Source organism: Wyeomyia smithii, chromosome 2 (genome assembly GCF_029784165.1).
Source record: "Wyeomyia smithii strain HCP4-BCI-WySm-NY-G18 chromosome 2, ASM2978416v1, whole genome shotgun sequence".
NCBI lineage: Eukaryota > Metazoa > Arthropoda > Insecta > Diptera > Culicidae > Wyeomyia > Wyeomyia smithii.
In genome coordinates this window covers 146,662,064-146,734,152 of record NC_073695.1, presented here as the reverse complement: position 1 = coordinate 146,734,152, position 72,089 = coordinate 146,662,064, and the positions used below count along the sequence as shown (strand labels likewise).

The window sequence follows — 72,089 nt, the reverse complement described above, 5'->3', positions numbered from 1 at the left end:
TATGCGAAAACCTAATTATTGTACAGATAATAAAAGCTGTTCGAGTGTTGTGCTTATTACTGAAGGAAAAGATAATTCAGTACGTTCTGAGACATGGAGATAAAGTCAAATTTATAACTATTCCAAATTTGAAGATGTAACTTATTTAAGAAAAGATATTAACTCTTGAATCAGGTATTTAATTTCATCCTGAAAAAAACAATTTGCTGTCAAACTCATTACCGGATAAGATGTCGATCTTTTCTTGATGCCGATTGACACTCAAAACTAGACGGCTTTCCAGAACGTTGGTGTGTGAACGCCAGCTTTCCAGAACGTTGGTGTGTTGTCAAAATGAGGCAACTTTCCATTGGATGCATTTCTAGTGCCCGCTATCGCACAGACAGCATTTCACTAAAGAAAGTGCCGCTTCATCAGCTGGCCCTGTTAATATTGATGCTGAGACCCGCTGCAACCGCTGCGCTATCCGTTGCCATGTCACAGCTGTGGCCGCTATCCGCTGCAGTGCTGCTAAGGAAGGACTGCTGTTGTCGCTGTCTATAACTATTATGAGCGGCCTCGGCTGAAACAGGCTCTTAAAAGGCCAGATAGCACATTTAAAATTACTAGGTCTATAATTCTGTCGACCGTGCTTGGGAACCAATCAGAGGTCGAATTTTTCGTTTTGACAATAATGCGTGCCGACTAATGTACCTACTACTGATGCTGTTCGCTACTGCACAAATGCAGCTTCAACTAGAGGAAGTGCCGCTGCACCAGCTGGTCCAAATATTGCTGCTGCTGCTGATGCTATGGCATCGATACTAGGGGTCGCGGCATCGTGTATTTTGGCATCGATACTCACCGCGAGAAATGAGCAACGGTATCGATACTTTCTAAACGACGCTTTTTAAAAAAAGATGCAGGTCTGATACCGATACTATCGAAGCATCGATAATCGATACTCCTTCAACCGATACTCCGATACCTGCTATGAACATTGAATACCGCGACACCAAAGTATCGATACGTCTGTCAGTATCGCCCATCTTTACCAAATAGTACGTTCCGAATTACTAGGTCTATAAATCTGTCGACTGTGCTTGGGAAGCAATCATATTAACGACCAATCGGATCAATCGTATTTTGCGCTTCAACAAGGATTGACCATTTGGTTTGATAATTTTTAGGGTTTAATTATGCGATAACTTAATTTTAATGCAGTTAATAAAAGCTGTTCGGGTGTTGTGTTTATTACTAAAGGAAAAGATAATTTAGTTCGTTCTGTGACATGGAGATGAAGTCAAGTTTATAACTGTTCCAACATTTCAAAGTGCAAATTAATTCAATAGAAAATATTTACTCTTCAATTTGGTATTTATTTCATCCTGAAAAGAAAATTTTTCTGTTTAACTCAATATCGGATAAAATGTAGATCACTTCTTTGCGTTAATACTGACAGTGCGAATAAAGTATTCCTTGTAAGAGAATAACACTGTGAAATGCTGTTTGAACACTCAAAACTAGACGGCTCATGTATTTTGAACGCCAGCCTTCCAGAACGTTGGTGTGTTGTCAAAATGAGGCAACTTTTCATTGGATACATTTATTAGTGCCCGCTATCTTACAGAGACAGCATTTCACTACAGGAAGTGCCCCATTGCATCAGCTGGCCCTGCTACTATCGATGCTGATATTCTCGCTGCAACTGCTGCCGCTATCCGTTGCCGCAGCTATGGCCGCTATATGCTGGGCTCCGCAGCAACCGCCACTATCCGATGCACTGCTACTGCTGCTGCTGCTAAGGAAGGACTGCTGTTGTCGCTGTCTAGAATTATGATGAGCGACTTCGGCTGAAACAGTTTAAAATTTTAAATTACTAGGTCTATAATTCTGTCGACTGTGCTTGGGAAGTAATCATATAATGACCAATCAAAGGCCGGCTTGACAATTTTCAATAGTACAATAGTTTGAATAATAAAATTACAATTTTCTGCATTCGGGAAGAATCTTAGATTTTCCAGTCTATTGCTGCAAGAACAAGAAACTCCATCAAAAACTAACCGATTAATTAGCCTTTGAAGTTGGACATATTTTTCATTTTTTCCGGGTTTTAGATTTTCATTTTACCTCCCTATGTAGCCGAACTTCCTGACAGACGTAGTTCTACGTCAAAATGTTTTGTCGGGACGAGCAAATAGAACCTAATTCATTGCTTATTCGGCAGCCGAAGAGGAAAGTTCATTTTCTTGTGCGCTCCGCAGTTCGCTTAAATTAATTTACCGTTTTTTCTAGCGCTCGCTGGTGAAGAACAGTGTGTGGTAGTGGTGAAGTGCTTGCTTTTGGCGCGTGTGCTGGAAGGTGCGGCGCTTGTTTTTTGGTTTGTTCCTTCTCCCAGAAGAACAGGGCGATTCGATCGAAGCTCCGGCGAGGTAAAGGAGGCGGTGACGCCGTTTCTCAGACGGTGCAACATCGCAACTGTGCTGGAAGGTGTCGTGCTAGTTTTTGGCGCGTACGCTGACAGAGGAAAAAATCGGCGGCGCCGTTTTGCAGTCGATGCAACTCGAACCGCTAGTGCTGATTAAAACTACATACAAAGATAAGTGACACTTTTTATTTATTCTCTCTCCCACTTGTGTATATACATAACTGATCCATCTTTCATTCTTTTTATACATACATATATTCACTTGTTTTTTACCTTGTTAGCATTAGTATATTACATATTCTTATATTTGATACATTGCGCAGCCGTTGAATGGCGGTTGGGGGTCTGGCTACCCCACCGGACCTTTCATCCTCCTCAGAGGCTGAAGAGTCCGGCATGGACTTTGCCGAGATTCCCATAAATGACAACAACGCTTTCTTTGACGTAGTAAAGAAGCGTGAAAGGCCACGTAAAACTGCCCCGATTGCCCCATCCACTGATGATGTGCCAATACGGGTCAAAAAGTACCAGGTGAACCAACTCGGTCTTCGTTGGGTCGTGTTTTTCCGACCCAAAAATAAACCTCTCAGAGTTATGCAGATATGCAAAACTCTGAAGAAAGATTACACCAGCTTGACTGAGATTTTTAAAGTCAAAACGGACAAGCTGAAGGCAACTTTTTCCGATCCTCGACAAGCAAATGCTGTCGTCCAGGATCCAAATTTCAACATCGAGTACCGCGTTTATATACCGGCACGCGTTGTTGAAATAGAAGGGGTTATTACCGAGGCTGACCTCACTGAAGAAGATGTCATGAAAGGTGTTGGATGTTTTAAAAATCCATCCCTTCCTGAAATAAAGATCCTTGAATGCAGGAGAATGTATTCCAAGGATAATACGGGCAAATATTCCCCAAATGACTCTTTTAGAGTCACTTTTGAGGGAAAAGTACTCCCGGATTTTGTCGAGCTCCACAAGCTTCGACTACCCGTAAGACTTTTTTTTCCGAAAGTCATGACGTGTACGAACTGTTTGCAGTTAGGGCACACGAAAACCCACTGCAATAAGAAATCTAAGTGCTCCAAGTGTGGTGAAATCTCCGAGATTAACCACACTTGTAGCGAACGGGACGTAAAATGCTGTCTATGTGGAGGTGAACCACATAAAACAGGAACGTGCCCAACATATAAATCACGCTCAGAAGCGTTGAAAAAAGCGACCAAGCAACGCTGTAAGCAGTCATTTGCACAGATGCTGAAGACTGCCTTACAGCAACAGGAAAATCCATACTCCAGCTTGGAAAATGACGAATCCAATGATGATGAAGAGACTTATCAACCGCTTCCGTCAAGCGGAGCTGTGCGAAAACGGCCCAACTTCCTAGAAAGGAGCAGAAAAAGACGCTTACAGACACTCCAAGAGGAACCCCCCCTAAGCAAAACAACGCAAAATCGTCACCTCCAGGATTCAAACTTAATGCTGAGGCTAACAATTTCGATAAAGAGTTTCCCAAATTACCAGGAAAGCAATCTGCTTCCACCAAAACACAGTCATCGGAATCTGAAATACCGACCGCTGATGGACGTATCTCATTCAAAATGATCGTTGAATGGATATTTACCACTTTTGGTCTATCTGATTCCCTCAAGAGTATGATTTCGGCTTGGCTTCCAACAATTTGCATGTTGGGTAAGCAACTAAGCACCAAATGGCCCCTCCTCGCGTTCGTATCCTTCGATGTCTAATTCAGACAGCCGAAGTGACGAATCGACAACAAGGATCATACAATGGAACTGTAGAAGTTTGATCCCCAAATTAGATAAATTTAAACTCCTACTTCACGATAGCAAATGCGATATTTTCGCGCTATCTGAAACATGGTTGTCAACTGATACGACACTAGCCGTTCAAGACTTCAATATAATCCGTTTAGACCGAGGAAACTCTTATGGCGGAGTGCTCCTTGGTATCAAAAAATGCTACCCATTCTTCCGTATTCCTCTCCCAGCAATTGATGCAATAGAAATTGTTGCTTGCCATATAACAATTGCTGGGGAGGGCCTCACTGTCGCATCAGTCTACATTCCGCCTAGAGCGGTTATTAACCGGTTGCAGCTGTCGCAAATAACGGAACTTCTTCCGACTCCACGCCTCATCCTGGGAGATTTCAATTCTCACGGTACGGCGTGGGGCGCACCCAGGGATGATAGCCGCGCCGTTCTTATTGAAAGCTTTCTCGATGACTTCGATATGACCTTATTGAACATACCTGGGTTAGCTACGAGAATTGCAAGGCCTCCAATACGAGAGAGCACATTAGACTTGTCGATGTGTTCCTCCTCAATGGCTTTGGACTGCAAATGGGAGATTATACATGATCCCCACGGTAGCGACCATTTGCCAATCAGTATTTCGATTATGAGCAGGCTCCATTCTGCTACCACAGTCGAAGTAGAGTATGATCTTACCCGGAATATTGATTGGGAAAAATTCTCGTACACAATATCCCAGGGTCTCGAAACAACGGATGAGCTTTCTCCATCCGACGAATACAACTTCCTTGCAACATTAGTGCTAGATAGCGCGTTGCAATCTCAGAAGAGACCTGCCCCTGAGAACAAGCTGAAAATTCGTCCCAACAAGCAATGGTGGGACAAAGAATGCACCGAGATGAAAAAAGCTCTAAAAGCATCATACATAGCATTCAGGGATGGTGGTTCAATTGAGCTTTATGATCAGTTTAGGGAGCTGGAAATAAAACAGTCTAAGCTGCACAAACTGAAAAAAAGATCATACTGGCAAAGTTTCATAAGCACGTTACCCAGAGATGCTTCTATGAGCTATCTCTGGAATACAGCTCGAAAAATGCGCAATAGGTCCGACAGTAATGAGGCAAATGAATACTCTGAACGTTGGATCTATGATTTCGCAAAAAAGGTATGCCCAGACGCTGTCCCATCACAGCAAAAATTCAGCGATACAACGGCTTTTGAAGAACCAGAATTTACCATGTTGGAGTTTTCAATTGCCCTCGCGTCTTGCAAGAACAAGGCTCCAGGACCGGACAGGATCAAATTTAATTTGATGAAAAACCTGCCGGACTCGGCCAAGATACGATTTCTTAAACTGTTTAATAAGCTTATCAGGAACAATATGATCCCAAAAGCTTGGAGACAGGTTAAGATTATCGCAATCAAAAAGCCAGATAAACCTGCCGCAGATCACCGCTCGTACAGGCCGATTGCGATGCTCTCATGCATACGCAAATTGCTTGAAAAAATGATCCTTTGTAGACTTGACAACTGGGCAGAGTCAACTAACCAACTATCAGAGACCCAGTTCGGCTTTCGTAGGGGCAAGGGCCCTAACGATTGCCTGGCATTGCTAGCCACAGAAGCGGAAATGGCTCTTGGTAGCAAACAACAAATGACCTCGGTTTTCCTGGATATCACAGGCGCATTTGATTCAGTTTCAATCGAAATTCTCTCCGAGAAACTGCATCAAAGAGGATTCTCCCCTATATTGACACATTTTTTGATCAACCTGCTGTCTGAAAAGCATTTACTTTTCAACCACGGTTCTTCAACAATAACACGAACAAGCTACATGGGTCTCCCCCAAGGCTCTTGTCTGAGTCCGCTGTTGTACAACTTCTACATCAGTGACATCGACACATGCTTGACGGACGGCTGCACGATGCGCCAGTTAGCTGACGACTGTGTAGTTTCAGTCACGGCGTCTCTAGCCGCAGACATGAAGAACAGCCTGCAAAACACGCTCGACAATCTGACCGTTTGGGCCAGTTGTCTTGTCGAGTTCTCGCTTGAAAAAACGGAGATGGTAGTCTTTTCAAAAAAGCGACCACCACCTCGTTTTGAGCTAGTTCTGTCCGGAAGACCCATCACTCAGTCACCTAGCTTCAAATATCTCGGAGTATGGTATGACTCTAAGTGCACATGGGAAAAACATGTCAATTACCTGAAGCAAAGATGCCAACCAAGGATCAATTTCCTTCGAATGGTAACAGGAACATCATGGAGAGCCCATCCAGAGGATTTGATACGACTCTATCAAACCACGATTCTGCCCGTAATAGAATACGGCAGCATATGCTTCAGAGGTGTCGCAGCTTCACACATGCTGAAACTCGAGAGGATACAATACCGTTGTTTGCGTATCGCTCTAGGCTGCATGCAGTCGACACATACCATGTCCCTAGAGGTCATAGCTGGAATACTACCACTCAAAGAGAGGCTGTTTGAGTTGGCTTTTCGTTTCCTCATTAGATCGGAAATAGCAAATCCAATGCTTATTGCGAACTATGAGAAATGTTTGGAAGTTGTTCAGAAACCCTGTATGTCAGTATACCAGCGGTTCATGTCCATGGAGATAAACCCTTCGGTTGTTGCTCCATCCAATGAGATTTCAACATCGCTCAACAATTCTTCTGTTGTATTTGATTTGACGATGAAACAAGAAATCCATGGAATTCCCGATCACCTCAAACCAACAGTTGTGCCATCAATATTTTCGGCAAAATTTGGCCACCTCCCAAAACAGAATTCCTTTTTCACGGACGGATCTGTGATGGATGGACAATCCGGATATGGCGTTTTCAACACAGATCATCGCATATCTCGCAAACTGGCACAGCCCTGCTCCATATACGTAGCTGAATTAGCTGCCATACACAATTCGCTGCGAATTATCGAGCTCAAGACACCAGACAATTACTTCATCTTCTCGGACAGCCTCAGTTCTATCGAAGCTCTCCGATCGATTAAACCGGTCAAGCACCCGTCCTATTTCCTTCCGGAAATTAGACGGGTATTAGAAGTGCTGGTTGATCGGTCTTTCATTATCTGCTTTGTGTGGGTCCCCTCTCATTGCTCAATCCCAGGCAATGAAGAAGCTGATTTATTAGCAAAAAGGGGTGCCATAGAAGGAGATATATTTGATAGACCGATCACCTATACCGAGTATTTTCATCTGCCCGACAACTGGCTCTGGAAAACTGGCAGGAAAAGTGGGATAAAGACGACCTTGGGCGATGGATGCACTCGATCTCGCCCAAAGTGTCTACAAAAGCTTGGTTCAAAGGGTTAGATTTAACTCGTGATTTCATTCGAGTTATTTCGCGCCTAATGTCCAATCACTATGTTGCAAACGCACACCTCTATCAAATAAACTTAGTCGATAGTAATCTGTGCGAATGTGGAGGGTACGAAGATATTGACCACATAGTCTTCGTATGCCCTAAGTACCACAGAGCTAGGGCCAAGCTTATAGATTCTCTCCGGAAACAGAAAGTGACGTTTACAATGCAAGTACGGGATGTGCTTGCTAGCCGCAACCCCGCGCTTGTAATACCCATTTACGACTTTTTAAGAGATATCAAGTATCGAATTTGATTATATCTATGCTTTCTCTCCTAATTTCTCTCAACACAACAATCTTAAAAAGTTTCACACTAATTCTGTTTTTTTTTTTCTTCTTTCTTTCGTTCATCTTTTTTATAGAAACATGAATCATCGCTTCTTTTTGAGAGACATGATCCACCGAACTTAGATATAAGTTTTGATTTCAAAGAGATAAGGAACCATCACCCTCAACGAATAGTAGTAAGGATTAGTATTTAGTTATGAAGAGAAAAACTTTGATGTTAATGTTAGTCGTAGGCTTAAATGACATGTATTTTTAAATTGTATTTTTGAAAGAGAAAAGATGAGAGGGTTTTTATGCCTGTTTGAGGAGGAGCAGTCGGGATACAGGCTCAACTCAAGCTGGCTTTTCCCTACTCCAAAAGATATTCGGCCCCGTTATGCTTCGCGGTTGGGCCTAAATAAATATTAGAGTTTAAAAAAAAATAGAACCTAATTGTTAACCAAGGCACACCAACTGGCTTAGCTTGATTCTCGAGACACAGCGACGAGGCAGTTCTCTGTGCTGTGCGGTTAGTGTGAGACATATTGATTTTTTTTAGTTTGAGTCACAAAATACTTACAAAAAACATCTTTGGCAAAGCATTCGGATTTAAATTAATTATATGTGTTTTATTAGTTTTTAGACAACGGAAATTTTATTATTTTCTACATAGACTTGAAATTAAAATGTGTGGTTTTTTGGATTTCTACCAGACGTCGCTTTTCACGTAAATAAATGATGGTTCGTGTATCGGCTTATCGCTTGAATCGGCTTTTTGTGCTTGAATCGGCGTTTTGTGCGTAGCTTGATGGAAACCAGACATCAGATCAAGAATCGAATTCATAATTGACCAGGTACAGCAACGACACGCGACGAAAATCACACCCTATACGGGCGCTACATTTTGCAAAAGTCAGTCGAGGAACTAGCAACAATATACGGGAAACATCCTTCGACGATCTACAGATGGATCTGTGTTTTCATGAAAAAGGGAAATTTTGATTACTCTCCGTTCGACAGATCTAGAAAATTTGGGGAAACGGAAGTTAATTGGCTGCGCCAGTTATATTGTACTAATCCAACATTCTACCTCGATGAAGCTCAGCACCGCTTCAAACAACAATTTTCAAAAGGAATTAGCAAATCTTCGATTTGTCACATACTACAAAAATTGGATTTTCTCGAAAGGTGTTAGAGAGACGGGCGATACAGATAAAAAACGCTGAAATCGAATTTTATTGTGCAGAACTACAAACCTTAAAGTGGGACATATTCAATATCCTTTTCTTGGATGAGGTGTCATTTGACAACCGTGACATGGGCCGAAGCAAAGGCTATGGCCCAATTGGCATGAGAATTATGGACCGTAATAATCATGTTCGACAAACGCGAATTTCACTGCTGTGCTTCATGGGAATTGGAGGCTTGGTCGAAGCATTTTCAACTGACGGAACTTTTTCCAGGAAGATTTTTTTTGAAGCGTGTGAACAATTTGGGTTGAGTGGCCAGGTTTATCAGTATCCAGGTAAAAATTCGATATGGATACTCGACGGAGCAAGGATTCACGTCGATCCTAATATAGTGCGATATTTTCGGTCGTTAGGCATAATGTTTGTATTTCTTCCTGGGTACTGCCCACACATGAACCCAATAGAAATTTCATTTGGTCTTATCAAACAAATGTTCAAGAGGCATTACGTGAACATGGATCACAGCGGTCTAAGAGTATTTGTTCTAGAAATTATGATGAAGTTTACAAACTTCGATGCAGTTAAACTTTTCAAAAAATGTGGTTACTACCCAGGGGGTCGATTCGAAGAATTTGAACCAGTAAAATAATTTTTTAATAACGTATGATATTAGAAACCAAGGTTTATAATTAAAATAAAAGATAAAAGAGTATTGAGTTTTTCAATAGATTTATACAAATCACATATGATCAATATCAGGACAATAAATGACATTTTCAGCATACATTTTAGACTCTTCTCCCTCAGTAACTTTTAGTGAGCGCTTGAAGGCTGAAATCAATAATTTATTGTTTCGTCGGCAAGTTTTGAAGTTCTCAATTGTGACTCGCAAATAAGCAACACCACATTCCACCTTCTCTAAAGCGTGGTGACGTGTTCAGGTCGTCTCTCAAATGGGCAGGCGAGCTCTGTATATAATTTGCCCACAAAATAAAACTTGCATCCAAAGGCTTCACAAACCGATCCTTGTTTCCTGATTTAAGTTTCGACACCAATCTCATCAGGCATCTGCATCTGCTCCTGACCTGTCCTTCAAGCCACGAGCTCGTTTTCCTAGCACTAACATCGCTTTTGCTCGATCATAATCCTTTGCACTGATGAGCGAATCAGAGTAAACTAAAACAGACATTTTAACTGTTGATCCTCTCAAACTTTTCAAAAAGTCATCATCAAGCTCAGAAAGTCGTAAGTTATTCCGTTTGTATTGGACACGAAAGAAACGATCCCTATCTTCCCAAGGCGGCGTAGTCAAAGGACTCCACTCTACTCGCTCTTCACTCCCTTCTTCAGCACGTTGATAAAGAATTTCCCGTCTCAGAACTGTGTTGTAGGCGAACCACACCTGCTACTCAAACTGGCTCTTGTCATTTGCTTGGACGTGAAGTTTGTTGAGCGGCCTGTCCTTTTTTGTGCCTTGAATTCACGCTCGTGAGCATCGATGTAGAAATCGAAAAAAGTAGCTTCCTCGTCATGTTCTTTCATTTCGTTAGCATGATGATCATGTGCTATCGAATACTATATGACGAAATCGTTCAATTCATCAAGGTAATCCATGTCCTCGGAACTTTTGTTGCTGGTTTCATCTTCGCAGTCAGACACAACCCAATTCGTCTCGCAGCCAGCATTGATGTTATTAGTGGCCATCTACAAGGTACAAAAGTGGAAATATAATCATTTTGTAATGCAAAAACCGATTTATTTTACCTTGTTGAAATTACATGCAACTGGTCATCCTCGTGTTTGTTTGTTTACTATATGCTGTCAGAGTCAACAGGTTTTTGTACCTCCACGCAGTGGTGCCAAAATTTGGAATGGGGTTAAAGATTAAAAATTCATGTATGAAACAAACAGTGTTTTTTGAATGAAAGTTAATTAAATTTATAGTTTCTGTTTTTAAAAAATATCTAGAATATTTTATAATAAAACAAAAGTAATTTTTGATGATGATTTCAATATTAATAGGCAACTCATCAAAATTGTTTTGAAGTGAGCCAAACTTTACAAACCGCAACACTGAATGCAAGATCTTCGGGTGTTTCTTAACATTTGCTATCCCAGTTCATACATTTTGAAGTTTCACTGCAATCTGCAATACAATCCTTTTTTTACTTGTTTTTGCAGTCAGCATTTTTCTTCACCAACAATGGAAACATAAAAGGCCAACATAGTGGTTACATTGAACAACGTGTATCAAACATGAGAAAAAATGTACCACAGGAGAAGCGAAAATTTCGGCAAACGGTGCAAAACAACAGTATGGAATCTATTCCTGAAGAAATGATAGCTTCAGCAGAAATATGGTAGCCACCGCCCAAAACTGCACTGCACTGAAGACATCCTTTGCAATACATAAAAATATGTTGTGTCAAAAAAAACTGTCTTCCAAATACTGAACTAGTTCCCTCACTTCAAGTCCTACCACGGTTTAATGGTGAGTATTGATTTTTGAAACAATTGATATTGTTTATTTTATTATGCAGGAAAATTACAATTTTATTTCATTTATCATAATTTCAAACTGTTCTCTATTGCTATCTCTAGGTGCAGCAAGCGTTCGACAGGATTAAAAAAAGCATTGAAACAGAATCAATCCTAAAATGAGTCTTAGCACAGGCGCTGTTATTCCACCGAGATGCCTTCACTGTGTTAAAGATGGTATGTTCATTTCTAAATTACATTATATGAATTTGTCAACATTTCATTCCAGTGTACATTCTGAATGCCTCATTCTGATGAAGGAAATGGCCATTAGAGGAGTTAAACGGCCACATGATACTAATATTATGACAACTGAAGAAATTTTCGCCTCACTACTCGTGAGATGAATAGATGTAAGCTTTTTTCGTATTGTGTGAATAGAACATTTTAAAATATTTTGTTTTGTTCATTTTCAGGTTGACATGACAATTAACCGTTTCCAAGAACAACTTCCTCCACATTTAGTATGTGTTTCTGCTCCAGGACAAATTGGACAATTGTTCGTCAGTTTTGGCAAGGATACCAAAATAGATGTCGGAATGAATGCGCTGCAGGCGATAGACGTTTTATTCGGGTTAGTAATGAAAGGCTGAAACCCGAAAGGCTGAAAAGTATGTTTCATAACGAAAGGCTGAATGCACAAAAGGCTGAAGCCCCAAAAGGCTGAATGAACGAAAGGCTGAAACATGAAAGGCTGAAATTTGTGTAACTTGAATCATAATCGTTGAAAAATTCGGACACATGGATAATAAACCTTTATAAGGTGACAGAGTTCAATGTTTGAGTATTAATTGGTTTGTGCAATGGAAAATTAATTTTCGGCAACATTTGAATCTATACACACTTGACTCTTGTACACGTTTCCTAGATGATTCAGGGCGAGACGGCCGAAGACCGCGGGTGTGCGCCGGCGACCCGCCGTCGAAAGCGCCGGCCACTGCGGGGGCCAGCCCCCCGCAGAAATCATCTAGTTTAGGACAGCATACATCTCGGACAATCGAGTCGGCCGTAGGCCGCGAGTGTTTTTTTTAGAAATGAACTTTGTGAATTTCAGCCTTATGATTTTTCAGCTTTTCGTGATTCAGCCTTTCGTGTTTTCAGCCTTATGTAGCTTCCAGCCTTTCGGATATCAGCCTTTCGTGTTTCAGCCTTTTGAGTTTCAGCCTTTCGTAGTAGACCCTTTTATTCAAATCTTTCCCAGTATGCAGCATACCTGTCCCTGCGCTGCTTGCGCCGTTGAACGATCTACTGGAACTTAAAGTGTTTAAAACCATATCTCATTGTTCACGGCGATCAGTGAATGATTTAGCGAATGCTCTAGATAGGGCAGATAGTGCCGAAGGTCTGTAGTAGGTTTATCTGTTACTTCAAGTTGGGTTTACCTGTTACTTCAAGTTGGGTAAAAAATCCCCAATTTTATAAAACGCAGTAGATACTTATTTTGCACTAAAAATACCTATTTTTGAGTATCAATTTTAGAACTTAGTTTAGGGGACAACAAATATCTTAACATAAGAATATAGTTCACTCTCGAATTTCCCATATATTTCCGTGAAGACAGACAGGGAACACCCCCTCTTGTGGTGAAAAAGGTAACTAAACTCATTGCACAGTGGTACAGTAAGGCAATTTAGGCGGACATGAGCTTTTCGTTGCGATTTTGGTTTGCGGTTTAAAGCCATAGTTTTTGTAAAAAGTTGTTTCTTATAAATAGTCCTCTATTTATGTGCAAATGAAAATTAGGGTGGTCCTAAAATCAACGAAATAAAAACAAACTAACTTGTTTTTATTTGCATAAATAATTGTAAACATTCTTTGGCAATCTTGTAGATCAACTAATTCTAAGTAACTTTGCAAAAAACTTTTTTGTAGACATTAAATTTGGTTTCCAAAAACAGTCTTTTCGCTCTATTTCTTCAATTCAAATTTAAAAACAAAGTTTTCTTCGGTAACTTTAATCAAAAATACGCCAATTTTGACGAATAAACATTGTCGATGTATCGTACAGATGAAGAGTTTTCACTATTTCTATTTTGAAAATAGGCCCTTTTAAAAAATTGATGTCTCCGTTTAGGGCAAACATACATAATATTTTTTGGTATCATTTGAAAGAACAAGAATTGTATAAATATTGTGAAGAAATACCGAAAGTTGCTTAAAATTAGTTGATCTACAACTGTGCCGATTAATGTATACATTTATTTCTGCAAATAAATAAGTTTCCCCTAATTTTCATTTGCACATAAAAAATAAACTAAATACAAGAAACAGGTTCTTAAGAAAAAAATTTACTTCAAAACCACAAAATCGCATCGAAAAATTCATGTCAGCCTAATTTGCCTTACTGTACCACTGTGCATTGTTGTTGAATTTCTGTCAGCGTGTGACATTCTCACACACGAAACTGAATTTACTCAATTTTAGATTTAGTTGACTCAATTTCATACTTTCACAGAAAAAAATATGTTGTAGATTTCGTGCGTATATTGTTTGTATGTGAAACTAACGCCATTCCGGGAGTTAAATATTGATAATATAATAGATGTAGCTTATCGAGGCACGAAGAAGAAATATTCAAATAATCAGGCCACGACGTGTAAATGGTAAACTAATCCCAAGTTGCTATATACGTGGTTCCCTGTGTAACTTCACTAGCTCAGATCCATCACGGGAAGCAATTACGAAATTTGCGGCCGTCAAGCTCAAGCTCAATAATCAGGCCACGAAGTGTACAATTAAATGAATATTTCAATTACCTCGTGAAAAAGGTAAAAGGTGAAACCGCACAATGGTTGTCAATAGTCGTATATGGTTGTTGTGCAACTTTCTGCTTAGATAACACTTGAATGTTCTATCAATTTACCAATTTAAGTATGGATACATATAATGTTGTAATTGGTTTAAAAGCTTTATTATATTATATATAGAAGATTTTCAACAAAACAAACATAATCAGTGATAACAACTGTTATGCAAAAACGTTTATTTAATGTTTAGTTTTCTTCGTTTTGAAAGTATTTTTTGTTTTTTTTATCCCTCCGAATTTTTTGCTCTCGAGTTCTAATCTTCGTATTCATCACTTGCAGCTTTGCTTTAACCAGTACATTTGTGTATTTACTAGCTGACCCGGCGAACTTCGTCCCGCCTATTTTTGTGTTTAATTTAATAATTTTCAACATTCCAAATTCATTGATTTCTTGCGATTTGTTTATATCGTTTGAAATTATTGGTTTTATCGGAATGACAACATCCTCGTCTTTTGCCTTTAGTACATCACCTCTATTCCGAAAACACTCTTATTGGGTGGTATGCAGTTATTTTCGTTGTTTTTCAGAAACTGAAAGTGGTCATCTTCGAATTCAAGATGGTGTCCACATTATTTCGATTACGAAAATATTCATATGCAGTAGTATTCGGCTGTTTCCCAGAAGTTGCCATCTTACAATTCAAAATGGTGTCTGAGGTCAATTTTTAGCTCCATGTATCATTCTGGTTAAAGAAACTCTCATATTGGGTGGTATTTGGTCCCTTTAGGCTATTTTCCAGAAACCGGAAGTCACCACCCTGGATTTTAAAATGGCATTTGGAGACAATTTCTGGCCCCTGAGCGTCATTCTGGTTTAAGGAACACCAATAATAGGTGTTATTTATTCATTTTCAGCTGTTTTCCAGAAACCGGAAGTCACCATCTTAGAATTCAAAATGGTGTCTGTGGTCGATTCTAGCTACTGTGTATCATTCTGGTATCGAAGCATCTCATATTGGATGGAAATCGGCCGGTTGAAGAAATACCCATATTGGGTGGTATTTGGTCATTTTCGGCAGTTTCCCATTCACCGGAAGTCGTCATTTTACAATTCATAATGTTGTCTGAGGTCGATTTGTAGCTTCAGTGCATCATAACAATCACGGAAATACCCATAATGAGTGTTATTTGGTCTTTTGCCACTGTTGCTTAGGAACCGGAAGTCGCCATATTGGATTTCAAAACGGCATTTGGAGACAATTTCTGGCCTCTGAGCATCATTTTGGTTAAAGAAACACCCATATTTGGTTGTTTTTGGGTCATTTTCGGCAGTTTTCCAGTCACCAAAAGTCGCCATTTTACAACTCAAAATGTTGTCTGAAGTCGATTTGTGGTTTCAGTGCATCATCACGATTTCGGAAATACCCATGTTGGGTGGTATTTGGTCATATCCGGCTGTTTCTCAGAAACCGGAAGTCGCCATCTCGGATTTCAAAATGGTATTCAGAGACAATTTCTGGCCTCTGAGCGTCATTCTAGTTAAATAAACATCCATATTAGGTGGTATTTGGCCATTTTCGTTTCTTTTCCAATCACGAAGTCGCCATCTTACAATTCAAAATGTTGTCTGAGGTCGATTTATGGCTTCAGTGCATCATAACAATCGCAGAAATACCCATATTTGGTCATTCGCCGCTGTTTTTCAGATACGGGAAGTCGCCATCTTGGATTTCAAACTGGCATTTGGAGACAATTTCTGGCCTCTGATCGTAATTCTAGTTAAAAAAACAACACCCATATTAGGTGGTATTTGGTCATTTTCGGCAGTTTTCCAGTCACCGGAAGTCGCCATTTTACAACTCAAAATATTGTCGGAGGTCGACAATCGTACAAACCGTGGAACACCACCCATGGATTGCCTCATACATAGGCGAATTTTATTTTTATAAAATATTCGGCCGAGTCCACTTCACAATAAAATGTGCATTTTTTTCAGTGTACCCATTAGGGTAATATTATTGTCAAAAGTTACTCTTTTTCGCATGTCGTGTAGAACAAAATCAGAAGTGACGCACCTAGCGGTCGAAGAGGTGACTAACGCTTCTGTCATTTTCAATTTGTCTACATATTTTCACGTAAGTGAACTATATTGGTATTTAAGATATTTGCCTATAGGTTCTATATTCTAAGCGTGCAGTCTATAGTGATGGGAAATATCGAGCAAAATCGTTAACGATAACATCGATAGTTTCTAAGCTTTTATCAATATTAACGATAAATTATCAATAATTGGGTCATACGCACGTAAAATCCACCTGAAAAATCTACGTGATTGACCCTAAGAAAATCTGCCATTTCACGTGACGTTAGTAACTTTCACCTAAACTACACGTACGATTCACTGTCAATTCACGTACAATCGGTATATGGTTACAGTGCGTTGGTATTTGTGTTTTTTTAACTTTGTTAGTGTTAGTGCGGCTGTGGTTTGACGTTTCCGACAACGATGTTTACGTGAATTTTTAGTATGCAAAAAAGTCTATATGGCGGACAAAGGACTCCTGAGCTGCTCCAGCTAATTCAATATTGGAAAACACGCAATGTAAGTAGCCAAAATAATATTCATATCAAAAAAAAAAAAAATATATATATTTTTTGAATTTTCAGTTGGTGAATTCTTTCCGGAACGATTGGAATCATCAACAGGTAGTTCCAAGCAAAACATCTCCAGCACCAGCTGCGGATGAACGGTTGACAATCGTTCCGGCCAATTCTGTTCCTCTCCTGTCGGAAATGTCAATTCGGAGAATGTAATTATTTGTTGAAAACTTAAAATAAATTTTATTTGTCATATGCAGGGGCGGATTAACGCGTAGGCGAAGCAGGCGGTTGCCTGCTCGTCAATCATCGAGGGGCGGCAAACAGACGGCTAATGCGTGTGCTTATTTTTTAAGCGACGAGGAAATTTTTTCTCTCTCTAGCAGGATTTCTATTCACGTGCGACGCGACCATCCACATTTTCATGTACTAACGTTGTACTAACACTCCACATGCCACAGTCTTCTTGCAAAATTTCAGCTCAGTCGGACTACGAAAAGTGGTGCCTCGAAGCGGTCAAAATTTCACTTTTTCGGCCATTAAAAAATGCACAGGTAGTTCGTAAAATGTTCGATATTGAAAAAAATGGTCTTATAAATGCATGAAACGTCGAGATCTGTCATAATCTCTTAAACTAATTATCTTAAACTTTTTTTGTAAAAATCAATTTTTGTAAAAATCAATCCGTTCCATGCAGCAACCAATCTTGTTGTTAGCAATGGTGCCAAGTCATGTTTTGATGCAGTAGACTTTTTCAGTGTCGTGCAAGAAATTTTCAACTTCTTTTCTGCTTCAACTCATCGTTCAAAAAACACATTACTTCTCTTACGGTAAAGCCTCTGAGTGGAACGCGTTGGGAAAGTCGAATTGATGCTGTCACTCCCTTGAGGTTTAATATAGGAGAAATTTATTATGCCCTATATGAAGCAATCGAGGATCTGAAGCAAGATGCGTTTGCAAGAAATACTGCAAAAAGCCTAGCAAAAAAAAAATTAAAAAAATCAAATTCTTATGCAGTTTAGTAGCTTGGCATTCAATTTTGTTCAAAATCAATTTAGTGAGTAAGTACCTTCAAAAAATAAATAGCAGTCTCGAAAACACTATAGACTTGATAGGCAGCGTTTAAAACTTTTTGAAAAATATGAGAAATGAAGGTTTAAATAGCGTCATTACTGATGCTTTAGAAGTAAATCCGGAGTTTCAAACAGAAACACGAATTCGGCCGAGAATGATAAAGAAACAGTTTGCATACGAACAGTCAGATGAACCAATTACATCGAAAAAAACTCTCTTTCAAAGTGAATTTCTTCTATTCTATATTGGATGTAGCTATTGCATCGTTCGATGATCGATTCCAGTTAATGAAAAATCACAGTGACAATTTCAGCTTCTTGTATGATATTCACAGTTTAATGGGTTGTAGTACAGATCAGTTAGAGAAAAGTTGTCTACATTTACAGAAAATCCTCACACACAAGAAAGAGTGTGACATCGATGGACATGAAATGCACCAAGAACTTGTTAGTTTATCACCTTATTGCCAGCTGAGACGACTCCAATGAATGCGTTAAACTACATCACAAAAAATCAACTGATTGATACTTTTTCAAATGTTTTTGTATCTTTGAGAATTTTACTCACTTTACCCATTAGTGTAACAAGTGGTGTTCTTTGAGCTCCTGGAAAAGACATACAATGAAAGCACGGGAGACACATCCACAGTTCGATCAGCACTACAGCGCGAGAAGTGTTGGGTACAACTGCGGCAGCTGCGTCCAATGAGTGGTTTGACGCTGAGTGCCAGCGAGTGACGGAGGAGAAGAACCGCGCCAGGGGTCCCATGTTGGCCACGGCTGTGACTCGTCAGAGCGTGGGTAGATATCGAGATGCTAGAGCCGCTGAAAAGAGACTCCATCGCCGGAAGAAACGACAGCATTGGGAGCGTCTTCTTGCGGAGGCGGAAGGTTGCTTCTCCAGGCACGATGCGAGGAGCTTCTACAAGAAGGTCAACGGAATTAGGAATCGGAACGTGTCAGCTCCTGTCATGTGCAACGATAGGGAGGGGAACCTGATAACCGATAAAACAGAGGTGGCCAGGCGTTGGAAGGAACACTTCAGTGTGCTGTTGGACGGTGAGGGAAACAGTGGAGTCGAAAGGAGCAGGATGACTATTGAGGATGATGGTCAAGCTGTGGATCCACCATCCATGGACGAGGTGAAGAAAGCAGTGGAAGAGCTGAGAAACTGCAAGGCAGCTGGGAAGGACGGCATTCCCGCCGAATTCTTCAAAGTCGGAAGCGAACAGCTGTATCGTGCCATCCATCGGATCATACTGAGAGTGTGGTCTGATGAAGAATTGCCCTCGGACTGGTTGGAGGGTCTCATATGCCCGATCTACAAAAAAAGGTCATCGCCTGGACTGTAGCAATTATCGGGGCATAACTTTTCTCAATACCGTGTACAAAATTCTCTCCCGCATCCTGTTCCACAGACTGAGGCCGTTGCAGGAGACCTTTGTTGGCGAGTACCAATGCGGTTTTCGAGGGGGACGCTCCACGACGGACCAAATGTTTACCTTGCGACAAATCCTCGATAAAATTTCGAGAATTCAACTTGCAGACGCACCATCTGTTCATAGACTTCAGGGCAGCGTACGATTCAGTTAAGAGAAATGAGTTATGGCGGATCATGCTCGAACATGGCTTCCCAACAAAGCTGATTAGGCTGATACGTGCCACCCTTGAAGGTTTTACATCAAGCGTCAGGATAACCGGTGAGATATCGGACCCTTTCGTGACGTTGGATGGTTTGAAGCAGGGTGATGGGCTGTCGAACTTATTGTTCAACATCGCATTGGAAGGTGCTATACGGAGGGCTGGTGTGCAGAGAAGCGGCACCATCATTACGAAATCGCACATGCTTCTAGGTTTTGCGGATGATATCGACATTATTGGTATTAATCGTAGAGCAGTGGAAGAGGCCTTCGGACCTCTCAGGCAAGAAGCTGCGAGATTGGGGCTTGTCATAAACTCTGCCTAAACGAAATACATGGTGGCTGGTAGAGTGCGTGGTAGTCCGTTGGAGGTTGGTGCTGCGGTGGTGCTAGATGGGGAAACATCTGAAGTAGTCGACGAATTTATTTACCTGGGAACATTAGTGACATGTGACAACGAGGTTAGCCGTGAGATAAAGAGGTGGATAGCAGCCGCAAACAGGGCCTTTTACGGACTACGTAACCAGCTAAGGTCCCGCAGTCTGCAAATCCGTACTAAACTTGCACTCTATAAAACACTGATTCTTCCGGTGGCTCTCTACGGCCATGAATCATGGACGCTGAAAGAGGCCGATCGGTGAGCTCTTGGTGTTTTTGAGCGTAGGATTTTGCGTTTAATCCTTGGCAACAAACTAAAAAATGGTGTTTGGCGCATACGCATGAACCATGAAGTGTACCAGGCATACAAGTCGGCGGATATAGTCAAGCGGATAAAACACGGCAGGCTTCAGTGGGCTGGGCATGTAGCGAGAATGCCGGATGAGCGTCGAGCGAAAGCTATATTTAGCAGGAATCCCGATAGAGGTCGTCGACTTCGGGGTAGACCCCGCACTCGTTGGATGTGTGCTGTCGACGAGAATGCACGCGAAATAGGTGTTAGGGGCGATTGGAATACAGCAGCCCAAGACCGAGTGACATGGCGACGTATTCTGGATTCGGCACTGGATTGATAATCGGTCTGTCGCCTTAAAAGTAAATTAAGTAAGTAACAAGTGGCGAGAGAAGTTTCTCAAAATTATAACTTATAAAGACGTAACTACGATCGACCATGTCGCAAGAACGTTTGTGTGGCTTGGCGATAATATCGATAGAAAGACAGGTGCTTCAAGAAATTGATATGTCGGAAACGATAAAAAAAATTTCAACATTGAAAGCATGAAATGTTCATTTTTGAATTGTTAACACAACACATGCTGTCTAATCAAATTTTCGAGTCTATAGAAAATGCATTTCATATAAAATAAAAATTTGAGGGGGGGGGGCAAAATCATTCTTCGCCTGCAGCTCAAATCAGCCTTCGTCCGCCTCTGGTCATATGCGCCATGTATTTTATTTACTTAAAGATCACATGGATTCCATCTGAATAACACGTAAAAAGTACGTGAAAATCATGTGGGGTTTATGCGCTTTATTTATGGTTTCACCTGAATATCACGTAAAAAGGTACGTGAAAATCAGGTAACAATTACCTGACCAACACCTGGTTGATTGACACTAACACACTGACACATGGTCGGCTTTCAAGAAATCGGCAAAAGTTACGTGAAAAGAAGATGGATGAGAATCAGTCACTTTTCCCGGTAAATTTTACGTGCATTTTTTTTAGAGTGTAGAGTTCTCCAAGCGAAAACCGAGCCTTTGGCATCCCTATACCGAGTAACAGTGAATGACAATGAACTCATGTCCTGGGCTCAAATTAATTTGTGCCCGCTGTCAGCAGTAAGATAAAGATGTATGAAAAGGAGCGGTGATATGCTATCTCGTTTTTACATATGTTGAGATGTTAGCCCTTGAAACATGGCGTGATGCCAAAGGGGTGGCGAAAACACACAAACACTACGACAAGGCCCGCTTTACACTGTATATTGAAATTTGTGAGAGTGTGAATCAAACTCGGTAGTTTTTTATGCTCTCTTATAAATGACAGTTCTCACAGGTGACAAAAAATTCTTACAGCTAACAAAAAATAAATCGAAAACATCGCACTTACACAAACGCACCTGTAGAACTCTATAAAGCTATACCAGTTTTTATATATCATTTGAAAAAGCCGCGTTTTCTGAGCAAAACGTTATTTTTTAAAAATGTTTATCGTTTTCCTTTGATTTTTAAATGAAGAATAAAAAAACTGCTCGAAAGGTCTTAGATGACGTTTCGCCTATGTACGGTATATGAGAGAATGGTCATTTAAGGTATTTCGAGCAGTTTTTTATTCTTCATTTAAAAGTCGAAGGAAAACGATGAACATTTTTTAAAAGTCACGTTTTTCTCAGAAAATTGCACTCTTCCAGCTGATATATAAAAATCACAGTTTAATGGGTTGTAGTACAGATCAGTTAGAGAAAAGTTGTCTACATTTACAGAAAATCCTCACACACAAGAAAGAGTGTGACATCGATATTCACAGTTTAATGGGTTGTAGTACAGATCAGTTAGAGAAAAGTTGTCTACATTTACAGAAAATCCTCACACACAAGAAAGAGTGTGACATCGATGGACATGAAATGCACCAAGAACTTGTTAGTTTATCACCTTATTGCCAGCTGAGACGACTCCAATGAATGCGTTAAACTACATCACAAAAAATCAACTGATTGATACTTTTTCAAATGTTTTTGTATCTTTGAGAATTTTACTCACTTTACCCATTAGTGTAACAAGTGGTGTTCTTTGAGCTCCTGGAAAAGACATACAATGAAAGCACGGGAGACACATCCACAGTTCGATCAGCACTACAGCGCGAGAAGTGTTGGGTACAACTGCGGCAGCTGCGTCCAATGAGTGGTTTGACGCTGAGTGCCAGCGAGTGACGGAGGAGAAGAACCGCGCCAGGGGTCCCATGTTGGCCACGGCTGTGACTCGTCAGAGCGTGGGTAGATATCGAGATGCTAGAGCCGCTGAAAAGAGACTCCATCGCCGGAAGAAACGACAGCATTGGGAGCGTCTTCTTGCGGAGGCGGAAGGTTGCTTCTCCAGGCACGATGCGAGGAGCTTCTACAAGAAGGTCAACGGAATTAGGAATCGAAACGTGTCAGCTCCTGTCATGTGCAACGATAGGGAGGGGAACCTGATAACCGATAAAACAGAGGTGGCCAGGCGTTGGAAGGAACACTTCAGTGTGCTGTTGGACGGTGAGGGAAACAGTGGAGTCGAAAGGAGCAGGATGACTATTGAGGATGATGGTCAAGCTGTGGATCCACCATCCATGGACGAGGTGAAGAAAGCAGTGGAAGAGCTGAGAAACTGCAAGGCAGCTGGGAAGGACGGCATTCCCGCCGAATTCTTCAAAGTCGGAAGCGAACAGCTGTATCGTGCCATCCATCGGATCATACTGAGAGTGTGGTCTGATGAAGAATTGCCCTCGGACTGGTTGGAGGGTCTCATATGCCCGATCTACAAAAAAAGGTCATCGCCTGGACTGTAGCAATTATCGGGGCATAACTTTTCTCAATACCGTGTACAAAATTCTCTCCCGCATCCTGTTCCACAGACTGAGGCCGTTGCAGGAGACCTTTGTTGGCGAGTACCAATGCGGTTTTCGAGGGGGACGCTCCACGACGGACCAAATGTTTACCTTGCGACAAATCCTCGATAAAATTTCGAGAATTCAACTTGCAGACGCACCATCTGTTCATAGACTTCAGGGCAGCGTACGATTCAGTTAAGAGAAATGAGTTATGGCGGATCATGCTCGAACATGGCTTCCCAACAAAGCTGATTAGGCTGATACGTGCCACCCTTGAAGGTTTTACATCAAGCGTCAGGATAACCGGTGAGATATCGGACCCTTTCGTGACGTTGGATGGTTTGAAGCAGGGTGATGGGCTGTCGAACTTATTGTTCAACATCGCATTGGAAGGTGCTATACGGAGGGCTGGTGTGCAGAGAAGCGGCACCATCATTACGAAATCGCACATGCTTCTAGGTTTTGCGGATGATATCGACATTATTGGTATTAATCGTAGAGCAGTGGAAGAGGCCTTCGGACCTCTCAGGCAAGAAGCTGCGAGATTGGGGCTTGTCATAAACTCTGCCTAAACGAAATACATGGTGGCTGGTAGAGTGCGTGGTAGTCCGTTGGAGGTTGGTGCTGCGGTGGTGCTAGATGGGGAAACATCTGAAGTAGTCGACGAATTTATTTACCTGGGAACATTAGTGACATGTGACAACGAGGTTAGCCGTGAGATAAAGAGGTGGATAGCAGCCGCAAACAGGGCCTTTTACGGACTACGTAACCAGCTAAGGTCCCGCAGTCTGCAAATCCGTACTAAACTTGCACTCTATAAAACACTGATTCTTCCGGTGGCTCTCTACGGCCATGAATCATGGACGCTGAAAGAGGCCGATCGGTGAGCTCTTGGTGTTTTTGAGCGTAGGATTTTGCGTTCAATCCTTGGCAACAAACTAAAAAATGGTGTTTGGCGCATACGCATGAACCATGAAGTGTACCAGGCATACAAGTCGGCGGATATAGTCAAGCGGATAAAACACGGCAGGCTTCAGTGGGCTGGGCATGTAGCGAGAATGCCGGATGAACGTCGAGCGAAAGCTATATTTAGCAGGAATCCCGATAGAGGTCGTCGACTTCGGGGTAGACCCCGCACTCGTTGGATGTGTGCTGTCGACGAGAATGCACGCGAAATAGGTGTTAGGGGCGATTGGAATACAGCAGCCCAAGACCGAGTGACATGGCGACGTATTCTGGATTCGGCACTGGATTGATAATCGGTCTGTCGCCTTAAAAGTAAATTAAGTAAGTAACAAGTGGCGAGAGAAGTTTCTCAAAATTATAACTTATAAAGACGTAACTACGATCGACCATGTCGCAAGAACGTTTGTGTGGCTTGGCGATAATATCGATAGAAAGACAGGTGCTTCAAGAAATTGATATGTCGAAACGATAAAAAAAATTTCAACATTGAAAGCATGAAATGTTCATTTTTGAATTGTTAACACAACACATGCTGTCTAATCAAATTTTCGAGTCTATAGAAAATGCATTTCATATAAAATAAAAATTTGAGGGGGGGGGCGGCAAAATCATTCTTCGCCTGCAGCTCAAATCAGCCTTCGTCCGCCTCTGGTCATATGCGCCATGTATTTTATTTACTTAAAGATCACATGGATTCCATCTGAATAACACGTAAAAAGTACGTGAAAATCATGTGGGGTTTATGCGCTTTATTTATGGTTTCACCTGAATATCACGTAAAAAGGTACGTGAAAATCAGGTAACAATTACCTGACCAACACCTGGTTGATTGACACTAACACACTGACACATGGTCGGCTTTCAAGAAATCGGCAAAAGTTACGTGAAAAGAAGATGGATGAGAATCAGTCACTTTTCCCGGTAAATTTTACGTGCATTTTTTTTTAGAGTGTAGAGTTCTCCAAGCGAAAACCGAGCCTTTGGCATCCCTATACCGAGTAACAGTGAATGACAATGAACTCATGTCCTGGGCTCAAATTAATTTGTGCCCGCTGTCAGCAGTAAGATAAAGATGTATGAAAAGAAGCGGTGATATGCTATCTCGTTTTTACATATGTTGAGATGTTAGCCCTTGAAGCATGGCGTGATGCCAAAGGGGTGGCGAAAACACACAAACACTACGACAAGGCCCGCTTTACACTGTATATTGAAATTTGTGAGAGTGTGAATCAAACTCGGTAGTTTTTTATGCTCTCTTATAAATGACAGTTCTCACAGGTGACAAAAAAAAAAAAATGTTTATCGTTTTCCTTTGATTTTTAAATGAAGAATAAAAAAACTGCTCGAAAGGTCTTAGATGACGTTTCGCCTATGTACGGTATATGAGAGAATGGTCATTTAAGGTATTTCGAGCAGTTTTTTATTCTTCATTTAAAAGTCGAAGGAAAACGATGAACATTTTTTAAAAGTCACGTTTTTCTCAGAAAATTGCACTCTTCCAGCTGATATATAAAAATCAGAAAACCGTTTAAAACTTTAGGATCCCATTTTGCAGGGGTGCGAGCGCGAGGTTGCAAAAGCCTAAGAGAAGAGTGGCCTGGATGATACCTCGGTTTGCTCCAGGTTTTTTTGCTTCAAACGTGATTGGCAGATTTTGACAGCACGCGTGTGTGATAATATTCAAAAGGGGTTCAGCTTGCCGTGTTGCTAAACAGCTTGTGTTCGACCCAATCATTGAGTAAGTTAAAGTGAAATATTGTGGACACAATTTTGTTTTGCTTGCGACAAATTAAAGCAAAAAAGAATTTGAATGAAGTGCCAAGCGTTTGGTCGTAAAATTTTATCGATTTCCCAAGGATGCAGAACCTTATCGACAGTGGCTAAAAATATGCGTAAAATCTGAAAATGATATTCCAAATTTGAAAATCTCACGCAATAGTCGAATATGCAGTGAAGGCATTTGTTTTTATCACTATGTTGTTTATTTAGTTGTTCGTAGTAGCACGAAATCAAGCTTTTCTTCATAAACAAGCAATTTTTCCCGTGATTTTGCAACAGTAGTTAAGTGTTTTGCTGAATATTTTTCATTGTGCTCTCTATAAAAATCTCATCATCAAAAAATTTATTTTGTTTCGATTAAAGTCCGGAGAAGTGACAAAAACAAGAAAAAAAGTTTGGCAGAGATAGTATGATGATATAAATATAGAGGAAGTTTTGTTGTATTGTTTTGTATGTTGTTTGTAATCTAATTTCATTGTTGTGGTTTTCTGTTAAATAAACATAAAAATATCAAATAAATAATTTTTTCTGGTTGCACTGGATTTTGCGTAAGGCAGACGAAAATATTGTTCAACCGGGGATATGTTTCATAGCAAAGAAGAAGAGAAAGAAGCCACTTGTCCACTCTTCTCTCAAGCCTGTATTACACTCTTTGATCAAGCGTCAAATATTTGGCACTTTTTGACAGATAAAAATTTGGTCAAAGATAATTGTTTGTCACTCTCCAATTTTAACATGGGGCAAACAACAACCATGATGTCAAATAAATTTGACCATTATGTCAGAAGGTCAAATATTTGACCATTAGACAAAGAGTGTACTATAGACTTTAGACAAAAGCAAGGATAATGTTTGTTCACTTGTAAATTTTACCGAAGTTTATTCGGCCAGCAGAGACACTCAAAATATATTTCATGTTACAATTACCGGAAAAGTTATGTGAATATTTTCCACTGTCATTTTCACGTAAATTTCACGTGATTGTTATTTGAGTTCATCATGAACTGGTGATATGATTTATCCTGTGAATCTTATTCAGCAGACATATGCATTTTATTCAAGTTTCACGTAGAAATCAACTACCGATAAAGTGAAAAGCATTTGATTGCCTGAACGCTACCACGTTTTATACAACGTATAAGTTTTAATTGTGGTTTACCAAATTTTTGAGAGACTGGAAATAGTTATTAGAAATTATCCAAATATGTTGCTTTATAAGTCGCACGGGCATGCAAAATCGCCAATTCGTTAACGAATTGACATACAAAATGACAAAATGATATTGCTACATTCACCGGCGATAATTACTGTCAGCTGCAACTGTTCATGTTCAGGTAATTGCTTGCCATTTGAACTGAATCTGTGTAAGATCTGTAAGCTTAAGACTCGAAGTCGGATTCTAATGGTTTTTCTGAAGCTCACTAATTGGCAAGTCATCGAGAAATTCTTTTTCATATTCAAAGACTGAATCAGGCAACAACTTCGCCATTTTGATTTTCGTGGCTTTTCGCATGGAGAGTCCACGCGATACTTCATTCTGTTTGACGTTGCTAAGTTGACGTAGATGCTACGTGATACAACATAGTATGCATGTGATTTTCATTTAGATGTTGTGTTTGTCACATAAATCATACAAAATGACAGAAAACGAACAACCCGGTCAACATTGAATGTAACACAATGTTGCTGTTCTGTAACACAGAAGTAACATTGTTACGTTACAAAGTTATCTAATTACAACATAACTGCTACTGAAAAAATGGTAACATTGTTATGTAACAGTATTTAATATACATGCAACGTAACAAAAATGCTTTACTTGTAATGTAACGAAATATCCTTTTGGTAATGTAATTGTTACGTTGCGATTGTTATTAATTATGCACATTGCAAGGTTATCAAAATGTAACGCAACATTTGTCTAAATTAATAGTAACATTGTAATGTCTAAATTAATAGTAACATTGTAATGTCTAAATTAATAGTAACATTGCACGTGTGGTCCCCGTGGCTCTGTGGTTAGCGATGTCGGTCGGCTAGCTCTCCCACACGGTTGTGATATCGGGTTCGATTCCCGATCGAGTCGAGGATCTTTTCGAGCTGGAAATTTTCTCGACTCAGCACTGGGGCACGGTGTATCGTTGTACTTATCCAACACATGCAAAATGTGCCAAAAAAACAATATCGATAACGAATTCTCTCAACTAATCTAGTTGATGGAGACCGCTATTAGCCCCAAGGCTAAGCGTGCGATATTGTTGTTGTTTTGTAATGTTGGTGTTCCATTTCAAGCGCATCAATACTGTATTTGAAATTTAAAGCCTATAGTAAACACATTTTGGTTTCTTTAGGCGGAAATACGTTCCAACCCGCGAACCGCGTAAAAAAGACGTAATTGAGTTAAAAGAATAACGTAGAAAACCGTCCCAAAACGTGCGAACTTTGATTGAATATCGTAGTGGACAGTCTAAACACCAAAATGCAATATTATAAATTTTCAGTATTTAAACCAAAAATTGTGATTTATTTTGGAAAACTGATATATGATTACGGAAAATGTGATTAGAACGAAGTCGATATCTTGTATCATTTTTGAGTTTTTGAAGGAAGCAATCGCGTAAAAAACCTGACTGTACAATGAAAACATTCGAAGCTACCGAATACCGCTGGTTACCGTACCATACGCACCTTTTATTTGGCGGTTATAGACGTAAAGAGACACAATAAAGAGTAGAATGATACTTGTCAGAGAGGAACGATATCTCAGTGAAAAAATGTGACATCGGTTAGTTTTATTTTGTTGAAACCGCGGGACATTTCAAAAGCGTGCGGGACCCTTTGACGAACATAGGACATTTCGCAGGACGTATTTCTAAGCGGTACAATTTGTTCAAACGCGGGACTGTTCCGCGAAATGATGGACGTCTGGTCACTTTGAATTATGAGCAATTTTTCTCGTGGTTTGAAACTTCGGAATGTGAACTTATAAACGACAAACCGGAAGAGGTAAAACAGATTAAGTTAGTCGCATAGGAACGTTTGGGAAGGAATCCATGTTGCTTTTCCCCGATGATTTTCTGGCAATGAGAATATATTGGTCCCATGACCACTAACTCGAACAATTTGGATGTAGCACACAATGCAGATATTCCTCTGTAGTTGTCTATGTTGCTTCGATCGCCTTTCTTATGAACCGGAAACATAAACGCCTGTTTCCAAGCAGAGGGGAATCTTCCTAAGGCTACAGATAGGCGAAACAGATGCGTAAGAGGAGTTAACAGTCCGGAAATGCATTTTTTTAGTAATATGGCGGGGATCCCGTCAGGGCCAGGTGAGTTTGAATGCTTCAACTTAGTGACAGCGGCAGAAATGGCGCGATCGTCAATATTAATCGAGGCGATGGAGCTGCTAGAAACGGCGACTTTGTTGGCGGTTGCGAATATCTGACTAGTGGTAAGAGATTCATCGCAAAAAAACACTCGAGAATTTTGCAGCAAATAGTCTGCAAATATCAGCCGTATTATCTGCTTCTCGGTAGCTAATTCCATCACTGACGGCAGTCCCGCTTCTTTCCGCTGTACGTTAACGAAGTTCCAGAATTGTTTTGGATTGATTTCGACGATGAAAAAAGGAACAGTCAGTGTTGAGACCGTTTGCCTTTTTATTTGTTAGTGATTAGTGCTCGGAATTTGAATCAAAGCCGTTTTCTGAATTCTCGTTATTTTCATATACAAATCATGTTTAAATCTATATAACTAGCACTTAATTGTAACGAAAATAAAACAACCAACATGCTAAATATTTAAAGGCCCGAATACACACATGACGTAACGACGCCTTCTCCATACAAAATGGAAGGCGGGGTAGCGATCTCCTTAAGATCGATGAGAAAATTCATTTGTCGTTGATTTTTTAGTGCAGGAAGTTACATCATAGCTTATTTGCTCAAAACTTGATGCAATACGGTATATTAAATACAACCATTCTGTGGAAAATTCTGGGGAGCTGAAAAATTCCTTGTGTGAAATGCGAGCGCTCTTTGAGACATTTGAAAGCTCTTGTTTCCGAAGGCGAAATAAAACAATTTTTGGCGATGATTTAATGTTATTAAAATGAGCGATACAGCAATAGACTAAAAACATTTTGTTTTTCTGCGTTGAGGCTGTGGTTAAGATTTTCAACTCATTAGTTCGGAGAGTCAATTTCGCTTGAAGTGATCTTTTTACTTGTATTTGTTTTTTTTTTTTTGTTACGATACTATACGACACAATTAAAAAAAAAGCGTTATCCGCTTTGGATATTTTTTCCAATAAAAAATTAAGAACAATAGAGCCCTAAGATTTTTTTTAGTTGCGCCTATGTGAAAATTATATGACTGAAGTATCTCTCCTACAAAAAAAGTGCAAACAATATCAGCAAAAGAAAAAATTTACTAATAGTTAATGATATTTTTCCTCAATGATAACTATAAGCAGTTACTGATGGTATTCCCATCCTAAGCATAGTGCATTCTTCATTTCGCTTGCGCCCATTACCAATCGCTGCTGGTGATGCAACATGCAAATAGTTGCAAGATAGTTCTTATGGTGCACCTCGAGTGCCAACTTTTACTAACCGGGACTTCACCCTAAACAAATCAAACTGAGCAGCTAAGTGAAATCGTTTTTAATACTCTTAGGTTTTAGATCTATCCCTCGCACGATTGATATACATTGCCAGTCGGTAGTCGGCAATGAAACAAGGCCGCAGGAACAATTAAAATATACAAGGGAATAAGTAGTGTAGTGTAAAGAATATTTACGGTCTTATTACACGATTTTTTTCTTTTACGCGGGTTTTAAAATTTAGGCGGTTTTCGGAATTCACGCGGATTTTTCAGAGAAGTGGTTTTTTATTTTCAAATCACTTATTTTGACCGCCCGAAAAGTTTACTTAATTTAATTAGGTACTAAAGGTTTACTGATTTGGCTTATCATGTTTATATTTTTCCTTAATATTCAACTCGATCTACAGGGTAAATAGCAAATAAATAAATAGCATTACAGGGTAAATAGCAAATAAATAAATAGCACTGCAGGGTAAATAGCAAATAAATAAAAAGCACTACAGGGTAAATAGCAAATAAACAAATAGCTCGCGGTATGTAGCAGGAAATTATCTTCAAATTTACATAACAGCTACATTAATGTCGTTACATAACATCAATATTAGTATTGTTACGTAACAGAAATAATAATGTTACATAACGTTACATTGCTTCAATATAACTACAATGTTGCAGTTATGTTACCACAATGTAACATTGTAATGTTACAAAGTTATGTAAAAAAGTGGGAAATAGGAGCCTTCCACTTACTTTCAGCTAACGTTAAACTAACATAACATCGTAACACTGTTACGTAACAATCTATATAATGTTACGTAACAATGTTGACCGGGAAGTATAGGAAATTTAACGTAACAATAATGTGAAAAATATTCTGAGTGTACTATATGAGTAGGGCATCCTTAACGGTGCGCTTCTATAGATCATTGCACACGAAAAATAACCTCATTTTTCTGACACTTCCCACGGGTTTGTTTACAAGGTGTTCTATTCACTTTTTATGTGATCGGAGTGAAAATGTATGATACGAGTACGAAAAAGATGGGAAAACTCTCCGCCTATGCGAATTCGTTACTGTAATCTTTGGTTTCTCCTTGGAAACGCAATTTTCAACATTAAACATCCACTTTTTTATTCGAGCCGAAAATTTTTCTATGTAAACAAACCCGCGATAACTGTCAAATCTCTTTCTTCTTCTTGTTTTGTGACGTCATCGTGCAATGATCTATACCCCGTTTTGTAGCGCTCTATCATCACTTCATACCGTAGCGGTCGCTGCTAAACGCGCTTGAGAAATAGTAGCTGGGCTCATGAGAGCATCGCGCTCTCAAATTTGGCAGCCCGATAACAGCGCTGCTAAAGGTTTATGCTGGATGAAACGTCTAACTGAGACGATAGCAACGACCGGTGTGAAAACGGGTGAGTGAGCAAAATAGCCGCACTGTACACAGCCGTCATAAGCAGAGATGCCAGATATACAGACAAATCTGTATTATACAGACTTTCTGTGTTGCGATACAGACACGCATAACCCTACAGATTTTATACAGACATTTAGTATAATACAGATATTACACAGATATCTGATATTCTACATAATGGTTTTACCAGTATACACAAAAAAACGAACACAAAAACCAAAAGTCACTGTAGCCGTTGCTGGAAAAAGTGATCTAGGAACTGAACGAATCTTGCGTTTTTGAGAGTGAAATCATGACAACGGGAATCGAGTCAGGCTATCGGGGTTTTTATCGGCCCCGTGGGCACTAATCTGCCTGTTTCGCCCCCAGTAACAAACAGCTGATTGTCTCGATCGATTGCCATGCAAGTTATATTGGTGAAAAGACCGTTTGTTCTATTCGGAGCAATATCCAACGTTGAAGAATTGCTTAAAATGTCCCAAACCTTGAAGGTACTATTTTTATAACCGCGAGACTTCTGCCATCATGTATCAGTTTAGCTACATTACGACGAACGACGATTTTTATCACGGGAAAGACTCTTACTTCTATGTGTTACTTAGATTTAAAAGATAAATTAGTTATCGATTAATCGACCAACTATGATAGACTCGAAAAAGAACAATCAAAACAAGCGATAAAACAAAACAATCTGACAGGTCGACAAATAATTAGGTATCAATGTATCGGTAACTTTTTTTTGCAGCGGTATACAGACTTATACAGTCATTTTTATGGATTATACAGACTTGCCAAAAAAAAGTCTGGCATCTCTGGTCATAAGGGCATCCTTAACGGTGCGCTTCTATACCCCGTTTGGCAGCGCTCTATCATCACTTCACACCGTACCGGTCGCTGCTGAACGCGCTAGAGAAATAGTAGCCGAGCATCCGGGAAGCATCGCGTTCTCAAATTTAGTAGCCCGATAACAGCGCTGCCAAAGGTTTATGCTGGATGAAACGTCAAACTGAAACGATAGCAACGACCGATGTGTAAACGGGTGAGTGAGCAAAATAGCCGCGCTGTACACAGCCGCCATAACAACTCAAATGGTACCGCACTGTTAAGGCAGACCGATGTCATGGCAACAGTTTCCTGAAGCCGCCGCCGATGATAATGGCGCTACTGTTGGTCATATGGTCATTAGCTCCGATCATTGTGCCGCATGTGTTACTGTACGGATTTTTTGCGTGCTTCTAACTATATTGAATGTAGGGCTATTCGGAACGTGTTGAAACATGTTTGAACGTGACCATTTATGTCCTGCACAAAATCCATGAAACGTTCAAAACAAAACAATCGTTTTTCGCTTTCTGCATTTCTTCACACCACTTGCAGCAACAGTTGATCTCGCATGAACGGTGCTTAATCAGCTGTTTCGCACAGGGGCCTATAAACGCCAACATTTTGCCTACCAATCATAAATTCATCACGGTGGTAATATTTCATTTCAAATGCTTACAAAACTTATCTTATTCAATAAAAGTGCATATTGTACTGAAAACAAATGTTGAGCTCTTGTTTTGAAGTAGAATACAGTCGTCGTTCGCTAACTGCAACATGTTTACATTGCAGTTATCGAATGCCGTTCGATAACTGCAACACTTGAGACATGCCAAAATTTAGAGGGGGGTCCGTCACTACCATTTTTGTTTTCAATGATGTCGAAATGTATTTTTTTAATGAAGTACATAGTAGCAAAAAATAGCAGAAAACTAAAATAGGTAAGCTTTTTGATTAATCAATTTGATAGTCATATTTCCGCATCATAATTTATTGCGTTTTAGTAACTACTTTACATAACCAATATGTAGGCGAAGATAAAGTTCATCACTACAGAAGACCATTTTACGAGACGATTCTGAACTCAATTCATGAATGAAATTTTGACAGAAGGCTCGGAACCGCTGACATAACGCAAGTAAAAGCAACATCAATGTCAGCAGGATCCGTGACGTGAAAGCTAGCCAAACAATGCACAAGGATCTTTTTTTTCTCTTATAATAATTACGGAAAGTGAACCACATAACATGGTGATTTGGCTTCATTGATTAATAGTGGAGATCAATAATTTCTCATCTAGAACGAAGAGACAACAAGTAAACGGAATCGAAAAAAATCGAGAAAAATGAAAAGTCCTTTTGAAATGTTTCTAGAGATTCAACAATTTTTATTTTCGAATGCATTTAGAATCCCCCCGCGAGATTTGTCACTTCAATGTCAAATATGACTTTGACTTCAGATTTGACGGATTGCGGTCCAATAACTGCAAAGTTGTTGCAGTTATCGATCTTGCAGTTAAAAAGCGTTGCAGTTAAAAGACTTGCAGTTATCGAACGGCGACTGTACTTCTCTCAGGAAGTTCGGCTACATAGGGATGTGAAATGAAAATCTAAAACCGAAAAAAGTTAAAAATATGTCCAATTTCAAATGCTAATAAATCGGTTATTATTCGATGGATTTCCTTCGTTCTTGCAGCAATAGATTGGAAAATCTTCTAAGATTCACCCCAAAAGAAGATAATTGTAATTTTATTATTCACACTATTGTACTATTGAAAAAAGTCAAGCCTTGTCAAAACGAATAGTGTCTGTGCGATAGTGGGTACTAGTAAATGCATTCAATGAAAAGTTGACTCATTTTCACAACACGTGAGCCGTCTAGTTTTGAGTGTTAAATCAGCTTTTCACTGTTAATTTTATCACAAGGAATATTTCATTCACACTGTCAGTGATAACGCAAAGATGTGATCGGCATCTTATCCAATACTTAAATGAACAACAAATTGTCCTTTTCAGGATGAAATAAAAACTTGATTGAAGAGTTAATATTTTCTGATGAGTTAATTCACATTTTTAAATTTGTAAAAGTTATAAATTTTACTTTATCTCCGTGTCTCAGAACGTACTGAATTATCTGAAAATAAGTCTCAACCATGACAAGCAACTTACTATATTATTGAAAATGATCAATCCTAGTTGAAGCGCGAAAGTCGATTGCTCTGATTAGTCGACGTTTATTTACTAGAAAAAATGACTGACACGCAAGCAGCCGGGTTATCTTTCTTGTAAAAGTATTCTACTTCAACCTTGCGGTCGTGGCTTTGCACACAACTCTCCTATTTTTTTTTCATCTAAACCGACATTTAATCGAAAATAAGTCTACCGACAAAATGGGACGTTTACTCTATTTCACTTGTTTTAGGGCAAACCAACCAAAAAGTGGGTACCAGAAACGCTGGTACCAGTATAAATGAGTGGTAGATAGAAAATGTATGGAGTTTGACAGCCACAAGAGCCCCCTGGTTTCGCAAGCACTGACAGCCTTTTGACGTATAATCGAGCCAGAGAGCCAGAGAAAAATGGCTTCAAGAGAAATGTATGGGGATGACGTTCGTGACAGGGATGTGTGTTAAGGATGCCCTAACAACTTAAATAGTAGCGCACTGTTAAGGATGCCCTTAGGGCATCCTTAACGGTGCGCTTCTATACCCCGTTTGGCAGCGCTTTATCATCACTTCACACCGTACCGGTCGCTGCTAATCGCGCTAGAGAAATAGTAGCCGAACCTTTGGGAAGCATCGCGCTCCTAGGGGCTAGACACCTTTATTTTTATGAAAAATATTTCGATAATATTACACGATATTGGTTGATATATTTTGATATTTATCGTTTATCTGTCAATTGACAACCTCCAACGATAATGTAACGCTTGATGCAACGGCAATGAGCTATGATATAGATAGAGGGCTACCCGAAAATGGAACGGTAAATACTTTTTAATATTGAATATTGGAAATATTTCGCAATATATCAATAGTGTCTTACCCCTAGTCGCGCTCTCAAATTTAGCAACCCGATAACAGCGCTGCCAAAGGTTTACACGCTCGTAAATACAGGGTGGCCACTCATTTTACATTTTCGAGTTCCCGCATTTTTCCCGACTTTTTCCCGCATGATTGCAAGAAATTCCCGATTGTCAAAAACGGTAACTAGGTTATGTTCTATCGACGGTTGAACGTTAATTTTTGAACCTTAAATTGGAAATGATATCACTTCTACTGAGTTTGCTCGGGACATTCTATACAAACAGTTGATTAGTTACATAAAATGCAACTTTTGCCATTCCATGCTAGACAGGTTAAATATAAATTTTGCGATTTTCTCCAATTTGCAAATTTTCCATTAAGCAGTCAATAACCGTGTTAGCTATTTTGTGCATTCATTATGTTTGTCTATCTGTCTTCTTAAAATATGATATAAGCACCGCTTTCATTCAACGCATAACAACCTATTAGGGCAACAACAAATAAAACAGCACTTTGCGTACAAAATATTTTTCCGTTGTTCAAATCATCGGAAAAAGTCATGGGAAGCCGAGGGTAAACATAAAACTACTTAACCGCAGACAGACGTCCAAGCTGAGTTCCAAACTTGTGTAAAGATTTTTTAAGTAGCAATCCGTAACCAGATAGCGCTACCAGTGACGCCAGACTCATACACCAGCGAAAAAAAATGTATTGTAGCGATAAGGTCACTAGGCGGCACTAGTATACAAGTGATCTATAACGCAATTCTCTTTGAAAATTTACACAGAATTTTCGATCAATTTTGTTCTTGCTTGGACGTCTGTCTGTGACTTAACCTAAGAGTAAAAAATATTTTAAAATTGATTATTTAGGGAATAAAACTTGTGATGTGGATTTGCGTTTTTTTTCTCAAATTAAAGATAATGTTATTTTACGTTCAGGAAAAATATTGCGATTTGACTGTTATTCGTTTATCACGCGTTACATATATTCAAAACTTTCCAGAAGTGAATTCACAACTTTTTTGGCATTTTGATTTGTTAGTCCATCAACGTTGCATCTCTCTGGTCATCTGCCAACATCTTCAACTTATTTGCATCCAGTGCTCAAAATGGTCAAGCTGATAAAAAATATGATATTGGGGACCAACATTTCAAAATAAGTGATTTCGAAACTTAAAAAAAAAACCTGGAAATCAGAAAAAAGATCTTAAATTATTATTTTTCAAATTAAAAGTCTTTTACTGCACGAACAAATCTTGCAGAAACCGTTGAAAAGGAAACAAATTTATTTTTAACTTCTTTTAAACGTTTCAAGAAAAAAATGTTTCCTGAAATTTTTCCAAATCCATTTTATCAGGATTTTTTTAAGAATTTTTAGTTTTTATTTCTCCATGATCATCAATGTTCGGTTTACATTATGCAGTTTTTAAAAAATATAATAATATTTTTCAAAAATCAGCTTTTTAAAATGTTTAATTTAGAATATTTTCAATGCTCAACTACTGCCAACAACTTTGCAGAAAACATCAAACAAATCGTTCTGGTTTCGAAAAAAAATTCTTCAGAAATTTTATTTTAAATTTATTTCCGTGTTCAAATAAACAACGTTGTAACATTTGGCAACTTAGAATTCAAAAAATAAGCTTTTTAAGATATTCATGTTCAATTTTTTTAAATAGAACTACTATCTACAGCTTTGCCGGAAACATCACACCAATCAAGCTAATTATTTTGGTTTTTAGAATATTTAAAGTATTTTTGTTTATTGGCCACAAATTTAGCAGCCAACTGTTTAGTGCACGGGGCGATTGCGAACTAGCGCAGACACTAACAGTCTCTCTCGAGCCGAGACACGAACCTACGACGACTGAATAGTTAGGCCAGCACCGTACCCTGAGATCAGTTGCAAAACAAAAAGCATGTAAAAAGTCGTATAAAATCGTCGTTATAAAATGTTTTCTTGAAAAACCTCGCAAACGATCATGCTGTTTTCTTAGAACATTTCTGATTGTATTTACATCAAAAATAGTTTTTTTTGCAGTCAAATTGTATAATTTACAGAAAAAAAATACGAATTTGAAATATGTACAAAAATTAGTTTTTCAAAAAATTACAAAATAATGTTTATTTTGTGGCAAGTTTGCAATGTTTTTTTTTTCAATTAACTGCTCCGCATAGCAAGTTCGTCCCAAACCCAAATTTTCACCAGCATTGAGTTTCTTAGCGGAAATGGTAGCTAGTTTCGCTAGAGTTCACCAAATATTTCTTCAAAAAGACTAGCTGAAATAAAAATCTATTTGAAAAACTGAAGAATTAGAACTGTGTGCCACTTATTTATCCTCAATATGTTTATTCAAATAACTACTAATAACTAGTAATGTTAGTAAGATTATACAGTGAATCTTATTTTGCATTGCTCTTAGAAATTGAAACAGTTTCTATTGTACATATGAGAATTCATGATAGATTCTCTCACTAAAAACGTTTTCTCGATAAACTGGCAACTTCCATTCCCAGACTATGGACCAGTTTTCGGTTTTTATGCTATTCTAAGACATTTGGTGTCAACATTTATTTTATTTGAAAAGCAGGACTGATAAAAGTAGTCAGCGGGTCAAAAAAGTAAGTTTAGTGACTTTTTGATTAAAAAATTGACTGCTGAAAATGTGACTTTTAAGGGACCAACTTGCAGTCTTGCACTTCCAACTTCTCTATCATTTGTAATTGCATCATACACAATACTATGAAAAAATCTTGGTAACAAAATCCCGATTGAATAAAAAAATTCCCGACTTTTTCCCGCATTTTTCCCGATGGAATTCAATTCCCGACTTTTTCCCGCATTTCCCGTTTTCCCGATTGAGTGGCCACCCTGTAAATAATAACTCTAAAATGAGTAACATTTGACGCAGTTTCGTAAAAAGTGGAACAACTCTTAAATTGAGTAACTCCACAAATACTCAAAACTGAGTAACACTAGACGTCTTTAAAATGAGTCATTATTACTCAAAATTTGAGTACGACATTACTCATTTTTTTGGGTACAGTTCAGTTTCATTACTGGCTAGAAATCCGCCACGGCCAATAAACGACACCACATGTTCAGCAATAATTACCTTGTAATAAAAGTAAACAGTTAGAATGCCTTCTGAGGCGCACACAATTAAAAAACATATGTTACAAACTGAAGCACATCATAATCAACTTTCAAAATGGACGTCGTCATATGCGACGTTACTCAGAAAGAAGTTATACGAAGGGAACCCAAAAAGTGAGTCAAAGTTACTCAAAATCAAGAAGGACTTCTACTCGTTTTTTGGCGTCTACGAACATCGTTCTAAACTGAGTCAGAGATGCTCAGTTCATGAGTTATTATATACGAGCGTGTATGCTGGATGAAACGTCAAACTGAAACGATTGCAACGACCGGTGTGAAAACGGGTGAGTGAGCAAAATAGCCGCGCTGTACACAGCCGTCATAAGGGGCTGTTCTGGCCACACTGGTTATGTTTCAGCCGCGTCGCTGCATGCTTGAATACCAAGAAATGTCAGTGGGTTAAGGCGTAGAAATGACAGAAAGAAAAGTGTTGGAGCATAGAAGCATAGAAAAATTGTAAACAAACAGATACTGTAAAAGCAGGAAGGTAAAAAGAGATTCTGGCGTGGTTAAAGATAGAATTTACGGGAGATTAGTAGAAAATTTGATAGTAAAAGTGAAGTTCGGAAAGATAGATCAGTTGGAAGTGAAAGATAGTGTTGCAGTAAGCGAATAAAGATGCGAGAAGTGATACCGATACCTAATTGTATTTTAATTACAGTCGTTGGTAATAATTCAGGCAGTTTAAGGTTGGGGAAATCGCATGCAAGGAAAAACTAGATTTGTAAGCTAAATTTATTTGTTACAATTCACCGATTAAATAAAACTAATTCTAGTTGAAGCTGTTTAAAGTGAAACTGCTGTTCGAAACTGTTTTTACTTGTCTTGGCCGAAAACGTGAAACCCAACAAACTTCAAAAATCTATTTCGGAGAACATAACCTGTGAGAATGCGCTCATCACTTTCCAAAGACGAGAGGTGTCTGTTTTGCCGGAAAACGGAGGATGAATCTGTCGATATCGACTGGGTCCAATGTCCGGAGTGCAGAAAATGGGCACATTTTTCTTGCGCAGGTGTGGATCAGGAGGTAGCCAATACGGATTGGTACTGTCCGCGATGCGATAGATCTGCTGATCAACCGTTGAAGGTACCGGAGGCAGGTAAGAAGCGTGCTAAGAAATCTGGCTCGAAGAACGATGCAGGATCCGAGCAAGGGGCTGGTTTCGTCATAGGTTCGACTGAGCAGCAGTCGGAAGAGGAACAGCGAATGAGGCAGGATTTTGCGAAGCAGATTGAGGTCCGGAAGATACAGCTCGCTAGAAAGAAGGCTTTTTACGAAGAACAAATGCAGCAAGAACGGGAAATGCGCGAACAGGAGCTTCAATTCCAACGAGAAATGGAAGAGCAGCAGTTAGAGCACGAGCAAAAAATGTTGGAATGCCAACTGGCTGCGGAACGAAATTTCGTCAAAAGGCGGGATACGATTCGGAAGCAGTTAGAATGTAGTATTCAGCGAGTCAACGCTTTGAAAAAGCAAGAGGACGCGGTTGGGAGAAAAAGCGATGGTGCTCTGGATGCAAATTCGAAGTCGAAGGTAAACGATTGGTTGCAAGAGCAAAGAAAATTTGGTGCGGGATCGGTAGCAAAAGACTATCGCGGTGCTATACCGAAAGGCGAATCACGACGAAGTGAAACGGAGACGCAGCGATCGAATACATCCAGAATCGGAGGTGGCGAAATTGAGGACAGCGGAGATGCAGAGAGCATTTACAGTGACGTTTTCGAGGAGCCTAAAAACAGCGTTTACGACAGTGTGCGCAGTAAGGCAGTCGAAAATGGGCCGGGGCGCTGTGTTAACAGGATTTCGAGAGACCAGTTGGCTGCTCGAAAAGCGGTATCTCATAATCTGCCAAAGTTCAGGGGAGAACCGGAAGTATGGCCGCTTTTTATAAGCAGTTTCGAGTACACGACGACGGCTTGCGGATTCTCGAATTTGGAAAATTTGAAGAGATTGCAGGATTGTTTGATGGGAGACGCGCTTGAAGCTGTAAGGAGTCGGCTAGTGATACCGGATTCTGTACCGGATGTGATCCAAGATCTTAGGAACCTTTTTGGGAAACCAGAGAAGCTGCTCAAGACCCTGTTGGCGAAGGTAAGGAATGCACCAGCACCGAGAGCGGATCGCTTGGAAACATTTATCAACTTCGGGATTACTGTAAAGCAGCTGTGCGATCATCTCGAGGCTGCTCGCTTGATTGAACACCTTAACAACCCGATGCTGGTATCGGAGTTAGTCGATAAGCTGCCGCCAAGTTACAAGCTGGATTGGGTCCGGTATAAGCGGAACAAGGTAGACAGTCCACTTCGTATGTTCACGAACTTTACAAACGAGATCGTGTCTGACGTGTCCGAGATTACGGAGTTTGCCATGCTGTCGGTGAACGATCATGCGCGGTCTAGTAGAGGTAATCCAAAGATGAAGGAGTTTGTGCACATGCACAGTTCAGAGGAGCGTAATGACGGTTATAAGAATGACATAGTAGGAAAGGTATGTTGGATCTGTAAACGGCCAGATCATCTGATCAAGTCATGCGAAAGGTTCAGACGAATGAATGTGGGGGAGCGGCTGAGGGAAATTGAGAGGCAGAAGCTATGTGGGCTATGCCTTAATAAACACGCTAATGGGCGATGTGTGTCGAAGTCTCGGTGCACGATTCGGAATTGTCAGCGCAACCATCATCCACTGTTGCATCGAGTCGAAGAATCGGTTCAGTTGCAGAAGGCGGAATGTAATGCGATGAAGAATGCTGATAATGCGGTGATCTTTCGGATGATGCAGATAACTCTTTACTACGAAAGTCGGCAGTTTGATACGTTGGAGTTTCTTGACGAAGGCTCGTCAACTACGTTGGTGGATGATTCGGTAGCCAAGCAGTTGAGAGCGGAGGGTATGCTAGAGCCCCTGATCGTCACTTGGACGGGCAACATCAACCGTTACGAGAACAGGTCCAGGAGGGTGGAATAATGATATACGCGAAAGGCTCGAAGGAGAAGTTCCCGTTGTTCAATACTAGGACGGTTTCGGAGTTGCAGTTGCCAAAGCAAAACGTACGGCTTGCGGAAGTGGCGAAACGGTATCAGCATTTGGCTGAAGTACCAACTAAGGATTATCCGTCGGAGCTGCCCAAGATTCTTATAGGTTTAGACAACCTATATCTATTCGCGCCATTGGAGTCGCGCATCGGTAGACCAAGTGAACCTATCGCAGTACGGTCGAGGCTCGGCTGGACGATTTATGGGTCGGAAAAACGTAAGACCAGTGTCCACACATATCTGAATCTGCATTCAGGGGCACGAGTGAGCAACCAAGAGCTGCACGACCTTATTCGGAAACAATATGAGATGGATGAGACAGCGGTTACACCGTTCACCGCGCCGGAACCGGTCGACGAGAAACGTGCTCGAGAAATTCTCGAAACGACAACGAGGAGGGTGGGCGATCGTTTCGAAACAGGGTTACTGTGGCGAAAAGATGAGCGATGGTTTCCTGACAGCTATCCGATGGCTGTGCGGAGAATGAGGGCACTCGAACGAAAACTGGAGAAGGATCCAGCGTTGAAACAGAACGTCTGCCAGCAGATTGTGGACTACCAAAAGAGGGGCTACGCTCATAAAATAACTGCAGAAGAGATCGTAGAAACTCCTAGCTCGACGGTGTGGTACCTACCGATGAACGTGGTGATAAATCCGCGGAAACCTGGTAAAGTACGCCTGGTTTGGGATGCAGCTGCGTCAGTTGGAGGTGTTTCGCTGAACTCAGCGTTACTGAAGGGACCGGATATGCTGGTACCACTTCCCAAAGTCGTTTGCGGGTTCCGACAAGGTCCAGTGGCTTTCGGAGGGGACATCCAGGAGATGTATCACCAGTTAAAAATCCGGACTGAAGATAAGCAAGCGCTGCGTTTCATGTTTGGCAGTGACTCAACTGGAGCACCGCAAGTATATGTGATGGACGTGGCAACTTTCGGTGCAACGTGTTCGCCATGTTTAGCGCAGTTCGTTAAAAATCTAAATGCGAAACAGTTCGAAAAAGAGTTCCCGGAAGCAGCGGTAGCTATAATAGAGAAGCACTACGTGGATGACTACTACGACAGTGTAGATACCGTCGAGGAGGCAGTCGAACGGGCAAGGCAAGTGCAATATATTCACTCGAAGGGAGGATTTCACTTACGAAACTGGGTGTCGAATTCGGAGGAGCTTCTGCAGAGAATCGGCGAACGTAGTGCAGACACAGCAGTGCATTTCAGTCGAGACAAAGGCACGGAGTACGAGCGTGTTCTAGGGATCGTTTGGGAACCGGTGGATGATAGTTTTTGTTTCGCTACCGCTTCAAAGACGGATTTCCTCAGAATCCTCAATGGCGTGGAACATGCGACGGAGCGGGCGGTTCTCAGCTTTGTGATGGCTCAATTAGATCCCATGGGATTCCTCACACCGATTACCATATGTGAAAAAATGTTGGTCCAGGATCTTTGGAGAAATGGCTGTGAATGGGATGCTAGGATCGATGAAGTATCGTTCCAGAAATGGCTGCGCTGGATACAGATGATGCGAAACGTTGGGTCGTTCAAGCTGCCAAGGAGTTATTTTGGAGGTGCAAAGTCTAACGAAATAACGAATCTGCAGTTGCACGTATTCGCTGATGCTAGCGAGACAGCGTACGGGTGTGTAGCGTATTTCAGGGCGATCGTGCAAGGAGAAGTAAGGTGTGCGTTGATCATGAGTCGATCTAAGGTGGCACCACTGAAGCAGATCTCGATCCCACGACTAGAGCTTCTGGCTGCTGTTTTGGGAGCACGGTTGTCGCGGGCTGTGCTCGAGAACCACAACATCGTTATTGGGAAAATTTTTTACTGGATCGACGCGAGCGTAGTGCTATCGTGGATTCGATCCGATCAGCGAAGGTACAGACAGTTCGTGGGGTTCCGGATTGGCAAGATTCTTACTCTGACGAGGTTAACCGATTGGCGCTGGGTACCGACCAGAGTTAACGTTGCAGACCAGCTTACGAAGTGGGGCAAGGATCCGGATATGCATCCTAACAGTTCGTGGGTTCGCGGACCAGCATTTTTGTACCAAAGTGAAGAAGGGTGGCCGAAAAGAGAACTGCCGCCGGCAAACACGACAGAGGAACTGAGAATCCATCTATTGCTGCATGAGGTGAAAGAATCGGATGTTCTCGTGGATCCTGGCCGCTTCTCTAAATGGACGGTGTTAGTACGAACTATGGCGTGCGTACTTCGTTTCGTATCGAATTGTAAAAGAAACGTTGCCGGGTTGCCGATTGAGGTACTGCGTGCAACGAACAAGCAGGCGAAGGTACTTAAGTTAAGAAAAGGCGCGTCGATCAGGCGGCCGCTTCAGCAAAGCGAGTACCAACAAGCGGAACTATTTTTGTTGAAAATGGCGCAGGTGGAAAACTTTATCGATGAACTGACGGTACTGAAACGAAACAGGGATGTCCGACTGATCAGTGGATAACCATCGAAAGGTCTAGTCCGTTGTACAAACTGACTCCGTTGCTCGATGAGAGTGGCCTGATCCGCATGGAGGGACGAGTTGAGCGAGCAGACTTTCTTCCGTTTAATTTACGTTTTCCAGCGATTCTGCCGAACAATCATAGAATTACGTGGTTGATTGTTCAACATTATCACGAGAGGAGTGGACATGGATACCGCCAGGCGGTGAAAAACCAGCTGAGGCAATTGTATTACATTCCACACGTGGATGCGGTAGTTCGAAAGGTATCGTCTTCATGCGTTTGGTGCAAGGTGCATCGTAGTCGGCCTCAAGTTCCGCGTATGGCTCCGCTGCCGGTACAGAGACTCACGCCAAAACCTTCGTCCGTTCAGCTTCGTTGGAGTCGATTATTTGGGACCGTTTGATGTTACTGTTGGGCGCCGAACAGAAAAACGGTGGATCGCGCTTTTTACCTGTCTGGTAACATGCGCGGTGCATTTGGAAGTGGCACACGGGTTGACTACTCAGTCGTGCCTAATGGCAGTATATCGGTTCGTGGGTCGTCGTGGTTGGCCGTGCGAATTCTTTTCCGATAACGGAACCAATCTGCGAGGAGCTAGCAAAGAAGTGCTAGAAGTTGTTCGGGGAATAGGAGACGACTGCGCCGATCAAATTACAAACGCTCGGACAAAGTGGACGTTTAATCCGCCAGCAACACCCCATATGGGCGTATGGGAGCGTCTTGTACGTTTGTATGCTGACGGCTCTTGACGACGGCAGGCGTGTAACGGATGAGATTCTGAAAACAACTATTGTCGAGGCGGAGGACATAATAAATTCTCGTCCGCTCACCTACGTTTCACAGCAGACAGAGGAAGCTGAAGCACTCACCCCGAACCACCTTTTGAGGGGTACCTCACCGAACCAGCCTTACGCAGGTTCACCAGTTGTACATACAGCAAAAGCACTTCGGGACGCGTTTCAGCGTTCACAGCAGTTAGCCAACGTGATGTGGGAGAGATGGATAAAGGAGTATGTTCCCTCGCTAAATCAGAGGACAAAATGGTTCGGCGAGACTAGACCGTTGAAATCTGGAGATTTGGTGTACGTCGTGGAAGGTAACAGCCGAAAGTGCTGGATTCGAGGAGTGGTGGAGGAACCCATCGTGTCAGGTGACGGACGGGTTCGACAGGCATGGGTGCGAACGAAAAGCGGAAGGTTCAAGCGAGCGACAGCGAAACTAGCAGTGATGGAGATTCAAGAAGGTAACTCTGAGCCGGATAGCACTCCTGGGACAGGGTTACGGGCCGGGGAATGTTCTGGCCACACTGGTTATGTTTCAGCCGCGTCGCTGCATGCTTGAATACCAAGAAATGTCAGTGGGTTAAGGCGTAGAAATGACAGAAAGAAAAGTGTTGGAGCATAGAAGCATAGAAAAATTGTAAACAAACAGATACTGTAAAAGCAGGAAGGTAAAAAGAGATTCTGGCGTGGTTAAAGATAGAATTTACGGGAGATTAGTAGAAAATTTGATAGTAAAAGTGAAGTTCGGAAAGATAGATCAGTTGGAAGTGAAAGATAGTGTTGCAGTAAGCGAATAAAGATGCGAGAAGTGATACCGATACCTAATTGTATTTTAATTACAGTCGTTGGTAATAATTCAGGCAGTTTAAGGTTGGGGAAATCGCATGCAAGGAAAAACTAGATTTGTAAGCTAAATTTATTTGTTACAATTCACCGATTAAATAAAACTAATTCTAGTTGAAGCTGTTTAAAGTGAAACTGCTGTTCGAAACTGTTTTTACTTGTCTTGGCCGAAAACGTGAAACCCAACAGAGGACGTTCCTAAACCACGTGGTCATATTTTGATCACTTTTTAAACCCCCCGTACCCCCCCGTGGTCTTTCGTGGTATTTTGGCCAACCCCCCCCCCCCCCCTTGCAACTTTAACCACGTGGTCTTTTGATTTGTCAAGTGCCAAAAATTCGCTTAAATTTTTTACATTTTTATTATTAAGCTTTCAGTACATTCTACATTTCTAAAATGCAAAAGCTTCATTCTTGACTTGGCGGCAACAATAAAACTTAAGTTAGGAAAAAAGACCACGTGGTCACTTCGTTAACCCCCCCACCACCGTGCGTGGTTTTTCGTGGTCTTTCGACAAACCCCCCCCCCCCCCCCCGCCCCCCTCTTTATGACCACGTGGTTTAGGAACGGCCCCTAACTTAAATGGTACCGCACTGTTAAGGATGCCCTTAGCAAGTGCAAGAAATAATTCGCATATTTAAAATACCTTGTGCCACCTGAACTGCCGCCTGCGACTTATCGATAATTATCGTTAGCGCTAAAATTAAACGATATTATCGATATGAAGCAATTATCGATATTAACGATAAATATCGATAACTTTCCCATTACTAGCGCAGTCTAAAAAACACTTGAAGTTTACGTGAGCGTTGTGGTCTTTGCTCTCAATTTTTTTTACCGGTAGTTGAAAGTGAGTCTCTGTACTGTAAAATGCCTACATATCATAAACCCGAAGCTAAAACTATTGAGGAACTGAAGGATATTGCTCATAAACTGCGTATTTATTCAATTACCTCAACCCAAGCATCAAATTCAGGGTAAATATACACTTTACCTAAATAATTATCACATAAGCTTACGAAGCAAGTTCTGTTATGTTTTACATGCGGTTATCGTGAAAAAAAAAAATCATATGCCTACAGTCTCACATTGCTCACACGGAACGTGAATATACAAAAGTCAAAGAAACAAAGTCCTTTTAGCAACTAAGGTCAAAAAGAGGTCAATAATCAGGTGATTGTGTTTGCTTCTCATATTCAAACATATGCTCAGTTATGCAATTTCAAGCATAGTTGTGCATAAGGTTTGTGTAGAATATGGGACTACTATAGGTACGTTTAGACTATTAGACATGTCGGTCTGATTTTGACTACGGCAGAAATCGGTAGTCTGCTCGATTTACCGTTCGACATACTTTGTCAAACCCGTTTGTATGGCGGTGTTCACACTGCTTGCATAAGTCGAGAGGAAGAACTGCCAAATGAATGTCATTTTTCCTCCATTTGAATATTTGCCAGGACACAAAAAACGAAAATGATGTTTGTTATGAAAAGCCAAAACAAAAAACTAAAAAAAATTCAAAGGTTGCTATGTTCTTGGAGTCGAACGAAAAATAGAAACGTTCCTATTCCCTTCGACAAATCGAACGGCATGTCGAATCACAATATCGAATAGGTGTAAACGTAAACCAACATTGCATTCGATATATTTTCGAGCAATCAGCTCGAATCTGATGAAAAAATCAGATAGTCTAAACATACCTTATGATTGGAACGGCAGTATACAGGGATGACACGTTTTGATCAGCGTTTTGGAATTGAAGAAATATGCATATTTCTATAGTATAAAAAAATCTGAGAATTTTGTGGAAAATCTGTGTGGATTTATCTGTCTGAAGAGCGAAATTCTTTTTTGCAACTAAACATACTTTCTTACACTCTGGCCAGGCGTCGAATATTTGTCACTTTTTGACGTAAAAATTTGGTCGAAGAAAACTGTCACTCTCCAATTTTTAAATATGGCAATGACGGGTAATTAACAATCATGATGTCCCGAGGCAGGCGCCCAGCAAAACTTCCCAGCAACTTTTCATTTTAGTCGGGAAGACTCTTCACTCATTCAACATAGAAAGAGATTGAATGTTGCCATTCCCCTGGTCACTCTCCAATTTTTACATGGGGCAGACACGGGCAAACAACAACCATCATGTCAAATAAATTTGACCATTATGTCAGAAGGTCAAATATTTGACCATTGGTCAAAGGCTTTAAGCCTGTAGTACACTCTAAGCCTGTGATCGAATATTTGACCTTCTGACATTATGATCAAGTTTATTTGACATCATGATTGTTGTTTGCCACATGTAAAAATTGAAGAGTGGCAAACAATTATCTTTTACCAAATTTTTATCTGTCAAATTTTTGACGCTTAGTCAATGAGTGTAATCCAGGCTTTAGAGTGTAAACAGAAACAGCGATGAAGTCATCCGGTGAGGCTTCGAAATGGTCACGGTAGAACCACTTTTCACTGCGATAATCGTCTTCTTCTTCCTCTGACGCTACCAAGGTTCGCTGTCTGAATACATTCTTAAACAAAAATGTTAAATGAGTACCGTAAAACGGGGCGAATAGAAACAAAACTTCCGAACTTGAAAAATGCAATTTTAAGTCTTCGATTACATTTGAAAACCATGCAAAAAATATTTTCTTGGATAGTTCAATAATAAACAAGTCCTGCAAACCCATTTTTAGGTTAACAGCACTACTGTCGGTTTGCTTATAAAAATGCAAAATGGGGGCTCAAATTCTGAACGTTTTCGAGTACCAGAAAACTTTATCTGTGGAAGCCATTCTGCTTCACTTAGAACTTGTTCGTGAGATATACTGGGTCGGTAGTTAAGCATTTCAAGTTTTTACGGTGAATTAAAGGATTGCCGTAAGTTATTCATCACCACGTTACCTATGTTTCATGGAAAACTCGCGGTTCTCAGATTAACGGGGCGAATAGAAACAACGCCGTAGTGCCTATTTTTTGTACCAAAACATGTGGATTTGAGAAATGCTAATGTTTTATATGTAAAATGATGTCTGGAACATGTTTTGTGTATTTTCAGCCCATGGTGGTCAGGACTTACCAACAAAAAAGTCCAAAAACGTATTCGCTCCGGCTGTTGCTGTTGAGATTTTACGCAAAAAAACTGTTTCCTTGTCAAGCGGTTACGAAATTTAGAATCAACTACTCTGTGATAAATCGGATGTTACATCTAGACTTCAATCCAGTAGACCAGCACGCTAGTTTCCAAAAACGTGATGAAAGTCTGATTTATCTGCTGCATGATGCTCGACATGGACTGACCCGAGAAATATGAATCAAGGTTTCAGTTCCACCAAGACAAAATGTTCCCGGATGTCGTGTCCTAGATGAAACACCGGAAAATGCCAGACCGGTGGAAATGCTTGACCCAACCCCGAGTTCTTCTGTTCCTAATAAGGACCTTAATAGAACATATTCATTCATAAGATAACAAACATGAAGTAATAAACCGAACATTTCCACTATTTTGATATTTTATATCGTTTTCTTGCCTCTCATATCAATAAATATGATTGCAATTGTTCTGTTTTCTTAAAATTAAAACTAGAATTTTCTATCAGAACAAGGAAAACGTATTTTATTGCGAGTGTTTCTATTCGCCCCTATACGGGGTGAATAGAAACATGTAACATTTTTTTCAATAAAACAATGAATTACTTATTTTATTAAAATGGACGTTACACCCTTAATAAAGGGAGGCAAGACCCATGTTTTAAAACTTTTATATTCATTATAGTATTTTTTGTACACTGTAAGATATATCGCAGACTGTTTCTATTCGCCCCGTTTTACGGTATCGCCATCACGACGTTATTTTCCACAACGGATTTTGACATTTTCTCTAGAAATGAGAATTACGCACGTTGACTGCGTGTATTCTGGACATTATTTATATCATTGATCTTGTAATAATATTTCTCAACATAAATGAACGAATTAGACAGAAATAGGCCGAAATAACATCGCTAAACGATTGACAGTGTGCATCTCTTTGATACGGGAGTGTCGTTTGACGGTATATCATTAAAACGGAACACGAACCGCAATCTCCACACAATATTTCATGTCTTGTCTGGATGAGGTATATTTTTTCTGAGCCAAGATCACATCCTCAGTTCTCGTTCATTTCTCGCATTTTGTTTTTTTTTTTTTTTTCAAAAACACTCAATATGTAGTTGTAACACAAACTTTTAAATTGTGTTAACCATAATCTTCAAAAACATCATTTTTAAACGACAACTCAAATAAGAACAAAAGTAGGTGCGCCACGGATTAGCGTGCCTTTTTCCATAGGCGCAAAATTTATTATTTCTTGTGGAATAGTTCGGACAATTTTCAATCGTTTTCGTACATGAACAATTAGAAAGCGAAAGAAACAATTTAAACTTCAAACAATAAGGCAATCCACGGGTGACGTTTTTTTGTTTGTACGTTTGTTATTGTTGGTGTTTTTCAAGCTGTAAATCATAACACGGCCAAAACCTAAATCTTTTAATGTCGGCACCGAATAATGGAATCGTCTCACCGAATAATGGAAAAAAGGTTATTCGGTATTCGGCCGAAGGCCGAATAGTGCTATTCGGTGCATCTCTAGTAATAATCGTTAAAAACCTGTCCACGTGGTATGTGGATGGCCCCTAATTCATTCTATCTAATAAGTAACGAAGTATCATGTGGGACTGCAATGCATTCATGGATATAGACCAGAAAAGAGCTCTAAGTGGTCTGGTCCACCCACGTGTGAGAAAAATTCTTTAGTGTTAATTAATATTTTAAGAAACTTTCTCACATAGGAGATTGCCGAGATCAGAGTAGGAAAGACTACAACATAGGTATCTGACTCTCATCATCTCCCTTAGCTCCCATCCGCCACCCGGGAACACGCGCCCTTGGGCTGTCAAAACTCTCATACAATAGTTTTGTGGCTCCATCTTAGGATTCCGTGAAGCTATAAGAATCCAAGATAGGAGCTCAACCACCAAGCCCAGGACTCAAAAAAAACTACAAATTTCGACTTTTTTAACCCCGATAGATATAAGCAAGAGTCATTTATGAGGCAAACAACCCGCGTTTAGTGTGACAGCTGTCAGAAAGCTCTATGGTCAAATATTTGACCTTTGGCATAGTGGTCAAATTCACGCCCTACAAAAAAACTACTAACTATTGTTTTGAAGGACGACTGCTGTTGTCGCTGTCTAGAACTATTATGAGCGGCCCAATAGCATGTTTTCAATTGCAAGGTATATGATCCTGTCGACCGTGTTTGGGAAGCAAGCATATAACGACCAATCAGAGGTCGAATTTTTCGTTTTGACAAGGCTTGACTAGTACAATAGTGTGAATAATAAAATTACAATTATCTTACTTTGGGAAGAATCTTAGAAGATTTTCCAATCTATTGCTGCAAGAACGAAAGAAATCCATCGAATACTAACCGATTTATTAGCATTTGAAATTGGACATATTTTCCACTTTTTTCGGTTTTAGATTTTCATTTCACATCCCTATGTAGCCGAACTTCCTGAGAGAAGTATTCTACTTCAAAAGTTAATTTGTACGTTGGAAAAACTTATCTAGTTACTGTAAGTAAGCCTAACAGAAAACCTCAAACGAATTACGGAAAAAACAGATTTTATTAGATTTGTTTACACAGGCAAGCTGGTTTAAACGAATGATACGGCAAAATCAATAAAGTTCCTGGAAGATTGAACATTTAAATAAAATTGGAGTAAGCTACAGTTAAAAAGGCGTGAGTAAGAAATTAATTTAAGCAGTGCCATGAAATTTATATGGAAACTATACATTTAGGCGAGGAAAAGCAAAAAGAAGGAAGATTAGGTGTGAGCACGAGGGTAGAAAAAGAAACTACTTTGTAAGCAAATGAAAAACTAGAACAAAATATGTTGAAAACTAATAATAAATTAAATATTTTGTAGTTTGAGCTGATCATACAAATAGACTGCTTCAAAATTACTTCCTGAATCCGCAACAAACTCAAAAAAGTAATGAGTCAGACGGATCTAACCTCAAATCACTCTAATCAGGAGGAGCTGGATCTTACGCTTACGCCCTGTGCGGCCTGTAAAACTACCTCAACGGAGAATGAGCCAATGGTAGGATGCGATTCGTGTGATAACTGGTTTCACTATCGATGTGTGAATGTGACGGAAGCCCTTAAAAAGAAAAAACGGTGGTTCTGCAAGGAGACCGCTTGCCAAGAGGCGGCCAAAAAGTATCAGAAAAAAACAGATACCAAGAAAATGAAGTCAGAAACGGTGCTCACACTGGAGAACAGAAGTTAAAGGCTATGGAAGAGGAGCATAAGAAGAGGTTGGAGGAATTGGACATGGAGAGGATCCTGAAGGAAAGGGAAATGCAGTTTAAATTGGAGCTGAAGGAAATACAGATGCATCAAGAACAGGAATTAAAAGAGCAGGAATTGGATCGAGAAAAAGATGCTGAATCGTGCTCTAGCGGACAAAGCAAATTAACGCCGGTGAATGAAGTGTATTCGTGACGAATATGAAGAGGAAGTAAATATCATGGATGAGAATGCCCGAGGGCTAGGATTGTATTTTCCGGTATCAGTCTCCAATGTGAATGCCGAAAAGCCACCAATTACTGAATCGTTGAAACGAAACCAAAAACCGAAGAAGCTGAATAAACAGGAGGTCGCGTCTGCAAGTGGAATTGCTGGAGCCGGTGAGCAAGACGAAAGTGAAGATTCCGAGAGCGATTTCGTGGACCATCAAGCGGATCAAAACGTGGATGGATCATCGTCTAGTACCCCAAAGAAGAATCGTGAACAAGTTGACAGCCAGTTTCAAAACGGGCTGGGGCAGCAGCATGCTAGTCCAACAAAGATGCAGCTTGCATCTAGAAGCGGTGTGACGAAAAAACTGTCAGTGTTCACCGGAAAGCCGGAAGATTGGCCATTTTTTTACGGGACGTACCAAGCATCGAACGAGGCATGCGGGTTTACTGATGTAGAAAACTTGGTGAGGCTTCAGGAAAGTCTGAAAGGTCCCGCCTTGGAAAGTGTCCGAGGTCGGTTGATACTACCGAAATCCGTCCCAAAAGCAATCGAAAAACTTCGCCAACTCTACGGTCGTCCTGAACTCATTCTTCAAAGTCATTTACATCGCATCAAGAAGATCGAATCACCGAAGCCGGATAAACTGGCAACGTTCATCCTATTCGGAAATGCCATAGAACAGCTTTGTGAGCATTTGGAGGCGGCAGATTTGCAACAACACCTGGTCAACCCAATATTGATCCAAGATTTGGTGGATAAACTCCCAGCCGGCGACAAACGCGAATGGGTCCGCTTTAAAAGGATCAAGGGGGAGGTGACGTTAACGGGACCGGATCTGTTCGTTCCGTTGGTGACCGTTCTCGCTGGTATCAGGAAACGTAGGATTGCGTTTGGGGGCGATACGCGCGAGATGTACCACCAGCTCAGAATCATAGCCACCGACAAACAAGCTCAGCGTTTCTTGTTCAGGATGAACAAAGAGGTTTCGCCAAGTGTCTACGTGATGGACGTAGCGATATTTGGGACATGCTCTCCGTGCTCGGCCCAATTCGTGAAAAACAAGAATGCAACGGAATACGCCTCAGAATATCCGGAAGCTGCAGCAGCAATAATCAAACGCCATTATGTCGACGACTATTTCGATAGCGTCGACACCGAAGAAGAAGCGATTCGTCGAGCCAAGGAGATCACTTTCGTCCAGTCGAAGGCAGGGTTTGAGATCCGCAATTGGGTTCCAAATTCCTCGACAGTTCGCCGAAGTCTCGGAGAAACAGAACCTGCTCAAGATGTCTATCTCGGTCTGGTGAAGTCGACCGGAAACGAAAGAGTGCTGGGAATAGTCTGGAGCCCTAGTCAGGACACGTTTTCGTTCTCTACGGAGCATCGCGAACAACTGCAAGAATACCTTACGGGCAGTCGGCGTCCGACAAAGAGAATAGTTCTGAGCTGCGTTATGGGGTTTTTCGATTCGGTTTGCTGGCCCCCTTTACGGTTCAAGGAAAAATCCTAATTCAAGAGCTCTGGCGGTCCGGCTGCTCTTGGGATGAGGCGATTGACGATAATAGCTGGCCGAAGTGGAAGCGGTGGATCGGACTGCTGCCGCGGGTGGAGGCAATTAGAATTCCGCGATGCTATATCGGAGATTCCTCCTGGGCAGACGTCGACTCAGCAGAATTGCACATGTTCACGGATGCAAGTGAGTATGCCTATGGATGCGTCGGATATCTGCGGGCGGTCGTGCATGGTACAGTCCGTGTTACCCTGCTGATGGCACGTTCCAAAGTAGCGCCACTGAAGCGGCAATCGATTCCGCGTCTGGAATTAATGGCAGCTGTAACAGGAGCACGTCTACTTCACTCAATCATCACTATGCACTTCATCAAATTTGATCGCTTTGTTTTATGGACCAACTCGCAAACTGTGCGCAGTTGGATCTGTTCCGATCAACATAAGTTCAAGCAATTCGTTGCTTTCCGAGTTGGCGAGATATTGGAACTGACAAGACCGGTTGACTGGCGATGGGACGGCCCTAATTTTCTCTACAACTCCGAGGACAAATGGCCCTCACAAGCTGTGCTAGCCGCAGAAACTTCAGAAGAAGCCCGAACCTTCGTTCTGCATCACGACGTGAAGTTGGTGCAAGGTGTGATCGACGGAACAAGGTTCTCTCGGTGGACGAGGCTGCTGAGAAGTACGGCGATGGTGATACGATTTCTGGCTAACTGTAGACGCAAGAAAAAGGGCGAACCGCTGCTGACGTACTGGGCTACGAGTAAACAGCGGCGCATGATCTGCGCGAATCTGTTGACAGAGTGTCAGCCGCTGCAGGGAAACGAATTGGCCTTAGCTGAAACTGTGCTATGGAAACAAGTTCAGAGCGAAAGTTTTCCAGATGAAACAACTGCGCTGGTGAAGAATAACGATCGATCTCTCGATCAACCGCTGGTACGGATCGGGAAATCTAGCGTACTCTACAAGCTTAATCCTGTACTGGACCAAAACGGCGTTGTCAGGGAAGGAGGCAGAATGGAAGCTGCGCAAGACCTTCCGTTTGACAAAAAGTACCCGATCATTTTAAGCAGAAACCATGACATCACTAAGATGTTGATCCTCTCTTATCATGGAAAGTTTGGACACGCGAATAATGAAACGGTTTTTAATTAACTTAGGCAGAGATTTCGCATTGCAAATTTGCGCGCTGCGATTCGCCAAGTTTCTCGAAGCTGCATGAAGTGTCAAGTTATGAAATGTCGTCCTCGGTACCCTATGATGGGACCTCTTCCAGTAAGACGAATCACGCCACAATTGCGTCCGTTTGGTGCTGTAGGAGTGGACTACCTCGGTCCGATCGAGGTAGCCGTCGGCAGGAGACACGAGAAAAGGTGGATAGTCTTGTTTACCTGTATGAGCATCAGAGCGGTTCATTTGGAAATCGCGCATTCTCTGTCGTCGCAATCGTGCTTGATGGCAATCAAACGGTTCATCTGTAGACGTGGGTGTCCAGAGGAGTTCTTTTCGGATAACGGGACGAATTTCAAAGGAGCAAGTAAGGAGATCCTGAAGCAGATAAACAACGACTGTGCTGAAGCGTGCATAAGCCCCACAACAAAGTGGAACTTCAATCCACCCGGAACGCCGCATATGGGCGGCATCTGGGAACGTATGGTAAGGAGGCGCTTAAAGTTTTCATCGATGGGGGAAAAATCACCGACGAAATCCTGCAAACAACCATAGGTGAAGCGGAGGATATGATTAATATGCGTCCGTTGATTTACATGCCAGAAGAGTCCGCGAGTACGGAAGCGATAACTCCCAACCACTTCTTACGAGGAACCGTTCGAGATGCTGATGTTCTACTCGACAAGCAAGTTCGCCGAGTCTCTGCGGGATTTGTACAAGAGGTCGCAATACCTAGCAGATCGTATGTGGGAGCGATGGTCTAAAGAATATCTGCCCACAATCAACAAACGAACCAAGTGGTACGACGACCCGAAACCTCTCCAAGTCGGTGATCTGGTATTTGTAACTGATGGGAAGAACCGGAAGCAGTGGACTAGAGGAATTATCGAAGAAGTATTCGCAGGTCAGGACGGACGAATTCGGCAGGTGAAGGTGCGGACACCAGAAGGAGTTTACCGTCGAGCTGCAGCCAACCTAGCTGTGTTGGAAGTCTTGGCAGGTAAATCCGGATCTTCCGGAGGAGCTGATCATACAAATAGACTGCTTCGAAATTACTTTCTGAATCCGCAACAACTAGTGAAAACGTTTCTTGACGAAGGGAGATTCTTATCAAACGCCAACAAAACAGGCGGTACGTTAGACTTCGGGAACATGTTTTGTGCCGAAACAACATTCAATTCACCAGGTAAAGCGCGTATGCCCACACTCGAAATATTTTGCACTGGCACATCGAGACCCATCTGTAACAAGCTATACCGTGTTGCTGTTCCTCTGCATAGAAGAGGTTTTGCGCCTTGAACGACAAAATTGCTCCAGGTGACATGGGCGGTCTGTTGTTATGAACAGTTCAGCAACAAAAGTTGCGATTACTGGTATAGATCCTGGGGTTGCATAAGCCTTCAACGGTATATCTGTCCCTTTTTTAAAACTGTATATTGGACTGTAAAGTGGGTCATTATTCATCAACTGATCAAGAACATCCGTGCCTACTGTGTTCACGTCAGCTCCGGAATCTATCATAAATTTTACGGGAACACCAGCGACTTAGTCCACGACAGTACCTGCTGTGTTGTCCAGACTGTTAGAAAAGCTGGATGAACCAACATGTTGATTAGTCCCCGAACTAGTTAGACAACTCATGTTCGTTAATTTAGAATTCGCTTTCCGGCATTCTGTGTTTTGGCGATACGGTTCACAGCAGAATATGGCCGATTCATCGTTCGTTTTGTTCTCTGAGCTCAATAATTTTGAGTAATTTTCGCTAAGATCATCAGTTTTAGTACTGTCTTTCGTATCCCCCAAGTGAACTATTTCTGCAGGTTCGCAGATATTATTTTCCGTTGATTTGTCGTTTGCTTGTTTACTACGGACAAATACCGTGGGGTCGCAAAATGACATAGCATTCCGCTGTAAGAGGAATTAGTAATACGTCATGAGTAAATTGTTTTTGGACAGGTAACTCGTTTATCACAAAACAAGTATGGGAAATAGCAATTATTATACTGCACAAACGCAAAAAAAAATATTCAAAAACATATTTTTTATTTGAATATATAAATCGATCATCGGTCACATTCACATAAAATATCAGTTAAGTTCACTTACTGGTTTCGAATCATCATTGTCGCCTAACACATGATCTTCTGAAGCCTCAACTGCAGCAATCTTTCTTGTTTTCTGGGTTGGAACAAATTCTTCCTCTTCAACTCTACGGCGTTTGTTAGAAATCGGCGTGTCTTTGCGACAAGCACGCTCTATGTGTCCCTTTACTTGACAAAGGCGACAAACCTTGTCTATCGCATGACAGTCATATGGTCGATGAAAATTACTTGTGCATCTCCAACATGGTACTTCAACTCTTCCGAAGCTCCCAGCTGAGCGTGGGAATCGATTACGGCTCCGACCAAATACTCCTCTGCCTCGAAAATTAGACGAAACATTCGGCTGTCCGTATCTTTGAAATGCACGAGAACGTGCATAAGAAACGGCTGCAACTTCTACAGATGGGGCGATATGCTGATGATTAGCAGCAATTAACTCTTCAGTTTGACGATCCATTTCTGCCGCTCGTACCCTGTTCAGGAGATCTGCTAGAGAACTTCCCTTTCGCAAAATTTTCCTTGCAGCTTCACGTACGTTTAAGTTCGAAGCACTGTACCAAGTCGGCAACGGTTTCAATCATTTGTTCCTTGTTGAATCCGCACAACTTGGCGACGGCAACCACTCGTTTTACAAACTTTAAATCAGACTCCCCCAGATTATGTTTTAGCGATCGTAACTATTGGCGTTGAAGCAACGTATAATCTCGAGAACCGTAGAACTCTTGTAAGCGGTGCATTACATTTGCGTACGGGAGTAAGTTTTCATCAGGGGCTATGGAAGTGGAAACCGTATTTTCCAAAATTTCCAACAATTTTGTTCCCGCTTTCATGCGAAAGATACTTATCTTCACCGACGCATCAGTGATACCTGCAAATTTCATGGACGCTTCAAGAATATCGCGCCACTGCTCAAATGATTTTTTGTCTATTTCATCTTCACCTTCGGGTGGCTAGAACTCCGCTACCTGCAGTGTAGCGAACGACATTGATGGTAAAATGGATGTATCATCATTGTTAACTCGTACAGTTGAGTTCTTTCGCAAAACAAAACTATTTACGCTTGCGTCTGACGGTTCCTCAACCCATCGATTCATCGCATTGGTCTCGTTGCGAACCAAACGTAATTTAGCTGCTAAAGATGCGCTACGCCTTTTCTCCTTCTCAAGTTCCGCAGTTAGAAAATTTATATCCTTCAAGAGGGACGCAGAAGTGCTGCGATTTGAAAACTCATCCATTGGCAAAACCACTAAAACCGATCGTCTCAAAGAAAAATAATTAGATTATCGTAACGCGGCGGATTAAAATAACTGTTTGTACTCGTGTCAGATACTCGAATACAAGGATGATGCAATTCAGAGATGCCAGATTTTTTGAGAGTTTTCGGCAACTGCTCGAAAACCAGGAAATCTGCTTGAAATCTGAAAAGAATCTAACCGTGATTCGAAAAAAAAAATTCGCTCGGCGGACAAAAGTCTGCAATAATCTGCACACATTTTGAGAAAGTCTGCGCAAATATAAGGAGACTTTAACAAATATCTGCAGAAATTTGCGCTAGACTCTTGAAATCTGCGTTCTGCAGAAGAATCTACACATCTGGTATCCCTGATGCAATCGAATGAAAAATTCTAAACGAATACATATGTGTTGTATACCTACATGTATATGAATAATCACTTAACAACTAAGACTAATACGCAAATTTATACGAAAGTATGAGATACAATCTACAACAAAGTACACATGCATGTGTGCGCCGTATACGCCGTATACCAGTGATGCGACCGTACCCATTTCAGTTGCACCTATTTCATATAGTTTGACGTCGAATTTGATTATGTATGTATAAGCGATGTAAAATAAACGAAGTGCGGGAGCACACATAAATGCTTTTTGTTTCTGTTGTTTGGCAGCCACTGACGCAGGTGCTAGGCGTCGAGATGAGTGCCTATATTAAATCTGTATACTAATACAGTGAAACACTTCTGTTATACGCGTATTTTTCTAATTATATAGTAGCTTTTTTGCAATTGGTATTGGTACAGAAGCACTTGAAACTATTAATTATTTGTTACCGTTACCCGGATAAAAAATACCTTCGCGGAGGTTCGAAAATAATCCACTCCAGGACAGATAAATTTATATCTTTAAATATCTTCACAGAGATTTTAATTCAACCCGCACGAGGGCTGGTCTCTTTCTTCTGAATGCCTTTACAAGGGCATAATTTACATTAACCAAAACCTCGCAGGGTTTTTTTTCTTGTTTTTTTTGTTAACATGGGTCACTTTTCTGGGCAAAAACACCCTCACAGGGGCTTCCTTTAATCAGAATTCCCTCGCAGGGGTCACAGCTTTGGCAAACAAAGATATAAACTGTTGAACATCTTTTCATACGAGTAACACTATCTAAGTTGTTATTCACTCATCCGCTCTGATACCAATCCTGCCATTTGGTAGTTGATCGGAATCAAATTTTTTTTTTCAGCGTAACCACCAGCAACGCATGGAACATCAACAATTATCCTGTCATGCAGGTTCGAAACTGTAACCAATACTTCTCTATTACACCAATGGTAAGTAACGCACATATACCTCCACGTTCGATAGGGAACTTCCAGATGTGGTCTGACCTGCCATAGCACGCATATACCACCATACATATCACACTTGATCGAACCACGTACTTCGTTCGTATCTACGTTTTGTTCGTATATCAGTGAAACAAGTCTCTATCCTCGCTTCAACGAACAGAAAAAGGTTCACACTTTCCGAACTGCGCCATTGTCGTGTCTGGTAAAGGGGCCTTCGGGGAAATAGAACAGTACGCTTAAATCCGACGTTCGTTGTATCAGGTCAATCACAAGACTGACGCTTATTATCATTTTCATAGTGACATTCTTCGTCTTTCTTTCTTTCTCTCTCTCTCTCTCGCTCTCTACTTTTCTGTCATTGTCTTATGTACTCTCATTCCCTGCAACACTCACTTGTTTGGAGCAATCACAACGGCCTGAATGGGACAATTAGACAAAAAATATTATATATGCTTTTCGAAGTAAACAGTTAAATAAAATGTTACCTAGAATACACAATCTCAACCGATACGTGAACTCCATTGCTGTTAGGTTATCGTATAATCCGCCGCTAAAAGCACTCTTGGTCATTTTACTGCAGTTTTCTTGTCAGGATACAGTATTTATCATATGTTGTTTCCAATGTTCCGGCTGAACAATTGGTGCAATAATGATCAGTATTCCTATCCTGTCATTTTCATAACTATTACACCTGCGGACACTGCACGTTACCATTTTTATTTTCAAAAAACCTGTGGCACAAAATCTAAATCTATCCTGTGTTGTCAGTTGCATACACATGAGCCTACTACACTGTTTATTTGATCGGATTAGGCTTGTAAACAGTCACCATTTTCATTTGATCTCGCTTCCTTAGCGTGTGTCACAGTCGGCTTTCGCTCGTAAATGTAAAACAACCAAACCATCGCCGCTCAGGTCACAGAAAGAAAAGGATACCGTAAAACGGGGCGAATAGAAACAAAACTTCCGAACTTTTTTTTTTTTTTATTCTCGCTTATTTTCCGTCGGTCTAGTTCCGCCACTGTTGTGGCCAATCACCGACGCCCAGGAAAGCGACTCCACACCCAGAATCCTAACTCACGACCCGTTTATTAACGGACCGGCGCCAACGGCTTTACTTCCTCATGCGATGGAAGGCCTGATCCCAGAGATTTTTCGCCTCAGAAAATCTCCCGGTGTCGACTAGGATTGAATCTAGACCAGTTGGGTTGGTTGTCAGTGGATCACGCCACTTCACAACCATCGACACCTATGTCGGCGGTGGGATTCGAACCCAGGCGTCGAGCGTGGTTGGCGGAGACGTTACCAACCACACTAGGCCCCCGCTTAAACTTCCGAACTTGAAAAATTCGATTTTAAGTCTTGTCTGTTTGTTTGTTTGTTTATTTGAGACATTTTACACCAAGTATTTTGGTTCATTCATGTCTTTTTTAAAAGTGTTAACAATTTTCGTTTACAGTAGTTGTACAAATCTGTTTCTTTTAAATAATGTAATAATTTTGTCTCGTTTTCGTCGATGTTTTGAAGAATTGGTTGGAGATTCGTCGCGGTTATTCCATGTTTTTGTCTCGTGACCTCATATTTTCTACAGTGCAGCAGAATGTGACGGACGTCGAGTACTGTTCCACAAGTTTCACAAGTGGGTGGGGGTTCTTTTTCCATCAAGAAGGTGTGAGTTAGTCGTGTATGCCCAATTCGAAGTCTGGTAAGAACTCGTTGATCTGCAGCGTTGTCTCGGTCGGTCCATCGATATGTATCGGGTTCAACTTCGCGCAGTTTCACGTCACGTTCATTGAACCACCGTCTTGCCCAATGTTCTCGCAGTTCTCTTTTGACGGTTCTCAGTGCGTCTGATGCTGGAATCGGTATATTTTTTGGTGATTGTCTCCTCGCAGCATTTGCGAGTCGATCTGCCGCTTCGTTACCCGATACTCCCGCGTGGCTCGGGATCCAACAAAATTGAATGTTTTTGATACGAGCTGCTGCTTCGATTGCTTGGATCCATGGGTGTTTTGTTTGTCCAGATTCAAGTGCAGATAAGCAGCTTGCAGAGTCAGTCATGATCACTAGATTATTAGTGTTGCGTATTTTTGTTGCTGTTTTAATCGCGTATGCCTCGGCCGAGAACATGCTACACTGTTGTGGCAGTCCAACTGACTTTGCATAACCACTGCCAAAAATGCCTACAGGGAGTTTAGCCCCGATCATTTTGAGGATACGAAGCCTCGACTCGCATGATTTTTTTGTAAGTTTGCAGTGGGTCTTGAAATTAAGGGTTCGATCTACAGAGACGCCAAGGATTTTCAGCAGATTGGTCTTGGGGACGGTGGCATTATCGATGGTGATGCTTCTTACAGGGTCTCGGCGTGTATTGGGGCTGCAATAGAAAGTCCAAGATTTCGCTGCCGAGATACTAAAGCCGACGTTTTTGGCCCATTTAGCAACTGCCTTTACAGTTTGCTGCATTTTACGGTATAATGGCTGATTTTTGGCCCGCCGTAGCACGAGCAGAATATCGTCTGCATAGACCAGTATATCTATTCCAGGAGGGATCACTCTGAAGATGGGTTGCATTGCCACAAGAAAAAGAGTGACAGACAGAACAGAGCCTTGAGGGACTCCGTTTTCCAGGGGGTGTGGTTGAGATAAATGTTCTCCTACATTCACCTGGAACATACGCTCAGATAAAAAACTTCGAAGTATGTTGAACATTCGACCAAGTATTCGCCAATTTTTTAGTGTACGCAGAATACCGTATCGCCAAGTTGTGTCGTACGCTTTTGACAAGTCTAGTGGTGCGATGAGGCAGTGCTCATCAGTCGTTGGAAGTGATTTTTCTAGTTCGGCAAAGTACAAATCCGTTCCATGACCGGATCGGAAGGCGTGTTGTCGCTTATCGAGTCGTCCTCTTAGCTCCAACTCAGTAACTAATCTTCGGTTGATTATACGTTCGAAAATCTTTGCCATGCAGCTTATGAGCGAGATGGGCCGAAAACCAGCTGGTCCGGAGTCATTGCATTTTGGTTTCGGGATTGGCACAATATTGGCGGTACGCCAAATATAGGGGAATTCACCGCTGCACCAAATTCTGTTGAACAGTATAAGCAGACAGTTTTTTACGGATATTGGTAGTCTCTGGAGCATGGGATAGCTTATGCCGTCTGGTCCTGTTGCGATACTTCGACCTTGATCGAGGGCCCATATTAGTTCAGCGAGGGTTATGTCACGATTATATTCATGGTTAGTATCAGCTGAGGTGGTTAAAGTTTGTTGTTCTGTTCTTCCCTTTAATCTTTGAAACTCACGCGGGTAGCTGGATGTCGCTGATTTTTCACTGTAATACTCTGCTAGTTTTTCAGCTACTTCAGTTGGGTCGCTTGTGAATTCATCCGCTTGTTTAAGGGTTATCTTTCGCTGTTGTCGACTGCCGCGCAGGATGTTCACTGTTCGCCAGAGGTCAGTCGATGTGTTACATGGGGAAATTTTGGCCACAAAATTTTCCCAAGATTGTTGCTTTGCTTGTTGTATGACTTTTCTTGCTGTTTGCCGTGCCTTTTGAAATTGTCTCAGAGCTTCATTTTTGTTCGGATCCGTACTTGGTAAGCGCCGTAGTATTCTAAGCTGCTTTTTTCGAGCTTTGATTGCTGTGGAACAGCTTTTGGTCCAACCCTTCTGCTGGTTCGTGGTATACTTGCGTTAGCTGCTGTCAGGATTTGTTCAGTGAATTCTTCCACGCTCCATTCATGCTCTGGGCGGATTGCTTCGGTAACTATACTCTCGAATTTATCCCAGTCGGCATGATCGTATAGCCATTTCCGTCGAGTAGTACGTGTTTTTGACCACCCTGGGATGCAGACAATAATTGGAAAGTGATCACTATTGTGTGTGTCTGATAGCGTTTGCCACATTAGTTTGCTTGCTAGGTTTTCGGAGCAGATAGTAATGTCTATAGCTGAAGTGTTACCAGTGGCTGGGTCGACGCGAGTGGGGGAGCCATTGTTGAGGACGATGAGTCGTTTTGATAATGTCTCTATAAAGCGCCCGAGAGCGTTAGAGGTATGAGATCCCCATGCAAGATGGTGAGCATTGAAATCTCCCATCATTAGCACTGGCCCCGAGAGTTGTTCGAAGATGCTATTCAATGCTTGTTGACTCTGTTGCTCGCTTGGGGGTATGTATATAGATAAAATCGTTACCTGCAATGGTTGCTGGATCCGTATTGCGATGGATGGCAGGCTGGATTCTAGCTGAATACGCTCGAATGGTATACCTTCGTGAATCGCTAGACCGACTCCATGTTGCCAATAGTGATGGCTGTTAGATTGTAGTAACAAAGTATAGTTCTTGTAAGGCAATAATGGCAGACTCGTGTTGAGTGATTAGTTGTTTGAGTTCACTAATGTTAGCGCGAAGTCCGCGCATATTCCACTGCAATGCGAAGCAGTTGGTGGCTTTGTCGTTTGTTGAAGTTGATGCTGCGAGTGTTGAACGAGAGTCAGTTGATTGTCTGTGTTCTGTTATTCGTCGATAGGTGTTGTCAGCCGCAGAGGGGGAGTCGTCATCAACAGGGTGGGGTGGGACGTCCTTGATAAGTCTTCCTGTCTGCTGCGCTTCCACATAAGGGAGTGAAAGGGGTACTGCACTTTCCCTCCTTTCAAACTGATTTTTGCCGTTGTCCATGTCCGTGCGGGGGTCAGTAGTATATAAGATTGAACTCTTAGATGTGTTAGGATTATCGAAGAGCATGGTTAGAATGGATATCCAATATTTCCATGTCGTCGTCAGAGTAGTGTTCGTCTGTGTTGGCGGTGTTTCTCTTCAATGGTGGGCTTTGTCTATCCGGGGAAGATAAAGGTTCTTTGGTGGTTTGTCGTTTCGATTTTGCACTTCTTGGATTGGTTCTAGATCGTGTGTTTGGTCCTGATTGCTGACTAGTTTGTATTGGTTGCTGATTGGTTTGTGTTGACATTTGGTCTGATTTACTTTGTGTAACTTCTATCATTTGTTGCTTCATCTTTCCCATTTGTACGAACATTTGTTTTAGTTTTTCATCCTTTTTTCTAGCGGTCTCTACGAGTTTTTCTATTTGTTCGTTTTGAAGTAGAATACTTCTCTCAGGAAGTTCGGCTACATAGGGATGTGAAATGAAAATCTAAAACCAAAAAAAAGTGAAAAATATGTCCAATTTTAAATGCTAATAAATCGGTTAGTATTCGATGGATTTCCTTCGTTCTTGTAGCAATAGATTGGAAAATCTTCTAAGATTCTTCCCAAAAGAAGATAATTATAATTTTATTATTCACACTATTGTACTATTGAAAATAGTCAAGCCTTGTCAAAAGGAAAAATTCGACCTCTGATTGGTCGTTATATGATTGCTTCCCAAGCACGGTCGACAAAATCGTATACCTTGCAATTTTAAACATGCTATTTGGCCTATAAAAGAGCCTATTTCAGCCGAAGCCGCTCATAATAGTTCTAGACAGCGACAACAGCAGTCGTCCTCCCTTAGCAGCAGCACTAGCAGTGCACAGTGGGGCGACTCCATACAAATGCTGGCCAAGCAAAAAAATGTCTTAAAATCATATAAAATGCATGGTTTTTAATAATTTTGGGACGCTGAGTCCGAATTTGATATTATTTTTGCATGAAAATGCGTATTTTCGACGCCAGGGGAATTTTCATGTTTTTTATATATATTATATAAGAAAAACTTTACGTCGGTTTCAATATTTTAGAAAACGAAATGCATGATGCTTGAAAAACTTTCATATGACATCAAAAAAACATAAAAATATTCAGTTATTGAGAAAATAAAAAAAATCAATTAAAAAATATGCTTTGTGAAGAAAATTATTTATGACTTGTTTTTTTCAAAGTGACTATATTACAATGCGTCTCTTTATCGCATTCTTCTTTTCATTCACTTCTACCTTCATCTTCATTTTTGTGTTCATTTTTAATACAGTTTTAATATCTTTGAAGAGAGTTTTCAAAATGCAGTTACTAACGTCGAAATAATAATTCCCTAATTCCTCTGCAGAAATTAGCAGGCGATTTATTGTCATAATTTGTGTTTACACGATTGTTTTTTCATGTGACTGGTATGATACAAACTTAAAACATGATTTTGGTACTCAGTGCTGGTGATCCAAAACATAAACAATGATTAGTTTTTGATTCTGCGTTGAATATCGGAATATTGATGAGTTAAACTTGTAAATATGAAAACAGTGTGATTAATCATACTGAGACATGCTTGAAAACATTGTTATTATCAGACGAATACAAGTTAATTGTTATTCTGTTGACTGTTTGCAGTGTACAACTTAAATTTACATTTTTAAAATCTGTCATGTGCCGAACACTCGTTGTTTCTCTTCGAAAGAAGGGTACTCTGCGCTATCTTTTAAAACTAGTGCCAATAGTGCCAAACCCTGCCGTATAAACTTTAAACGCTGTTTTATGCAAAAGTACGCATTCTTTTGATTCCGCCTAATATTTTTGAGTATTACAATGAGATTATACATTATCCAATGATGAGGATTTATTCTCCACTATTTTACAGACAACTTTCCCTTAGACGTCATCAAGATTCAAGTTACCCTTGACTCTCTAGCAAATTTCGCAACATTGCATTTATTTCAAGAAAAACGCTAAAAAACGCTGACTCAGTACACTTTGAAAAATCATAGAAAATTCAAATTTTATCATAATGCTCTAAAAATTTGGATTCTGACACTTCAACAGTGTACAACTATAGGAAAAATATAATTGAAATGAAATTCGCATTTTCAATTTTGGGTCGATGGCCAGCGATTCCCCACAGTGCAGTGCAGTGGATATCAGCGATGGCGGAAAGCGGCCACAGCTGTGGCGTAGCAATGGATAGCGCACTAGTTGCACCGGATTCCAGCAACGATGGCAGCTGGGCCAGCTGATGCAAGGACAGTGGATACCAATGGCAGCGTATGGCGGCCACAACTGTGGCATGGCTATGGGTAGCGCACTAGTTGCAGCGGATCTCAGCATCGATAGCGGCTGATGCATTGAGGCACTTTAGTGAAATGCAGTCCCTGTGCGATAGTGGGCACTAGTAAATGCATTCAATGAAAAGTTGACTCATTTTGACAACACGTGAGCCGTCTAGTTTTGGGTGTTATATCAGCATTTCACTGTTTACTTTATCACAACGAATACTTCGTTCGCACTTTCAGTGATAACGCAAAGATGTAATCGGAATCTTATACGATACTAAATTGAACAACAAATTGTTCTTTTCAGGATGAAATAAAAACCTGATGATTAAACCGTTAATGTTTTCTCTTGAGTTAATTTACATTTTTAAATTTGTAAAAGTTATAAATTTTACTTTATTTCCGTGTCTCAGAACGTACTGAATTATCTTTCCCTTCAGTCATGAGAACGACATCCGAAAAAATTCCATCTCAAAATTCAAAAATTGTCAAGCCCCAACCATGACAAGCAACTTACTATATTATTGAAATGGTCAATCCTTGTTGAAGCGCAAAATTCGATTGATCTGATTAGTCAAAGTTTATTTGCTAAAAAAATGACTGACACGCAAGCAGCCAGGTTATCTTTCTTGTAAAAGTATTCTACTTCAACTTGCGGTCGTGGCTTTGCACACAACCCTCCTGTTTTTTTTTCAAGTAATTTTGCCTCCATCTCTTTTATCAGAGCGTTGGTATTTTGTTGTGCTGCTGCTTCGGCATAACTAGTGTTTTGTTGTTGTTCTGCAGCTCGTTTGCGTGCTTCAGGGTATGTTATATTATCATGTATTTTAATTTTGATTACCTCCTTCTCAAATGCGTAGACTGGGCATTCGCGGCTCGTTGGGCGGTGAGGTCCTTTACAGTTTCGACAGTAGGGATCTGCATTACATTCATCAGTTTGATGCTTGTCGGAACAGTTATAGCATCGTTGTGGGCCAGGGCAACGGGCGCGAGGGTGGCCAAATTGGAAACAGTTGTAACACAATAGAGGATTTGGAAAATAGGGGCGAGTTGTAACACGCAGGAGACCGATCTTTAGATACTGTGGGTACGTTGATTTATTGAACGTTATTATCAAAGCAGATGTATTTTGTCGGTTGCCGCTTATATTTTTCGTAATTCGTTGTACTCGGATTACACCTTGGTTTTTTATTTCTTCGAGGATATCGTTTTCTTCTAGATTAATTAGATCAAAGCACGAAATGACACACCTACTGACATTCAGATTCGGGTGGGGTCTAGTAACTTTGGTGCCATCGATAAGTTCCGACATTTTCAGCAGTTTTTCTACCTGTGACGGATTTCTAATTTTAAGCGTATAGCGGGTTCCTTGCGCTTCGGTGTTTGCTCCTTCGATTGCACCTCCAGCAACCATTTCAACGGATTTCCCAACTAAAAAGGGGTTTTTCGGCAGTGGTGATTCGTTCAAGCCAATCAGCTGTAGATACGTCAGTGCACCAAATTCGTTCGTTGGGTCCATATAAGCTGGAAGTCTTCTTCCAATGAATGACCCATCAGGGTCGCCGCTGCTTGAAGTAGCCATCACCTTTTATTTCCAACCGCAGGAAGCTTGTTTGTGTAGCAACAGTCACCCGTTGCTCACCCCAGTTGAGCTGAAGGGAGAGTGCCCCTCAGGTTTCACTACATAGATGCTTGATTAGCGTACAATTTATTCAAATCTTCGTTCGCGAAATAAATATCACTAGGTTTGTTATGATATATACACTCTCTCTTCACTTTGTTTTGGTATTAACGCGAGGTTATGTCACAATAGCCACACACGTTCTGCAACTTTGCAGCAAGTCGATCAAAACAATAGCGTTCCTTTGTTATTATTCACCGAATATATCTTTATCGTTTTTCGCGGTTTATTGGCTGATTTTTGACCGATCTTCACTGACTGGTACGTAGGAATTATTGAATTTCTTGCTGGAGAAATTTCACTATTCGTGATTTACTGAGAAAACGATATTACTTAATCCAAGCGCGCGCGTTACTGTTCTTGACTGGAACAGTGGGCTAAACTCGAAAAAATGGATTTTAAGTCTTCGATTACATTTAAAAACCATGCAAAAAATATTTTCTTAGATAGTTCAATAGTAAACAAGTCCTGCAAACCCATTTTTGGGTTAGCAGCACAACTGTCGGTTTGCTTAAAAAAATGCAAAATGGGGGTTCAAATTCTGAACGTTTCCGAGTACCAAAAAACTTTGTCTGCGGAAGCCATTCTGCTTCACTTAGAACATGTTCGTGTGATATACTGGGTCGGTAGTTGAGCATTTCAAGTTTTTACGCTGAATTAAGGAATTGCCGTAAGGTATTCATTACCCCGTTACCTATGTTTCATGGAAACTCGCGGTTCTCAGAATAACGAGGCGAATAGAAACAACGCCGTAGCGGCTATTTTTTGTACCAAAACATGTAGATTTGAGAAATGCTATAATGTTTTATAAGTAAAATGATGTGGAACATGTATTGTGCATTTTCAGCCCATGGTCAGGACTTACCAACAAAAAAGTCCAAAAACGTTAAAAAAACTGTTTTTTTGTCAAGCGGTTACGAAATATAGAATCAATTACTCGGATAAATCGGATGTTACCTTTAGACTTCAATCCAGTAGACAACCACGCTAGTTTCAAAAAACGTGATGAAAGTTTGATTTATCTGCTGCATGATGCTCGACATGGACTGACCCGAGAGATATAAATCAAGGTTTCAGTTCCACCAAGACAAAATGTTCCCGGATGTCGTGTCCTAGATGAAACGCCGAAAGATGCCAGACCAGTGGAAATGCTTGACCCAACGCGAGTCCTTCTGTTCCTAATAAGGACTCTAATAGAACATATTCATTCATAAGATAACAAACATGAAGTAATAAACCGAACATTTCCACTATTTTGATATTTTATATCGTTTTCTTGCCTCTCATATCAATAAATATGATGTAATTGTTCTGTTTTCTTCAAATTAAAACTAGAATTTTCTATCAGAACAAGGAAAACGTATTTTATTGGCGAGTGTTTCTATTCGCCCCATTGCGGGGTGAATAGAAACATGCAACATTCTTTTCAATAAAACAATGAATTACCTATTTTATCAAAATGGACGTTACACCTTTAATAAAGGGAGGCAAGACCCATGTTTAAAACTTTTATATTCATTCTATACATTATAGTATTTTTTGTACACTGCAAGATATATCGCAGACTGTTTCTATTCGCCCCGTTCTACGGTATTCCTTTCTAAGCCCAAATTACATCTTCAGTTTTCGTTTACCCCCGTTCATAAAACTTTGCATTATACTTTTATATTATTTTCTTATAATCATTGGCCACTATTCGGCTTATTCGGCATATTCGGCCGAATAATAAACTTACTATTCGGCGAGCCGAATTTTCGGCAAAATCCAATTTTTGCTGATATTCGGCGACCGAATATTCGGTGCCTCTCTAATTAATGTAATACAGGCTTATAAGGTCTGTTGAAAAATGACAGTTTGACACAGCACAAGATGACATTTTGTGCTATGGCTATTTATTTTTGCATCAACATATTTTTGAAAAACGATGCTAAAATGATATGTAGGAAAAGTATCGATAATTACAAATATTTTTAGTGCCAAAATGATTTGTTTGATTTGACGTCTTCAGAAAAGTTGCAGATAATAGTTTTGTCTCTAAAAATTATATGCACTCCGAAATTTAAAAAAAAAATAGTTACTACCTACTATTGAAACTATTAAAATTTAAAAAAATTAGAACATATTATTTGCCTCATATTCTCGGATTTATAAAAAGCTTTAGTTTTCACTTCAAAGATCCATACACAATCAAAACATTGTACATTGCCCTCACGTTAGGATCCTGCTTGAATATTGTAGCATAGTTTGGCCACCATATCTTGAAACACATACAAATCGTATTGAGTCAGTACGTCAGTAGGATATACTCGTGATCCGGTTATCCGAAGCCGATGATTACCGATGAATATGGTTATAACGGTGTTAACACATCGATAAATAACGAAAACTAGAATTTAGGTTTCAATATTCCTTTATTGATTGAGAAAAAAATGACGCACTGTTAGACGAGGAGCAAGGAGTGAAATTGACGCAGACTATCTTTCCAGGGTTAATGAGCGCCGGGCTGAAAAAGTTTCCTTTTGACCTCTACAATAAGCCACGAAAATTTGAAGCTGATCGGAGTTTATTTAATAGACCCACAAAGCGCTCATATTTTAGAAATCGATTTACATGAAAACTGTACGTTTTGCTTTTCTCCTAGAAAGGTATACTGCCGTTCTACGCATAGTTGTCCCATGTTACTTTTGGTCGATTTTCGTTTTTTACCACCAATGAGTCTATTTTCATGTATATTTTTGAAAAACTTTATAAAAAAAAACAGGAGGGTTGTGTGCAAAGCCACGACCGCAAGTTGAAGTAGAATACTTTTACAAGAAAGATAACCTGGCTGCTTGCGTGTCAGTCATTTTTTTAGCAAATAAACTTTGACTAATCAGATCAATCGAATTTTGCGCTTCAACAAGGATTGACCATTTCAATAATATAGTAAGTTGCTTGTCATGGTTGGGGCTTGACAATTTTTGAATTTTGAGATGGAATTTTGTCGGATGTCGTTCTCATGACTGAAGGGAAAGATAATTCAGTACGGTCTGGGACACGGAAATAAAGTAAAATTTATAACTTTTACAAATTTAAAAATGTAAATTAACTCAAGAGAAAACATTAACGGTTTAATCATCAGGTTTTTATTTCATCCTGAAAAGAACAATTTGTTGTTCAATTTAGTATCGTATAAGATTCCGATTACATCTTTGCGTTATCACTGAAAGTGCGAACGAAGTATTCGTTGTGATAAAGTAAACAGTGAAATGCTGATATAACACCCAAAACTAGACGGCTCACGTGTTGTCAAAATGAGTCAACTTTTCATTGAATGCATTTACTAGTGCCCACTATCGCACAGGGACTGCATTTCACTAAAGTGCCTCAATGCATCAGCCGCTATCGATGCTGAGATCCGCTGCAACTAGTGCGCTACCCATAGCCATGCCACAGTTGTGGCCGCCATACGCTGCCATTGGTATC

General features: G+C 40.7%; 2 protein-coding genes and 3 long non-coding RNA genes across 5 annotated transcripts; all 5 read left to right on the top strand.

Moving 5' to 3' along the window:
* Positions 1-11,108: 11,108 nt before the first annotated feature.
* On the top strand, positions 11,109-14,698 carry LOC129721171 (uncharacterized). The gene is made up of 4 exons (XR_008727357.1): positions 11,109-11,512; positions 11,623-11,736; positions 11,789-11,912; positions 11,976-14,698. It is a non-coding gene; the product is annotated as an uncharacterized LOC129721171 (long non-coding RNA).
* Positions 14,699-41,884: 27,186 nt separating this feature from the next.
* On the top strand, positions 41,885-44,401 carry LOC129720034 (uncharacterized). Its single transcript, XM_055671448.1, has one exon. It carries the CDS (start codon positions 41,885-41,887, stop codon positions 44,399-44,401), a length of 2,517 nt encoding a protein of 838 aa, XP_055527423.1.
* A 949-nt stretch (positions 44,402-45,350) lies between these two features.
* Positions 45,351-46,215, top strand: LOC129721172 (uncharacterized). The gene is made up of 3 exons (XR_008727358.1): positions 45,351-45,969; positions 46,027-46,089; positions 46,142-46,215. It is a non-coding gene; the product is annotated as an uncharacterized LOC129721172 (long non-coding RNA).
* Positions 46,216-51,593: 5,378 nt separating this feature from the next.
* On the top strand, positions 51,594-52,955 carry LOC129721173 (uncharacterized). The gene is made up of 3 exons (XR_008727359.1): positions 51,594-51,809; positions 51,869-51,932; positions 51,997-52,955. It is a non-coding gene; the product is annotated as an uncharacterized LOC129721173 (long non-coding RNA).
* A 75-nt stretch (positions 52,956-53,030) lies between these two features.
* Positions 53,031-55,259, top strand: LOC129720033 (uncharacterized). Its single transcript, XM_055671445.1, has 3 exons — positions 53,031-53,036; positions 53,212-54,016; positions 54,094-55,259. Exons 1-3 carry the CDS (start codon positions 53,031-53,033, stop codon positions 55,257-55,259), a joined length of 1,977 nt encoding a protein of 658 aa, XP_055527420.1.
* Positions 55,260-72,089: the final 16,830 nt, after the last annotated feature.

Excerpts from the sequence above, each read along its gene's own strand:
- LOC129720033 (XM_055671445.1), top strand. Across the intron at positions 54,017-54,093 it reads ATACCTTACGGGCAGTCGGC|GAAAAATCCTAATTCAAGAG; the intron begins GTCCGACAAAGA and ends TTACGGTTCAAG.
- LOC129720034 (XM_055671448.1), top strand. The coding sequence starts at position 41,885 with ATGATATACGCGAAAGGCTCGAAGGAGAAGTTCCCGTTGTTCAATACT.